The 68,809-nt window shown below is 57.8% G+C and overlaps 1 protein-coding gene and 1 long non-coding RNA gene across 8 annotated transcripts; one reads left to right on the forward strand and one right to left on the reverse strand.

The window, feature by feature from the left end:
• Window positions 1–15,877: 15,877 nt before the first annotated feature.
• Window positions 15,878–19,633, reverse strand: LOC143379296 (uncharacterized). Of its 4 annotated transcripts, none has more exons than XR_013154498.1 (3): window positions 18,966–19,633; window positions 16,802–17,102; window positions 15,878–16,336 (listed from the first exon to the last, which is right to left on the reverse strand). It is a non-coding gene; the product is annotated as an uncharacterized LOC143379296 (long non-coding RNA). The 4 variants fall into 4 exon arrangements; XR_013088456.2 differs by having other exon boundaries at window positions 18,840–19,633; XR_013088457.2 differs by lacking the exon at window positions 18,966–19,633 and adding an exon at window positions 17,721–18,795.
• On the forward strand, window positions 18,693–40,675 carry Rxrg (retinoid X receptor gamma). 4 transcript variants are annotated; one of them, XM_076831810.2, is made up of 9 exons: window positions 18,693–18,926; window positions 25,862–26,006; window positions 27,860–28,039; window positions 32,794–32,954; window positions 33,054–33,183; window positions 34,150–34,282; window positions 35,193–35,284; window positions 36,243–36,348; window positions 40,215–40,675. In XM_076831810.2, exons 1-9 carry the CDS (start codon window positions 18,708–18,710, stop codon window positions 40,360–40,362), a joined length of 1,314 nt encoding a protein of 437 aa, XP_076687925.1. In that variant the 5' UTR covers window positions 18,693–18,707; the 3' UTR covers window positions 40,363–40,675. The 4 variants fall into 4 exon arrangements, with proteins under 4 accessions (XP_076687925.1, XP_076687923.1, XP_076687924.1 ...); XM_076831809.2 differs by lacking the exon at window positions 18,693–18,926 and adding an exon at window positions 20,964–21,199; XM_076831808.2 differs by lacking the exon at window positions 18,693–18,926 and adding an exon at window positions 19,840–19,947 and having other exon boundaries at window positions 32,794–33,183.
• Window positions 40,676–68,809: the final 28,134 nt, after the last annotated feature.

Here is a 68,809-nt window from a genome sequence, read left to right on the forward strand (position 1 = left end):
TATAAAGAATCAGCAGAGAGCAGTACAAATACAGTGTGTAGAAGTCTAGAGGCAAGCTGGGCGAGCTGGCACATGCCTATGCTGCAGCTCCCGGAGGCTGAGGCAGGGGATCACAAGTTCAAAGCCAGCCTGGGCCACTTCGGGAGACCCTGTCTCAAAATAGAATAAGGAACTGCTGGGGAGGCATGTTGGCCAATTCATACTGTTGGATTGTGTGCCGGACGAATATGCAACAGCAGACCCCACCATGATAGTGCCACCAACTACAAGGCACCCGTAAAAATGTGGAGCAAACTGGGCCACAGTATCGGGCACTATTACTCCATTTTCACAAATTAAAAAAGTAAGAAGAAATCCTGGGATGCAGCTCAGGGTAGTGCTTGCCCAGCATGCAGGAGGCCCTGGGTTGAGTCTCCAGTATGAAGTGAGAGAGGGAGGGAGCGAGAGAGGGAGGAGAAAGGAGATGACCGGCAGGAGTCCCAGCAGGAAGACAGGACGTGAGGGCCTCTGGGGAGGGGCAGGTGAGTGCTATTTTTCTTCTATTAAGTTTTTTACTTATTTTTCTTTCTACATATTTTTTGGTGCCTTATAGTTGTACATAATGGTGTATCTTTTTTTTTTTTTCCACAGGAATTGAACTCAGTGGCACTTGACCACTGAGCCATGTCCCCAGCACTATTTTGTATTTTTTTATTTAGACACCGGGTCTCACTGAGCTGCTTAGCACCTCGCTTTTGCTGAGGCTGGCTTTGAACTCACTGCCCTCCTGCCTCAGCCTCCTGAGGATTTGCTGTTACATCCTGTGCCTGCACACAACATAGCAACAAGATCACTTGGCCAGTACCCCTCCCCAGAACTCCCCTCTTCCTCCTCTTTTCCCACCCCTGGGCCTGGTTTTTCTACCCATTCTGTCATTGTCTAGTTGTGAGACAATATCCCAAACCCAACTAGTTAGAGTAACTGTTTTCTCTGACTGCACAGCCTTGCGTCAAATTCCTCACTTATAAATTGAGATAATAGAACCTGTCCTGGTTTTGTCTAATATTTGGGAAAACACGTTGGAACATCATAACTGTTATACAGGCAAAGTACTACAAAACAAAAAACTGTAACCCGCAGCATCAGTGCGGAGATACTTTGATCTAATTCTGTATCCAGTGTTTATTGGCAATTGTCAAATGAAAGGCTTTGGTTTTTCATCGTGTTTGCTGCCCATGCTGTTTCAACTCACCGCTGGTCAGGCAGACGATGAGCGAGGCAGAGGCCAGGCTGCACTCTTGGGTTTCAGCGTGAATATAAGGCCGAGCAGGTGCGCCTCCGTCCTCGACTCCAGACACTGCTCAGGTCTTCAGTGAAAGCTGAAGGTGTGAGAGGACCAGATCCTTCCCTCCACGAGAAGCCAGCCCAGAGTGGCTGTGCAGGAATTCCTAACTCCTGCTATGGACAGGAGCATGTGGTCCTTCCTAATGCGCATCCAGCAACAGCTGGAGACACGGGCCGAAGTGAGCGCACTTGTCTGGGAAGGGCTTGGTTAGAAATAGCAGCCAGTTGGAAGAACGTCATGACGTCAGTGATGACCTCAGACAAGGCACAGTGGTGCCCGGCAAGGAATGTGCACCAGAGAGGAGCGCCACATTCACTTTTTCTTGAACTTTGGCAAAGCTTTGGTTTCTTACAGGATGTAAACTACGCGGAGCGGAAGGTATCACAGGAGGGCATGCTGGGGAGCGCTTCAGTACATTGTTTTTTGGCATATTATAAGTATACCAAGCAGTTTTGACACAAAATAAATATCAAACACCTATTGGCACTTTTTGAGGGGGCAGGGGTAGTGGGAATTGAACTCAGGGACACTCAACCACTGAGCCACATCCCCAGTCCTATTTTATATTTTATTTAGAGACAGGGACTCTACTGTTGGCTGAGGCTGGCTTTGAACCTGCAATCCTCCTGTCTCAGCCTCCAGAGCCACTGGGATTTCAGGCAGTGCCACGGTGCCTGGCCTATTGGCACTTTTATGGGAGAAAATCCTACACAGTACACTATCGCCATCTTTGAAGACAAGACATATTCAAAGGAAAGACAGAAACTGTTCAGCTCCAGTGCACCAGGACACCTCAAGGCCACGCGTGTTAAGAGGCAGCTGAACAGTGGATGATGAGTTTTGTCCGACTCTGGCAGGGGGACGGTGTTGTGTGTGTCATGGTGGGAGCTGAGCAAGGACTAGGTTGGCAGTGGGGCTTTGACAGGTGGGAAGAGGAAAGGAGAGAAGGTGGAGAGAAGGTCTCAGGCTGCACAGCAGACGCCGCAGCTGGACCTAAAGGAACCAACAACGCACCGACTCTTGGCATTTACCACTCAAAGAAATGGCGCAGAATGGTGCAGTATAAAAATGCAGACCACACCCCAGAAACCTGGCAGGGTTGCTCAAGGTGGAATGCAGAGCTGTGTGGACCTGGGCCTCGTGGCCAGTCTCCTGAGTGCATTCCTCTCTGTGGAGCTGGGGGGTAAGTGGAGACACAACCCTGAAGCCTTTCCAGGCTGGGTTTAGAAATTTGTTTTTTCTTCTGTGAGGAAAAGAAGCAGACGATGTACCTCACCTAGTGACAGGGAGAACAACCCAAGCCACCAGCAGATCATCTTGACATTGACCTTGGATGAGAGTCTGGAGTGGGCCTTTTAAAGGATGGGTTCTGAGTCCTTGAGTACCTGGAAGAACCCTCACAAGCGCGGAGTCGCCTAAAGCCACTGGAGTAACTCATTTCCCCTGCGACCCGTGCACAACAGAAAACTATAGTTTGCACTTCAGGGAGACACGAACTTCAGGTTCCACCAGGAGAAAAGGACAGCGTGGACTAGAATAGGTGGCAGGCGAGTTTGCATCTGCTTTTGAAGTTAAAGGGGATCTTGGGACTCATCTAGCCCTGCCCCGTCCTCTTAACAAATGAGAAAAAGGACACATGTAAGGTAAAGTAAAGTGGTTTAGGCCACCTTCATTGTCACCGGCACCACCATCTAATCAGCCTCCACATGTTGAGCCGGTGCTATGCACCTGGCGTGCTCTAAGGGAATAGGGTGCCTGCTCTTACTGCTCACAGTGGCGCTGTGAGGTAACTGAGGCCCAGGGACACCCCACGGCATGAGATGCCCTCGGGCTGTGAGCTGCGGAGACTGGCCTCTGGCTGGCTCTCCCTGTGGGTGCAGCCTCTGCCGGCCAGCGACTGGTAAGTGGTAGAGCAGAGGCCAGAGGCACCCGCGAGCGGACTTGGCAGTGGTGGGAGTGCTCCTCTGCCGCCTGTTTCCAGGGTTCTTACCCTGATGTGGATGCTCTGCAAGGAGGTCACCGCATTGTCGGGGCGCTGAACGGGGCGGGAAGGAGGAGCCCTGGGCAATAGACAGGACCCAGCAGCCCTGGTGAGGAACGAATCCCCCGAGTTCCCACTTCAGAGGGACACAGACCCCTACTGCCCGCAGGCCCCCCGACCAGTCTCCCAAGAATGGAATGAAGAATGCGTATCAAGGGGCCATGGCTTGGGGGCAGGCATGTGCCCTGACACGTGGGGCTGCCTGAGGTGCCTGCGGTGGGCAGAGTTCCTCCTGCAAAGGCTTGCGGCACTCCCTCCCTCCTCCCTCCTTCCCGCCCATCCCTGTCATGGCTCCCCCTCTGCCACCTGGACTGTTCCTGCTCTGGTCTGGGCCTGCTCTGGCCCACCACCCTGCCATCCATGTCCTGTGCGAGCAGGAGATGGCTCGCCCGCAGTGTGCCCCTTAGAGCTCATCCATGACCCTGGCCCTTGGGGACTGTGCTGACAGCATGTCTGCCACCCTGCTGGCACAGTCACCTGGAGGGCAGGGGATAGGCTGTCTGGAAACTGCATCCAAGTCTGGCCAGTCCCTTGCCCACCTTGTGGGGTCTGCAGGCTGCAGTGTGCTTGGAAGCAGGTGACGCCTGCTGCACACAGGCCAGCAAGAGGTGCAAGAGCAGAGAGCACGTGACGAGGGGCCTGAATTGCAGAGGACCCCACTGTGACAGACCCCATAGGTCTCCCTCGTGTGGCTCCAGGAAGTAGCTGAGGTCCTGGGGACAGAAGCCACGGAGGAGAGCCAGGTTCCAGCTCAGCAGAGAGCACTTTTGTGGTGAGGGCCACAGAGGGCTGAACTGGGATAGTACTGAGCTCCCTGCTCCCAGAGGCGTTCAAGAACAGGCCAGCAGCTGGACCACAGCCCCGATATCAGCGGAGCATAGACTCCCCTCTGCGGACTGGTGCCAGCCAGGGTTGGCGGTGCCCGTGGGCCCCAGAGTGGTCCTGGCATGTGGTATCTGAGCTGAGTCCACCCCTGGGGGACCCTGAGGATGATGCAGCACCGGCTTCCCATCGTTCCCCAGGGCTCCCCAGGCTCCGGCGAGCTTCCCTCCTGGGTCGCAGTCCGGCAGGAGGGCTGGGTTCCCGTTCTCCACGGCTGGGCCAGTCCGCTTTTCCGATCGGGGCTCATGAAGGGGCCCTGTTCCCCGGCCCCACCCCCGCCCGTCAGCACCAGTGCGGCGCAGCGGGCGTGGGAACACGCGCCTCCATAAAGCCCCATTGATTTTTGTGGGTGCAAGTGGAGGAAAAGGCGCCCAAAGGGTCTCCCTGGCTGCCCCTCCCGCTCCTGACCCACTGGGGCGGCCGCACATCGGTTGGCTACCAGATAACAGATCGCGCCACGGCGGGGACCTCGGGGACGACGGCTGGGAGCGGGCAGGGGCAGCCGGGAGACCCTTTGGGCCGCCTTTTCCTACCACTTGCACCAACAAAAATCAAGTGGGGCTATATGGAGGCGCCGTGTTCCACGCCCGCTGCGCCGCACTGGTGCTGAGGGCGGGGGCGGGCCCCCTTCCTGAGCCCCGATCGGAAAAAAAGCGGCTGGCCCAGCCTGTCGGGGTCGGAGGCGATGCCACTCGCGCGAGCCCAAGTTGAAGCCGCCCGCGGGCTGCGCGGAGCCCGAGGGGCGTGATCTCCGGGGGCGCCGGCGGAGGAGGGACTGAGGACCAACATGTACGGGAATTACCCTCACTTCATGAAGTTTCCCGCAGGCTTTGGAGGTGAGTCGGCCGGCTCGCTGCGGGACCTGTCGGGGCAGGGAGGACGGAAGGGCCGGGGCTGGGCAGGAGGAGGGCGCCCGTGTTTACACGGAGCTGTGCGCCCGTGCCCCAGTGCGCGGCCGCGATGGAGAGCCAGGGTCCGCGCGGAGGAGACGTTAGCTGGCGGGCTGAGGCTGGGGGCAGCCCCAGGACAGCGTCCGGCGGGCCGCCCTGAGACAAAGATGGAGAAGAGCATTGTCATACCCCACGTTTGTGTGGGGCCGGGAGGTGGAGGAGCGAGGGACGCGGCTGGCTCCAACCCCTCGTCTGATCTGGAGCCGGGAAGGCGGGAGTGGGGGGGCTTGGCCCCTGTCACCCTTGTTCCAGTGGAAAGAGGCTTTCACTATAATTGGATTTTCAAAAAGAAAACCGCCCTTTAACTTGCCACTCTTCTCCCTTTGACTTGCTAATGGCTCCTCTCTTCCCCCCCGCGGCTGCCCACACCCCATTCCTTAGCCAGGCTGCCGCTGCCACTCTGGAGGGTCAGCTCTGGGGAGGGGTCCAGCTCTCACAGGAGGCCACAGGCCAGCTGAAGACTCCAGTGGCCACACCAGGGGGGCAGCCCGGGCACTCTTGCAGAAGCTTCCGGAGACTGGGTGCACAGTCTTCCTCCAGGCCCAGGCACACCCCTGGGAAGGGTCTCTCATTCAGGGACAGCCTCCCAGTTCCGCCAAGGGAGCCACAACAGCTGGCCAGCTGGCCTCTCGTGTCAGAGCGGCAGGCGGTGGCACGTAGCTGGCATTGGGGAGCCAAGGGGGAGCTATCCCCTTATGGATCTAGGCGCCAGGACAGGCATTTTTGTAAGGTCTTGAGAACTGAAAAGTTCCTGCCCCCTGCCCTCCTCTGGACAGCCTGCCGGTTCACCAGCAGACGGGGGATAAGTTCTGCCCGCGTTGCTGGGCGGACCCAGACCACTTTGTAGGGTGGACGTGGCCCCTGACCTGGGGTAGTAGGCGGGGGCGTTGCTCAGTCCTTCAGGCAAGCATGGGGTCCGGCCCTGGGAGGACCGAAAGAGGAGGCCTGTCTGCCTCCCAGGCTGGGGCAGCTCTGAAAGTGAGCAGCAGGGCATGCGCCCGCCCCGTGGGAGGCAGCCTCCTCTTATCCCTGCCAGTCTGAGACTTGGGAGCGTGGAGGCCAGTTCTGCATCCTGGACACTTGGTCTCAGTTTTTCGCTGGACTCTTCCTAACCCCCTCTTAGCCCCGTCCAGAGCTCAGGCTTTCTTTCCCGGGCTTCTCTGAGTCTGACTGTTGGAGGAGCAGACTTATCCTCAGGCAGATTCTTGAGCCCGCCAAGGCCCTTTGATCCTGCAAGGCAGTGGAGGTGAGAAAAAGGGTCAAGTAGATAGATGCAGGAGAGGAAGCCCACTCTAAACCCCTGGGGCTGCCGGGACCTGAAGCATCCAAGGGCTGCAGAGACTGCCCTGTCTTTTTGTCCTTTAGATGTGTAATCCCAGACTTGTGGAAGTCAGGGACCAGTCTGGGACCGCAGAGGGTTGAGTTGCAGAAAAGCCTCTCGCAAACTTATGATGCTATTTCTTTAAATTGATGTAGTAAAGACAAAGGGGGGGGGGAGGGAGGGAGGGAGGGAGGGAGAGAGAGAAAGAGAGAGGGAGACAGAGAGGAAGGAGGGAAGGAAGGAAGAGAGTGGGGGGAGGGACTGCTGAGTCTGGTTCCCAGCTTTTCACTTACTTAGCTGTGTGACCTTAGGCAAGCTCCGGACCTTTCTGGGCCTTACTGACTTCCTCTCTAAAATGGGATTCATCATGGCAGCCTTGGTTTTGGGGTAGTGTGAGGGGAGCTGGCCCTGGGGGAGGGCTGCTGCAGAGCCTCCATGCATTGGTTGGTGTCAGGTTTCCATTCCTTCCATCCCACTCACACACAAACAAGCAAATAAATGTAAAGGCGGACGTCACTGTAGAATAATGAAACAGGGATCTGGAAAATACAATTAAATCCTCATCTTTTGACCCACATATTCTGTGGCTCAGAATCTCATAGTTGTGGGGCTCCAGGGTTTGCTGCAACGAGGTTTCAGAGAGCAGACACAAGGTGCAGCCTCAAGAAGCAGTTTTGCGCCCCCGGGACGGGAGGGAAAGGCCTTGGGGTGTTGAGGGCTCCTGGAGGCAGTCCTCCCTGACCCCCAGGGGGAGGATAGTCACTTGTTTGGGTCTGTTGATGTTTTCCATTTTGTTTGCACGTGCCAGTCAAGAGGAGGCTAAACACAGACCCCAGGGTCTCCAGCCCAAGTCAGGGAGGCCTGAGGCCTTGCAGAGCTGAGAGGGGACAAGGTCTGTGGCAGGCCCGGGGTGCTGAGGACAAGAGCGGAGGTCACCCGCAGCCGCTCCCCACCTTTGCCCCCATGCTGCAAGCTGTGCTGCGCTCCTGATGACTTGGGGGGCAGCTCCTGCCCGGGGCACACCCGCAAGGGGAGCCACAGAGGAACCCCGTGAGAATCCCCGGGGAAGCAAAGTCTCCCGTGGAGGTAACTGGGCTGTGCTTACCAGGTGCCCCAGAATTACCCACCGACCACCAGGAGACGGGTCAAGGTGACCCGAGGCTCGTGGGTGCTGGGCCCCAGTGGCCTACACAGGTGCCCACATTCCCACTCAGCACCTGCCTGCTGGTGGGAGCCTCTCTCCTCCGCGGCTACACCCGGGCTGCTTGGTGAGAGGCCTGCTCTCCCGGGGCGAGGCAGTGCCTGTAGCCCCACTCCAGCAGTGCCCCGGGCAGAAGGCAGTCAGCAGAGGGCCAGCCTTGCTTCCTTAACCAGCATCCTGGAACACAAACACAAACACTGGCCCCGGACACAAGCATTCAGCCAGCGTCTCCACATCGATCCTCGCACAACCCCAGGAGCAGGCAGGACACCGTCCTTCCTGTGGTCCTGTTCAGGAGGAGGACGGCAGGGCGGCGAGAGGCAGAGAACTTCAGCCAGGCCTCCGAGTAGAAATGGCACGGCCCAGGATGGGGACCATGCAGGCTGGCTGGAGGCTGTGCTCTGCTGAGCCACCTCTCAGTGCTTCTGTGGGTGACATGCTTGCTCTGCAAAGCTGGGTCAGTGGGGTGCCCCTGGGGGGTCTGGAGCTCCCATCCAACCACAGGATCCGTCCTCAGCGCTGCACACACAGTGGCCTGGCACAGAGACGGAGCAGAGGAGCCAGGAGCTACCAAGGAGCAACAGTGACCTTGCAGAATTCCACTGATGCGCATGAGTCCTCCCTGACCTCCCTGACTCCCAGGGAGGTCAGGACCCTCCTCCACCTGGGGACAGCTGCAGCGGAGGGTCGGGCGGCAGTGCCGGCTCACACGCGTGTGCGCAGGCCTGCATTGCTGCAACACACCTCTCCCTCCGCAGATGTGTGGGTGGCGAATTGGAACATACCTTGGGCGTAAGGGTTTATGTAGGAAGGAGTGACTGTTTATGAGATTTAGGAAGGAGCATATTTAGTATAAACTATTTTCTGAAACATTTACGATCTTACAAGAGAGGAGAGCTGAGGCCCAACTGAAAGGAGAGGTCGTGCCGCGGAGTCCAGGTGGCCTGCCTTCTCCTTCCCTCCGCTGTGGCCTCTGGATCTGTGAACTTTGCCACCAGCCCTGGTGTCTGGCTGGCGAGGAAGATGGCGTTTGCTCTTGTTTTAGGAAACCAGAGGACACAGAGGCCCAGGGAATGGAAGTCTGTTTTCCCAAACGCCTGGGCTTAGGTGGCTCTCACGGGCCAACTCAGTTTGGGCTCAGTGATCCTCACAAAAGAGTGAAAAACAGCGGTTGACATTTATTGGGCACCTACTGTTTGCCAAGCACTCCAGGGGTTGGTGCTCATCTCATTTAACATGCACATGGGAGGTCAGACTCTGTCACCACCGTCCCCATGCACCGACGAGGACCCCATGCACCGATGAGGATGAGGACATAGAGCAGGGAGGCTGAGCCTCAGCCAGGAGACCTCACTGGTGAGCCTCAGCCAGGCCGGCTGGGCAGAGCCCCAGACCCGCCTCAGGGGTTCCGCGTCCCTGCACTCCTCACGCCCGTGGTCCCTTTGTCTTTGGAACACAGGTAATTGCTGAAAAGGGACAGACACTGGCGAGCGCTGGGCCCTCCACAAGGCTGGGCGCTTTCCCAGTTGGACAGCGCCTTGTGTTAACAGGCAGAACCCCGTTCCTGCCCTGCCCAGTGCTCGGTCTCCTGGGAAGGGCAGGCGGACCTCGCAGGCTGTGCCTCAGGAGGAGAGCTGGCCCCGGGCGAGGAGCAGCTTCCGACTGCCCTTCCTTGGCAGTGATCCCAGGCTGACCCCCTGCAGCCCGCTCCCTGGGGGAGCTGAAGTCGCAGAGCTGGACAGGGCCTGTGGTCTTCTGGTCTGACCCATCGGTTACAGGTAACGACACCTGGGAAGGCAGATGGGCTCACCCAGGACTTGTGGCTGTTCTCGGTCCTCAAACTGGATTCTCCTGGTCCTCTTGGGGCCACCTGAGGTGACAGGAAGAGGAGCAGGGGCTGAGCCACAGACAGTCCTCCCAGTGCCCCCCACGGGCAGAGGGATGGCCTTCTATGGCATGGGGACTAAACTTTTAGAAGCCTGGACGACTGTGAACACGTAATAAAGCTTGCTCTCTTTCTGTGAAAATGTGGTGGCTGGTATTGAATTCAGCCAGAGTTCCGCCTGTCGGCTTTGTCTAGAGGAGGCTGCCTGTTCTCAGTGTGCCACCAGCACCCTGCAGATGCTGGCAAAGTGGAGGGAATGGTGCTCTACGGGGGGCCCCGTCTCAGAAAACCCCACTTGAGCAAATTCTCCCTGGACAGTGCTCAGGGGCCTTTACCAGGAGCCTCCAACCTGTGATTCTCAGGAAACTGGGGCCCCAGGCCAGGGACCTGGATGTCAAGGACGGAGAAGTCCGTGATCTTCAATTCAAAAGGCTCCTATGAGAAGTTGGATTGGGGGGGGGACTGCCTAACAGACATCTGGGGTGTTTTCTCCCAGGCTGGTGGTCTGGGGTCCTTCTGTGCCTTGGCACCTCCCTTGTCCCCTGTTCACTTTGCTGTCACCAGTGTCGTGTGGAAGCCCCTCCTGGAGGGTGTGGCACACAGAGCTGCTGTGCTTGGTCAGCCCCAGCAAGGTGGGAGCCCAGGAGAAGGTCAGGAGAAGGCCCGCGGGGACCCCTGCCAGCCGCTCACTGGCACGGTGGGCCAGGCTGTGCGGGTGCTTGACTGGCGAGTCCTTGCCCTGCAGGAGTGCATAGATGGGCTGCCATCAGAAGCCCCCAAACATCTGGAAATTAATGACTTGTGTGAGTAGATCCAGAGAAGTTGCATCTTGGGGATCCAGAACAGACAAGGCTGTGTACATCACCCATAGGGAATGTCGCCGCAGGAAGTGGCTCATGGCGCTGCAGGGTGCTGTTCAGGGACTCCAGCACTGGGCACGTCTCGGTGGTCCAGTGGGCACAGGGGGTGCCAGCCCGTGAAACGTGTGCAGAGGGACAGGCGGTTCCTCTGAAGGGGACCCCCAGGCGCCTCTCGTTTGTCAGCAACGGCATCCTGTTCATCTGCACCAGCCAGCCTTGTGACCTGGTCCTGGGTGGGAAAGGGGCGCACAGGCGAAGGCAGGCACTGCCAGAGGCTCAACTCGGGTCCTGGGTTGCAGTAATTCAGGGCAAGCCCTGGGGTCCTGCTGAACCTGCCTCCTGTCTGTCTGAAGGGGCTGAGTCCTGCTCTGCGGATCATTCCCAGGCAGACTGAGGTCTGTGTGCAGCTGCAGCCTCCAGGGAGGGTCTGCTTGTCTGCCGTGCTGAACTTGGGGCCAGGCACAAAATCAGCATCCAAAAAATAGTTTGATTAAACCAGTACCAGTAATTGCCATGGAAATAATAGCACGTATTTATAGAGTTCTGTGAGTGTCAGGCATGACATAGTGGCTGGTGTGTACTCAGACCCATGAGCTGAAAGAGCTGGTGATTTCTGTGCTGTGCTGTGTGGCCCTGAGCAGATCTCTCAAGCTCCCTGAGATGATTGCCTCTTCTATGAAATGAGATGGTCCTTTAAGTCCTAAAAGTCTGATTTCTAAACAAAAACAATATGGGCTTATTAATTTATAGCATAATTAATTTGGAATTGTGATTAAATGGGTCATGGTGTTAACTAGTTTGTATTTGCTCATTCACAAAAAATAATAAGGAAAAAAGGTTGTTAAGCAGCTGAGGTGATCGGAGAGGTGTTGAGCCCATTTAAGGTGCATCTGTTTTCAACAATTTAGAAAGCATAGTAGGAGCGTCATTAGCATATTAACGGGGTGTTAATTACAAAAGAGTCTTTTAAAGCAGGTTTTATAAAATCCCCACTTAGTAACCATTAGCTTGTGGTACTTGAAACACAAACTATTCACGTGTGTTACTTAGAAGTAATAAAATTCTAATTTAAAAGTAATCTGCCAACTTGTCACGAATTTAGACTGATTTTTTCTCTCAATTGATCCAAATGAGTGAGGTTTTGCTATAATTATATATAATGCTAGTAATAATGAGGCCGATTATCAATCTTTTCCTGCTTTTCACTACCTCGTCATTACAGATTTTAGGGGAGGGGCAGGGAGTAGGAGAGGGGAGGAGGGGGGCAGGGGGTGGGGAGGAGGAGATGAACAAATGCCCCCTCCCCCTCCCCAGCACTGGCGATGCACCCCTTCAGCTGTCCTGGGGCTGCATGGGTCCAGGCAGAACCGTCCTGTCCACCACAGGGGTCCAGGCAGAACCTTCCTGTGTGACACAAGGGCCCGCTGGCAGCTGGCTCAGCTGGTCCAGAGGGCCTGGGCACAGGGCATCAGCCCAGAGCTGATGCCTTCAAAGACTCTGGGGGGCGGGGGGCGGGCCTCTGGGGCAGAGGAGGGTCTTCTCCTCATTCTCCACACTCGTTCCTTTATTTTCTGCATTGAGAAAGCCAGGAAGGGCCCTGGCCACAGAGAAGGCCCCTCCTAAACCGGCTTCCACTGTGGCCGTCCCTCATTGGAGACTGATGGCTCGAGTCTGTTTTCCACCTCTGTTCAGATGCAGAGCTTCGCATCTCCAGAACAGGTCTCAGTACCTCCCCGTCCAGTCTCAGGATGGCCGTGCAGCCAAACCCTCACGGGAAAGTGCTTTGAAAATGCTGATAGCAATTCAGGTACAAGAAATGCCAATCGACAACCCCAGCGTCTGGCTCTTTTATAGAGGGGTGGGGGTTGGCCTGGGCTGGGGCCCTGCTGAAGGGAGCCAGGGCAGGCTCTGCATTGTGATGGGCTAGTGCCAGGATGGGCCGTTCCGGCCAGAAAGGCTCAGGGCTGGATCCTCAGGCCAAGAGTCGGGCTGGCGAGGGCAGGAGGGGCTGTGGGGTCACTGCGGGAGGTCAGAGTCACAGCGCCATACGTGCTGGACTCAAAAGACACGTGCCCCGGTTACTAGCCACATTCCTTTTGGCCAGTCACTCTTGTCTCTGGATTTTGCCTGTGTACAGTGAGGGCAACAGGAGCACCAAGTCCAATCGAGTGGCGAGAAGCGGGTTAGTGTGTGTGGTCCGGGCCTCGGGGCTGCTGCCAGTTGCTCAGTAACACTAGCTAGGCTGTTGATGCTGCTGCTCAGCGGAGGAGATGACATAAAAGTGTCAATTAAAGTCCTTCATGGGGTGGGTGGACCTGCTGATGAGGCTTGCTCAGCAGTCTGTGTGTTAAAAGCCAAGGAGAGAAAGGACACGTGAGTTTCCTTAGACAAAGAACAAGCCAGGTGTCTGGGTATTCTGCGATTGTCAAGGAGGTGCCACATCTCTCCCCTGGAGGCAGGGAGGCAGGCTTCAGCGTGGCCTGTCCCATCGCAGAGGGATTGGTGGGCTGGGGCCCCTCGATGCACGCCAACTTAAGTGGAAAGTCCTGCTCTGAGGAGGACCTGACCTTCCCCATCCATGGGCTCAGAGTTCCCAACCTCCTGAAGAGGTTGCCAACCAGAGAGCACACCCTGCACCCTGGCACAGCAGCCCAGGGTGGACGGCCACGCCATTCGCTCCCTTGTCGGCCAGTCAGAGGGACTCAGGCTTGACATTTCCCTTCCATTGGCTGGGAGGAGGTTGCTAAGCAACTCCCTCACCTTGGTGGGAATCGGTCCTTCTCCTGCCGGCTTCTCTGTCTCAGCAAGTCTCTCTCTCCTCTCCTGTTCTCTTGCTCGCCTGCTTGAGTGAACACACACACACACACACACACTCTTCACTTGTTGTTTAGAGATTTCCCAGGGCTTTTGTTCCGATAAACATCAGCAATGTTGATTTCTTATGCGGAGATGTTGATCAGCTCTACATCTAGTTACACACAGTAATCAGCAAACACCATACTGTTCATTAACTTAGTCACCAACTATTCTTTTTTGGTATGTACCGTGTTCTAGACACAGTACTAGGTGCTGTGATGATTGCCATCAGCAAAGGGAGGGATTCAGGACCGTGGCCCCTGGCGGAGCACCAGGAATTCAGAATGGAAATCGTGTGTCAGGGTGAATTATGGGGAGACCCAGGGCTCCCTAGGAGTGGTTGGGCTGGCTGGCATAATGGGGGGCTCTCTGGGCTCAGAGCAGTGGTATTTCTGAACCATTCAGAAAATTCCACATTGTGAACAGCTGGTGTGTCTGGAGCAGGGCTTGGCAATGACACCTTAGCTGAGACCCACTCCTCACCTGCGTTAGGCCACCCTTCACACACACCCTCGTCTGCCGCGGCCCCACACTTACAGATCCCTGCCCAGGCTTGGCTCCTGGGGACAGGCAGCATCTCAAACTGAAGCTGCCACGTAGCTTGAGCCTCAGTGTGGTCCAGCGGATGACGGCAGGTCCTCGCAAGACGGTTAGACTCAGACGGTCCTGACCTCCACCTCTGGCACTTCCTTCTTCCCAGCACCAGGGAGCCGTGTTCACCCAGCGCTCAGGAAGTGTGAGAGCCGGAAGGGAGTGTGCAGGTCGCCAAGTGCCAGCTTCCTACTGGGGATCTGAGGCCTGGGGGCTACAGAACACTTCTCTTGACCCGCTGCCAGGAGAGAGGCAGCCCCCTGAGAAACCCCATGAGTTAGGTCATTTTATGAAGCCATTGCTGGGGAAGGAGAGGGAAATCTGCAGACTAGGGAACGTGCACATTCTCCAGGCCTCTGGGCACCTGGCCGAGGGCAGGGTCCTCACACACAGGGGGCTGGGCTGGGGCTGTCTCGGTCCATCCTATTGCTGTGACAAAACACCTCAGACCTGGAAACTTACGGGTAACAGAAATGTGTTGCCCAGAGTTCTGGAGGCTGGAGGGGCCACAGCGGATTGCGGCCCAGAGAGGACTCCGTCTTTGCTTCCAAGATGGAGCCTCTCACCCAGTCCTGAACCCTCACACGAGGGAAGGCGTGAAGCCGGGAACAGCCCCGTGTGGTTGTGAGAGGAAGGGGTGGAAGGGCCAGGCAGCTCCTGGCTCCCTCAGAGGGCCCTGGTGGGTGGAACCTGGAGGCTGCCCACCTCGCACACTGCCCTCCTGAGGGTTAAGTCCCAGAAGGAGTTTGGAGGGACACGCGATCAAGCCATGGCAGAGACCGAGAGTGGACGGGCCCAAGAGAGAAGCTGGACTTCAGATTCGGACTTGGCCTGGCCTGGGCTGAGGGACAGGGAAAAACTACTCTGGATCAATTTGCTGGAAATGCCACTTATTCTTAAAAAGGAGCCGCCACTGCAGCTCGGATGATGCTGACGGGAACCGGTTGATAGTTTTGTGCTCATTTATAGCTTCAGCAAAAGGCCCGGTGAAGAAGGAGAACAGACCAGGCACCACTCGACAAGTGTGGGGAGGACTCGGGGCACCTTCGGGGCTGGAGGTGGCCTCCACGGGGCTTTGAAGGAAAAGGCCTGGGGATGGGGAGACTGTGAGCTGCGAGAAGGGTTAACTTCCCGTCCAGAACACTCCAGTTGGAAAAGCCATCGTTCTCCATCTTTTCTAAACGCAAAGCTATTTATTTCTAACTCCTTGGAGAAGCAAAGTACCAAAGGTCATTTACGTGAGATGTATGTATCCATTTTATTTTTAAAAAATATGTCATAAAACAACCCACCTCTTCTCAGTCATTGACCTGGAAGAAATTAGCCACATTTTAAAAAACATTTTTTAGATGTCAATGGGCTTTTATTTTATTTATTTATATGTGGTGCTGAGAATTGAACCCAGTACCCCCCACATGCTAGGCAAACGCTCTACCACTGAGCCACCACCAGCCCCAGCCACATTTGTAAGATCCTTAAAAACCAAACTTAAACTTGCTATTTCATCTCCCAATTTGCTATTCTCACCACTGCACTGACAAGTCAGATTGCCTTAATTTTTATTAATAATAACAATAACAACCATGTACTATAAATTTCAGATCACTTTGATGATACCATCTGATTCTGTTTTGAAGTGTCTTGTGAGTTCTTCGTGGTCCCCGTCTGCGTATTTCTGTGCAGGCCCGGGTTTCTCAGACATGGTGAATCTACAGTCTAATTTTCATGGTACTTTATACAGAGCATCCCCTGTACGTGGACTTTTTCTGAAATCAATTTATTATTTTTTAAAAAGCTTACATAGCTCTCTTTTTAATTCCGTATCTTATTGGTCCATCGTAGCTGTAGGTGATGGTGGGATTTGTCACAACAGGACAACATGATCGGCCAGGGTCACTCCCCGCCGCACTTCCCTTCTCCCCTCACATCCCTCCCCACTCCCTTCCCCCTCCTGACCCCCTGTGGACTTCCCTCCTTTCCCTTTCTCCTCTCTGCCTTCCACGTGTGGGGACACATGGAACCTGGACTTCTGGGTCTGACTTATACCCTTCACATGACGTTCTCTGGATCCACTCACTTTCCTGCAAAGACATGATCTCATTCTCCCTGTGGCTGATGAACTCCATGGTGCGTGTGGACCACATTTCCATCATCTGTCCATCTGTGATAGACACCTAGGCTGATTCTGTAACTTGGCTGCTGCGAATTGTGCTGCTGTAAACACAGTGTGCGTGTTTCGCTGTAGGTGGTGACTAATTGTTCAGGGTGAATGCTGAGGATGGTGCTGCTGGGTCATAGGACGGATCCAGGCCTGGCCTTTGAGTCCCTCCACGCTGACTTCCATAGCGGTTGTACTTACAGCCCAGCCTCAGTGTAAACCTGCCCCTTTCTCCGCATCCTCTCCAGCGTTGTGACTGCCCTGGGCCTGGTGTGAGATGAATTCTGATTTAGTTTTGATTTGCATTTCCCTAATCGCTAATACATTGAGCACTCTTTCATCTGTTTGTTGGACATTTATGCTCTTTCTGGGGAGTGTCAGTTTGGTCTCTTACCCATTCAATAGCCACCTTTAGGAAGGCCAGTCACTTGCTACCAACATAGGGACCCTCCCCTCAAACAACCCAGAAACTCTTGGGGTTTTTAAGGCCTGGCTCACCCCCTGTCAGGGTGGTACAGGTGCTGCTGCCCGCCTTTCTGCGCTAGGCTTGGGGCCAGGCCCTGCACCTGACCCTGGGGGCCAGAAGTGAAGGCCCAGCTCCTGATAGCCAGTTAGAGCCGAGGACAAGAAGAGGCCCTGGGTGGGCCCTGGAAAGTGCCTCTTCCGATGACCTGCCCTGGGGGAGTGTCCAGTCAGGGCTGGCTCCCAGTAGACAGGGCTGGCTCCAGTCACCTGTCCCTGTCTCCAAAGCCGACTCCGGTCCGGTGAACCTCTTCCACGTCAGCCTTCCAGGCCTCAGAAGAGCACAGAAGGCTCTGTGCAAACCGGGCTGTCTGCAAGGCTCCTGGCTTGAGGTTTTGGAAGCGCCCTCTTCTCTCTCCTTCAGGTGAACTTTCGGCTTCAGATCCCTCAATGACTGAGTCATCTGCAGCTCTGTGATGCAGATGGCTCTCCACTCATCCCGTTGTCCTTGACAGCAGACAGGAGAGCGCGTGGGCTCTGCCTTCAGAACCCAGGCAGGGCGGGCCCTGTGCTAAGGGTGGGGAAAGAGAGACAAACAGAGCTTTTCCTTTTGTTTAGTGGGAAAGACAGGAAGATTAACAAATATGGAAATAGAATCAGGCCTGAGACACCAGTAAGCGTGGACTGCAGTTAGAAAACAGAAGGGGCGTCAGACCTGAGCAAGAGACGCCAGGAAGGCTTCTTGGAGGAGGTGACACTGAAGTTGACCTTGAAGGATAAGCAAGAGCTTTCTAGATGATGGCGCTCAGGCCAGGTGTCCTGAACCTGGGGGCGGCTAGGGTGAGAAGGAGCTGAAGTTTTCTTAGTGGCTTCCCAGCTGCCCAGATGGACTGGAGCAGCGCAGGCTGCATTTCCGGGATGTGACTGTGACCTTTGTGCCATAGAGAGCCGTTCATTTGGACCGCTCCCTGCTCTCCCCAACTCTGAAGGCAGCAAGTCCCTCTGTGTGTCCCCCTCCTCACCTGGCACTTAGCTTAGGACAGTGCCTACAGCCAGTGGGCACACTCCAGGGCTTGTTCAGTGAACACAAGTCTCATGGTTAGTACCGCCTCTGCTTGGCATGGAGTTTGATGGGCAGTGAGCACTTGGATGTGGGCAGCTTCTGCAGGAGCCCCGGCCAGGCACTTACCCTCCGCCCATCCTCTTGCTTCTTCCCTGGGAACAGCTGCGGCTGAGCTGAGGGTTGCCTCACCCCCATGTGAGTGCAGCTCTGCGTGCCTGATCCCCGGGGGCCAGAGCAGGGAGGGCTGCCCCTGTGTGTCCTAGCCTCTGCCAACGCGGAGCCCAGGGTTGGCAGCTCCCTCCTGGAGAGAATGGACACGCGGGACTCTCAAGACACTCTTCTCCTTCCTCTCGAGTTGGCTACTGTCTGCAGGAGGGCAGGACTCAGCTGGGTGGGGGAAGCGTGCTGGACACCACTGGCCAATGCTGCTGTCCTGCCCACCCCAGACCCACAGGCACTGGGCCTCCGTGGCCATGAAGCCAGGACCAGCCTCTCCAAGTTCTCCTCCCAAGGGCCAGTGACCCTTGCTGTAGAGCTGGGAAGGACAAAATCTGTGGGCAAAAAGCTCCAAAAGACAAGGGCCGGGAGGTGCACGGTGCAGACTCTGTGGCTCCCTGGGTCCTGTGGCCTGGACTCCTGTGGGCAGGGCCGCGTCCACACACAAGTGCATGGCCTCACACTGCCCGGTTCCCGGAGCTCTGTGGGGAAGGCCGGAGCAGCCCGCGCATCTGCCCTCCCCACCCCCACTTGGGGCTTTGGCATCGACCCCCTTATTCCTGGACCACCGTCACCCAGGCCTGGGCTTGTGGGCCACCCCCTGTGGCATTGCTGTCTGTCCATCATCTAGAGTGGACTCCAGGCAGGGCTCCAAATGCTGGGACATCAGAGGGCCCCATCCCAGGGCAGGCCGGCTCCCTGCGACCCTGGGCTTGTCTCTATTGCTGACTCAGTGCAGGTGTGACCCCTGGGTCCACAGATATGCAGAGTGGCCAGAGGGGAAGGATACATGGAGCCAGGCGAGGCAGGCTGGCCGGTCCCTGACTGTGTCTGACCCCACCCTGTCCCCTGTGCTCTCTCCTTACAGGCTCCCCTGGCCACGCCGGCTCTACCTCCATGAGCCCGTCAGCAGCCCTGTCCACAGGGAAGCCCATGGACAGCCACCCCAGCTTCACGGACACCCCCGTGAGTGCCCCGCGGACGCTGAGTGCGGCGGGGACCCCCCTCCCTGCCCTGGGCTCCCCGTACCGCGTCATCACGACTGCCATGGGACCGCCCTCGGGGGCGCTGGCGGCCCCTCCAGGAGTCAGACTGGTGGCCCCACCCAGCTCTCAGGTAGGCGCTGCAGGAGCCCCAGCATCCCGAAGGCCTCACCGGGTCGGAGCAGAGCTGCTGCTGGGCGCGTGCATGCGTGGCGGTGGTGGTCTTCCCCGCAGGCGGCCCCCTGTAGCACCTGGCCCTGCCTTCAGGCTGAGCAGTCCCGGGAGTGGACGACTCCCGGGGCCCAGGAGACGGACACCACCCAGGTAGCTTGGGTGGCTCACCCCTGGCTGTGACGTCGTGCCTCCCAGGCCTGTTTTGTTGTTGGGAACGTGGCCCCCTGTGTTCCCAACCTGGAGGCTGTGAAGTGCCCGCTCTGGTTAGAATTCAGAAACCAGGTCTGGTCTCTGCTCCCCCCAGGCGTTCAGTGGAGAGGGGGAGGCAGGAGCTGCACATGGCCCCCCCCAGAGCAGCGCAGGTCGAGTTACATCCGTGCTGTGTGCGCAACAGCGGGGAGCGAGGCTTGGGGGCCTGCGAAGGGCCAGATGCTCTCCCCTCCTGAACAGCGGCCCTGCCCACTTGCTGTGGCTGCAACAGTGCTGCCTAAAACGGCTCCCAAACAGGAGACCTGCAAAAGCAACCCCTGGTCTCCCACTCTTCTCAAGCCTGCTGTGCACCAGGAGGGCTCTGCTTCAGACGGCGGGCGTCCTGGGCTCTGTGCAGGCTTGGGTCACCCACAAGGGCAGTGCTACTGGGCATGCTTCCCAGGGCAACTCACAGAGTGCAAAGGCCAAGCCCAACCCAGGGCGCACAGCGAAGCCTCTGCACACAGCATGTGGCGGATGCCAGCACTGACGGCAGCAGGAGGCTGTCCCTGCTAGTCACGGCACAGGACGGAAGCCTTAGGAGGAGTGACAAGCTAGGAAGGACAGCCCCCGCGGGCCACACCTACTAGGTCTCTTCCTGGGTCACAGCCAGCGTCACTGCTGCCCACTCCCAGCACAGCTCGGGCGGCCGGTCACGGCGGCCAACTTCCCCAGGCCACAGTGCCACCAGATATCTGGTCAAGCCTTGTTCCGGTGTCTCTGGATGACAGGTAGACCAGGCAGAGCAGACTGCCCTTGTGGTGTGGGTGGGCCCCGCAGCCCACCAGGTCTGAACAGAACAAAAGGCCGGTCCTGTCTGAGCAAGAAAGAGCCCTCCTGCCTGACGCCCGCAGCCTGGGCCTGGTCTTGTCCTGCCTCTAGGCTTGAACAGAAACACGGGCTCCCCCTGGGTTGGGCGGGCCGCTCTCAGACCACACGGCATTCCCAGGACCCGAGCTTGTGACCCTCTCTGCAGATCTTGAGGCGCGGCGGCCTGCAGAACCCCACGGGACAATCCCTCATCCTGGCCCCGAGGAATCTCGTGCAGGGGTGCCACATGGAAGGCACATTGTAGATGAAGGAGCAGGGAGGGCTGTGACCTGCCTGCCCTGCCGGCCTCTGTGGCAGCGGGGGTGCACGACTGCTGAGGCGTGGGGATGGGCATGGCCGTGCATGTGTTTATGCCACCCCACCCCGTGGCTCAGCAGAGAACAGGTGCCAGCCCTTTGGAATGCATGGGGCGCCATCACCTTCCTCCCTGTGCCGATTCCAGGAGGGAGGAACAGACAGACCTGCTGCGTCCTGGGGCGGGTGCACCACTGTGCGGGCCTACTGTGTGTAGGTGTTGCTTGCCGCCTCCTGGATCTGGGGACACACACTGAGCACGGTGGCCAGAGTCTTGCCTTAAGGCAGTGATGCTGTGACAGTCACAACAGACAAGACGAGGAATGAGTGCGGTCATTTCCCAGAGCAATTTGCTGTCTGTGAAGCAGCAGAGGGGAAGGTGGCGGCGGCAGGCCCCCGGGGCAGCAGAGGGCACCCACTTCCCTCCAAGGCTGCTTTGAGCAATCACGCTCCACTGACCAGCCCCGACCAGAGCTCTTGTCTCTACAGCCAGAGTGGCAGGGCTGTCCTGGCCCCAAGTCTGCACAGTGGGTGGGATGAGAGGTCAGCTGGGAGCGTGGTCCTGGCCAACTGGGCTGTGTGCAGAGGCCGGGCCAAGTTTGGCCTTGGGAGCTAAATTAAGCTGCCAAGTGCTGGCAGAGCTGTGACCGGACACTCACCAGCCCTCAGGGCTGGGGCTCCGGAACCACACGGCAGCGGAACTTTGCCCAACTCACCCGACTCCCCGGCCAGAAGGCCTCTGTTACTGCGGGTCGTGGACTCGGACCACTTGGGGCAGAGCTCCTGTGTACTGGGTCATCCTAGCCTAGGACTGGCCGGGGTGGGACTCGGGACGGAAGCATGCTCCACCTGTGACCGGTAAGCACATTTGGGTGTGGAGAGGAGAGCCTGGGCCGGGGCAGCAGGCAGGCCTCCGCAGCAGGCAGGCCTCCCGGGGTGGCGCTCTGCTGTGTGAGTGGCTGTCTACTCCCCTTTCCATCTTGAGGAATTAGGGGAAGCTCGGGCGCAGGGGCAGGGACCCAGTGACCTTTTGCCAACCATCAGCTGGCTCCTGCAGGCTTTCCTGTTCTCTGCTGGGGTTGCACATACTTGCCCTGGTCACCTGGCAGGGACTTCTGTGTCAAAGGGGACGTGGATTTGAGAAAGTGCTGTGCATAGTGCCCTGTGGCAGGCATGTGGTGACAGTGTTGTCATTCCCATACCTGGCTGTCCAGGTGTAGCATGCTGCCAGAAGGTTCTAGAGAGGTGCATTTCACATGCCTTCATGGAACCAAGCCCAGGACTGGGCCCTGGAGAGGCCCAGGCTATGTGAGGGTCAGTGCCTGCCTGGGAGCATGCTAGTGGACTGAGCGATCTCCAAAGACACCAAGTGGGTAACTGGGAACACACTTATGCCCTTTTAGAGAGAATGGTCTGGGCTGCAGTTGTGTGTGTGTGTGTGTGTGTGTGTGTGTGTGTGAGAGAGAGAGAGAGAGAGAGAGAGAGAGAGAGAGCGAGCGCACGCCTGGAAAGATCCCACAAGTCTTCAGAATCCTCCCTCCTGACCCTGCTGCCTGACCTGGTTCTGTCCTTACTAATTACTGCTTAGGAATTTATTGATAACTGAGTTATTATCCTCTCAAATCTGTTTATGTTTTCATACTAAATACTTAGATTTAAAAATTGCCAATATTAGAACTGGAATAGACCTTAAATTTCATCTAATCTGATGACTTAAAAAAACTTAAGCCACAGTCTTTTCTTCAAGTGAGAGCATATTAGATGACGTTACATGTCAAATGAAATCAGATTCCGTCAAGCAAGGCATAGGAGATGTGAAACCTCAGCCTCCCCACTTCCTGCACACACACACACACACGCACACACACACTCACACACTGTAGATTTGAACACCCTGGATCCACCCTAGGGATGGGGAAGTGGAGTCTCTGTGAGGTCAAGGACCTGGTCAAGACCACACAGTGAGGCGGGGCAGGTCCAGACCAGGAGCCGGGTGGAAGGTCCAGGCCTGTCAGTCCTTGTGAAGAGGACCCCGCCAGGACCGCAGGACAGCGCCCATGTGTGGGTTCTGCACGCGGGAACAGCAGCGCCTGCTGCAGCCAGGCCCTTGGAATACAGGGAGCTGCAAACGGCTCAGCAAGGTGGGACCGGCATCCGTGGAGGCTGCCGGAGCATCGAGGAAGCAGCGGTCCCCGCTGAGTCTGCAGACGAAGACCAGCCGGCTGCCCAGGTGTTTGTGCCGAGGCCTGGGGAGCGGCCAGCCTGCTTGGAGAGGCAGACGCACCCTCGGCCTGGTGAACCCCTGCTCTGAGGTGCCCTGCGCACAGAGCGGGCTCCAGTGGAACAAGAGGGGTGGGCAGAAGACTCCAGGCCGACAGAGCCGCGCTCTGACGGGACGGAGAGCCACTGTGCTCTAGGTCCACCCAGTCCCCAAGTCAGCCAGAGGGAGGGGAGAGAACACCAGCCACCTGTCCCCACCACTCTGTCCCCTGGACTCATGAAGAGGTGTCGGAGAGGGGCTGGCTCAGACTGGGCACTGTCCCAAAGCTCTTCCAGGGGGTCCTGGCCCAGGAGGTGGGGTGGGAAGCTGCTGAGCAGGCGGGGACCGAGGTCCTCTTGACACCCAGGTCGATGACCTGGATCCAGAGAGTAGGGTTCTGGCTCCCGGCACTTGGGCCTGGCTGGGACGTAACTGGGACCTGCGCAGGTGGAACAGCCTTGGGCTTCTCCTCAGTCCTCGCGTCGCTTGTCCTGTCCTTCTCGGAGGTGAGTCTCAAGGGCATGGCTCCTCTGCTCAGTCCTCGCGGGGCCCCTCATTGCCTCCTAAACCATCGCCTCCTTGCTGGCCATCAAGAGCCTCCAGGCTCTGTCACAGCCCACCTGAGCCTCGCCTCTCAGCCTCCCCTGGGCATGTGCGCTCCACAGACACTGGGCTTCCTCCGGGCCTTGCTCGGGAAGCCTTTGTCCACACTGGTCCGTCCAATCCTGCCGACTTTCAAGGGCTCCGTTCAAAAATCCCTGCTCCTGGAAGTCTCCCTGACCAGTAGGATGTGCTCCTTCTCCTTCCTCCTCAGCTACCCACCGACTTTGATCTCAGTGGCCAGTTGGAGAGACAGTGCCAGCGTCCCTCCTCTCCGTGTCTTCATGCCATTTCTGCATGAGCAAATCTACAAACCACTTTAGGGCTCAGTGTCCTCGGACATGAAATAGGAAGACCTTCGGGTTGTGAGGATTGAAAGAGTTGACGAGCCCCAAGCAAGGCTCTGTAGTGGTCCACAACAGGACCACTGTTCTGTGACAGCGTGGGCTGGCCGCATGGGGCCGTCCTGCTGCAGACGGGGTGTGGGGATAGCAAGGTCCTCTGATCCACGGTGGCCTCCTATCCCTCGACCTCTCTGCCCGTCTGAGGATTGGGGGCAGAGCCGCGGTGCCAGCTGACCTTGAGTTCCAACCTCTGGGGCAATCCAAGAGCTGATTTCCACTTTCTTGAGGTTCTCGGGCAGAGCCGAGGCCATGTGCAGGCGGGGGTCACTGTGCACCTGTGGTCCCTACCGTGGCTGTGCCCGGGTGCTGGGGAGCTGAGACACTGGGGATCAGGCTGTCCAGGTGGCAGGCAGCAGTGGTTTCTCTCAAAGCTCCCAGCATGCACCTGGGCTGGGGACCACCGTGCTGCCTCAAGACAGAGCAAAGGCGCACACCCCTGAGCCATCAGCCTGTGACACGAGGGGCCTCCCACTGCGCGCGTGTAGCTGTTACACAAAACACATCTTAAGAGCAACGGTGACTCTGTTTCAGAGTGAGGCACCAAAGGCTGTGTCTTCTCCCCACCCCTCACGACATGCCCCCGGACCCTCTGTCCACTCCTGGGCTCCATAAGCATTTCCTTTGTGAACTGAAACGCTGGTGACTTGGAGAATCCCATCGCGGGTTCTCTGGCTCTCTGTGTCTTGTCACTCACCCCTGCGTCCCACAGCCCTGGAGTAGAGGAGGGGGGCCCAGCCCGCTCAGCCTGGGAATCGCAGCCGCCTTGGTGAGGAGACGAGATTCAATAGCAGAGGGGTCGGGGATGCCCTCCTGTGGGGGACCAACCTTGCACGTGACTGGGTCACACCGGCTGAGTGCTGAGGCGCTCAGTCACAGAAATGTGGCAGAGCTTTTCCCACCCTTCTTGGGTGCGAGGGTCGGTGTGCACGGGTGCGTCTTCCTACAGCCCCATGGGTGGAGCTACGCTCACCTGTTCCTTGGTAATATCACCCCTTGCCCTGTTTAGGATAGAATCTTCCATGGAAGTGCCTTGTGTGTGTCCCCTTCTCTTAGTGTGCCCTTGGGTGTGGCCTACCCAGGTGTCAGTCAACCTGCTGACAGTGGACATCATGAAGATACTCAGTCCCCTGAAACCTGACCCCTTGCCTCATTTGAGTAGCTTCTCCTCAATAAAAGGGGTCAGCGCATGTTCTCGCTCTCTCTCTTCTCTTCCTGCGGACCCTTAAGGTCAGAGGAGCCGTCACAGCGACCCCAAAGCAAAAAGTATTTGTGTCTCTTGGGTGGTTTTTTGTGCAGCCCAGTCAGCCCAGTTCAACTGGAGTGACCCCTGAGCCTTTTAGTCGCGAGAATAGAAACCCGGCACCCTCCTTCAGCCCCGACGGCCATGGGGCATCTGGGGACACGCGTGCGCGACCAACCCTGCTCTACCTTCTGGTGCGTGTCCCTGTTCCGGCTCCTCCATGGGACTGTGTTTTGCGGACGGGAGAGAGACCTAGTTTTGTGCCTCCTTCTCAGTGCTGGCCCATGCCCAGGGGCACCCAGAGGAACTTGGGATCAGTCTCACGTTTGTTAACGTGTTTTCTCGGGTGGACATAAAACACTGAGCAGCAACTTCTCAGTCACCTTCCAAGAGCACTGGATGCTGCGGGGTGGGCGGGAGCTGGTGGGAGGCAGACGGGAGGCCAGCTTTGCCCGCTCTGCCACCTGCTGGCCCCACATCAGGCGCTGGAGAGAGGAAGCAGAACTGTCTGCAGGTTTTCTGCTTTCATGGATGGCCATCTGTTACTTACAGACAAGTTCAAATGCCTACTCTGGGGCCCTCGACATGATTTCGATGCTTCTGCGATGACTGGGCACTTGGTAGCATCTCAGTGGGCTCGTGGGGTGAGCCTGCACCTCCTCTTCACGGCGAGCTCCACCAGGGTGTGCATTGGTGTCTGCCTCTGGCCCTGGAGCGGGGCACAGTGTCTGGCCTGGTGGCACAGCTGACACTGTCCCTGCGAGCAGTGGGACAGTGCGACCCGTGTGTGACCTGTCTCTGTTCGCCAGCAGAGACAGAGTGCGTAACCTGGGTCAGGGCCGCCTTCCTCTCCTGCGTGGCTTGTTGCCTGAGGCTGACGTCCCAGTGGCAGTTCCCAACCTCTGTGCTGGGAACGGCTCCCTGATGTGAACCTGTGTCTCCTGCAGCGCGCTCCCTGCCGCAGGCCCTGGGCACAGGTCCACTCTGGCCAGGCTTACTCATGTGTTTTCTTCCAGCTCAATGTGGTCAACAGCGTCAGCAGCTCGGAGGACATCAAGCCCTTACCGGGGCTTCCTGGGCTTGGAAACATGAGCTACCCGTCGGCCAGCCCCGGATCTCTGGTTAAACACATCTGTGCCATCTGTGGGGACAGATCCTCAGGTACGTGCAGAAGCAGGCCCCTGAGGAACGGGAGGCCACCCTGCACCCTGGACTCTTTGCACACAGGAAAGGGAGACACCCTCCAGCCCTAAACTCCTGCCAGTGGGCTCACAGCCTGAGTCCTGGGGCACCTCAGTCTGGGTCCTCTCCCAGGACGGGGCTTCCTGGCAGCATTTCAGGAGCCCCCTGCAGTGGCACCGTGGCTGTGTGGGTGGTGAAGAGCTGCACTCATCAGCTGGAGTGTCCTTAATTTTTAAAAATCAATTTTATAATTCTAAAGTGTCCCAAATAAATAATTATAAAAGCAATAGTCATTGCCAAAACTTTGAAGAATTAGAAAAGTACAAAGGAAAAGTAAAAAATTACCCATAAAGTCCCCAAGACAGACACACTCTTTCAGACTTTAGCATATTTTCTTTTGTGGCATTACAGACTTTCAACGTTTCTTCGGGCATGCACAAATGTGCTTGACCGACTTGTCTTCTTTGATCCTCTTCCCTTTTTGCCCAAATTATTTTTTGAGTGCATCCCACTCTGCTGTGGTGGTTTGAAGAAGGAAAAGGCAGGGAAGGTCCTGGCTGGTGAATGTTGCCTGGTGTTCCCCAGCCCCGGCTCCTACAGGAGGCCACTCTATTGAAAGTCACAGGTGCTGGAGCGTTTTAGCCAGTGACTGATAGTCACTTGCCCAGGAAGTCAGTTCCAAGTCCTGCAGGCGGGGCCATTGCCGGCCTCCGCCCTGCGGGCATCTTCCGGCTTGGGTCACTTTAGCTACGATGTGGGGTTCGCGCTCATGCTGCAGAGCCAGGGGGTCTGCCTCACGGTGGGCGGAGGGGTCCTGTGTTTCTTAAAGACAATGTGTCAGAGCTGAGAGCAGCAGGTGCTTTGAGCCCAAGAAGAAACCCTGGGCTGGTCACTGCTGGGGATTTGGGGAATCTGCCTGGTCATCTACTTAGCCCAGGTGGCCCTGTCATCGGCCACCCCCAGCCGCCTGTCATCGGGTGCTTCCTCTGAAGTGCAGGCTCTGGCAGGCAGCTGCCCGTGTCTGCTAGTTCTCAGGGACTCCGGCTCCCTGCAGCATCAGAGTTCCAGCTCCTGGAGTCCCCCTTGCCCAGCAGTCAGCCCTGGACCTTGGTGAGCAGCTTCCTTGTGCTTGTTGAGTTCCATCGCGTCAAGCACTTGGCAGGGCAGTGTGGTCACTCTGCTAGGCCCGCGTGGGGGTGGCCTGCTGTCCCGCCAGACACATGAGCCATTCCCGCGGGGGCAACTGGGCAGTAAAGCAGCGTGGTAGATTATTCTAGATAAGCGGGATCTCCTCTGTCAGATCTTTGTGTCACACCTCCAGGTGGAGTGTTCCACTGAGCTATAAAGATCACGTGCCCAGTAGCTCATCAGCAGGCACCAGCGCTTCAAGACTCATGGCATGGGATTCTGTTCATGGTTTAGGGCACAGGACGCTGATTTTAAGTGGGGCTTCCAAGCCCCAGCTCCCTTTTGGAGAAAGGCTAGTTGAGCTGAGGTCCTTCTCCTGCCGGGTCATGCCTGGTGGGTGAACATGGTTCTACTGACCACACACACCAAGATCTCCAACTGACGCAGGACGTTGGCTGAACCAAATCCAAGAGTTGTTTCTAGAAATAAAGTCAAGTCCCGGGCCGGGCGCTTTCTAACCAGGCCATCGGCCTTCGGGGAAGAGGGAGGGTGAGGGAAGGGCGGCACCCCCCTCCTGAGTTCTGTTCCTGACACCCAGCTGCTCCTGGGCCGTTGTTCTGTGGGTGCCCAGGGCACGTGACGGAGAGCCGCGGGCATCTCGGAGTGCACAGAGAGCGACCTAACTCGCCCATTTCTGGTGGCAGGCAAGCACTACGGGGTGTACAGCTGTGAGGGCTGCAAGGGCTTCTTCAAGAGGACCATCAGGAAGGACCTGGTCTACACCTGCCGGGACAACAAGGACTGCCTCATCGACAAGCGCCAGCGCAACCGCTGCCAGTACTGCCGCTACCAGAAGTGCCTGGTCATGGGCATGAAGCGGGAGGGTGAGCGCCCCTCGGCGGGTGGGCACTGTGTGTCGGGGACACAGGGACAGAGGAGGGACTGGTGGGAAGTCCCTCCTGTGGCCACCCGGAAGTCAGGTGGCCGTGGGTTCTGTGGTTGCTCAAGAAATGTGCTCCTAGAGCCCAGAGGGCAGGGTGCCTTCCCTCCACGCCCACATCCTCCCTGGGGCCCGGAGATGAGGCCACCCTGACCCTCTCCCCCTTCCTTCCTGTACCTAGGAAGCAGGTCTCAGGGCTGGGGTCCTGTCTGGTCCTGTGCCCTGGTCCTGGTCCTGTGCTCTGGTCCTGGTCCTGTGCCCTGGTCCTGGTCCTGTGCTCTGGTCCTGGTCCTGTGCTCTGGTCCTGACGGAGGTCCTCAGAGCTGAGTGTCCTGGTCCTGTCTTTGCTCTTCCATGGAGGGTCACACTGAGCCTCTTGGTGGAGGTATCTTCTCCCTTCCGGTCCCGGGTCTCTGGGGGAAGCTGCCCATACTCATGACCTTGGTCTGCTACAGACCCTTGGGTATTGGAGAATCTGTCCTTGGACGGCTGCGTTTCAGGTTGACAGTCGTGGCCTCACGGGGACCTTCATGGTGCGTTGGAGGGTCACATCTCTAATGTCGGTGGGCTGCTCGGGTGCAAGAGAAAAGAAATGGAGCTGGATTATTGCTCCTTTAGGGGACTGAAGAGTCCACTGAGCAGCCGGCTGAACGGAAGGGAAGCTAATGCCTGAGGACAGCAGCCGTGTCCTGTGCGGTCCTGGGCCCTGGTGCTGGTGTGTTGTGGGTTTGGAGTGAGGGGTCCTCCATCTGGCAGCAGGTGACCAGTGGGATCAGCCCAGCAGCCCAGCAGCCCCTCCCGCTCCTTCCGCGAGGAGCAGGGCAGTCTGACGGGAGGGGAGGAAGGGCGAGGTCCCTAGCCTCTGAGAAGAGGGACTGCCACCCAGGAGGGACGTGTGGAGAGGGTGGCCTTCAGGGTCACCTGTCTCCGGGAGCCATTTCACAGTGGAGCACACAGGCCCAGAGAGGTGAAGGGTTTTCCAGGCCTGCGGCAGGAGACGGGTGGTGCCGGTCCCCACTCCCCTGGTGCTAGCTCACGGTGTGTCCTGGCAGGAGGTGAGGGAGCTCAGTGTGGCCTAGCACCAGGGCTCAGGGGAGGTCCTGGCGTCCTGCTGCCTGGCTGTTCAGCACACACCCGGCCTCAGGAGAGGCCACCCTCAGTTGTCAGACCACCCTGACCTCCTCCTCCTTCTCCACGTCCTCCTTGTGAGGTGTCCAGGCCGTGTGTGTGTCTGTGCCCCTCTGTCTCAGCCTTTCTGGCCTCTTTCAGGCCCTCGCATTAGCAGGGCTGCTCCCGCCCCAGGCCCTTTGCACGGGTTGCTCTCCCTGCCTGGGTGCTTCCTCCCAGCAGCCGCGTGGCTGGCCTTATCTTTCCTGCGTCTTTTCTTAGCTACCACCCTCTGCGCAGAGCCTCGCCTGGCTGTGCCCTCTAAACCTGCGTCAGTGAGACTCACTTCTCTCTCTGCGGCACTCGCTGCTGCCCAACACCCGTGACCGCCTTGCCTGTCTGGCTGCACGTGGCCGGGTCCCCTTGCCTTTGACTGGCGTGTTCGAGCCGTGCCAGGAATTGGGCATGTGACGTGCAATGGCAGCTGGTGGAGTGGTCCTCCTCCCACAGGGTACACCTGATGTCCTCGTAGCTTCCCCACCACGAGGGTCGAAGCGGACCTGACACGGCCATCTCCTGAAAGAAGAAACAGAGGTTCAGAGAAGTTAGGGATCTTGCCAAGCTGACACAGCAAGCAGAGGGCAGAGCTGGTAGAGGACTGGGACCCCGTGACTCCCAGCCCCCCTTGGGAGTTCTGGAGAAGCTACTCCCAAGACTCTGGCCATACAGGCCGTTTCAGGGTAGAGGATGGGTGTCTCGTCAGCCCTTCGTAGGCCGCAGTGGCAGGCTGGGGGCCCCGGCCGTTATGAACACGACCAGCCCAGGGCCCGGGGCAGAGCAGGTTCAGGAAGGGTTTGGGCACAGCCAACCTGCGTGACTGCTGCGCCACCAGCCCCGGCTCTGGGGCTCAGTGACCCAGCTTCTGTGGTCCCAGACCCCACAGGGGGCTGAGGAGTAAATGGAAGACAGTCTGCATACACTGCTGAGCAGCCAACAGAGGAGCCTCATGCCCTGGCTTTCACTGTGAATTCACGGAAACCACCTGCTGGAGAGTGGGTGGACCCCGGGCCAGGGCGGGAGCCTGCCCATCCCAGATGGCCGCCGGCCTGGTGTGTCCTGCCGTCCTGTGTGTCCCACCGTCCAGAGCAGCCGCTCTCCATGCTGCACAGAGGTGGCCGGCAGCGGGGAGGTTCACACCGTGAGCAGAGAAGGAGTCACCAGCAGTGGCTCAGCTAATGGCAAAATCAGAGTCGAATTCCCTGAAGCCGAGGTTGCTTTCTGTGAAGCTTGAAGGTGGTTTTTCTTGAGTGTCGCAAGTGTAGATTGATTGAGGTCCGCAGAGGGGCCTCCCTTGGCTTGCTTCCCGTGTCTCCAAGTCAGGAGGTGGAGGCCCTGAGAACAGTGAGCTCAGGACGGCCTCAGCCTCAGCCTTAGATCCACCTACGAGGAGAATGCAGACTGTGATGTCCACAGGTGTCCCTGGAAGAGGGCCGAGGAGGGAAAGCAGGGACGAGAAAGGAGGACAGGGAGGAAGAGGCCGCGGGGCCAGGGGCTGGAGGACTAGAGGCGAGCCCAAGGGCCCGGAGAGGCCAGGGCAGAGGACGTGGCTGCTCTGTTGAGCTACCGCAGTGCCTCACGGGTCCTCCCAGATCACTGCAGTCGGCCACCGCTTTGCAGATAGGGAGACCAGGCCCCTAGCGGGGAGGGGTGGACCTGCCTGTGGAAGGCCCCTCCCCTCCCAGCCACAGGCTGCTGCCTGGCCCCTGCTCCTGCTCTTTGCCTCTCCTCACGGCCTCCCCTCCTTCCCACCCCTCCCCTGCCCCCCACAGATCCTCATGTCCCCGAGGCCTCTGGGTGACTCTGCTGGGATTTGGAGCCCAGTGGTGTCTTCCAGGCCCGCCCCGTCTGGCTGACCTGGATGGAGATCAGCCATGTCCCTGGCACTACAAGGTCAAAGTCAGCCCCGTGCCCGTCCAGCCTGCTTGCCACAGTTGAAGTGGACTGTGTGGGGAGGACAGAGGAGAATAGAGGACCAGGGCCAGTGCAGTGCAGAGTGCAAGGTCAGAGGGCCAGTCACGGAGGGCAAGGTCAGAGGGCCAGTCACAGTTCAAGTTCAGTGGGCCAGTCATGGAGGGCAAGGTCAGAGGGCCAGTCACGGAGGGCAAGGTCAGTGGGCCAGTCACGGAGGGCAAGGTCAGTGAGCCAGTCACAGTTCAAGGTCAGTGGGCCAATCACGGAGGGCAAGGTCAGTGGGCCAGTCACGGAGGGCAAGGTCAGTGGGCCAGTCACGGAGGGCAAGGTCAGTGGGCCAGTCACAGTTCAAGGTCAGTGGGCCAATCACGGAGGGCAAGGTCAGTGGGCCAGTCACGGAGGGCAAGGTCAGTGGGCCAGTCACGGAGGGCAAGGTCAGTGGGCCAGTCACGGAGGGCAAGATCAGTGGGCCAGTCACAGTTCAAGGTCAGTGGGCCAGTCATGGAGGGCAAGGTCAGTGGGCCAGTCACGGAGGGCAAGGTCAGTGGGCCAGTCACGGAGGGCAAGGTCAGTGGGCCAGTCACGGAGGGCAAGGTCAGTGGGCCAGTCATGGAGGGCAAGGTCAGTGGGCCAGTCACAGTTCAAGGTCAGTGGGCCAGTCATGGAGGGCAAGGTCAGTGGGCCAGTCACGGAGGGCAAGGTCAGTGGGCCAGTCACAGTTCAAGGTCAGTGGGCCAGTCACGGAGGGCAAGGTCAGTGGGCCAGTCACGGAGGGCAAGGTCAGTGGGCCAGTCACGGAGGGCAAGGTCAGTGGGCCAGTCACGGAGGGCAAGGTCAGTGGGCCAGTCACGGAGGGCAAGGTCAGTGGGCCAGTCACAGAGGGCAAGGTCAGGCTTTGCCCACTCTGGGATGTAAACAAGATGTTGAACAAGACGGAGGGCACAGCCTTCCAGGGGATGGACACTCAGCCGACAGTGGCCACTGTCCTGCTGGAGAGGGCAGTCCTGGGTCTGCCTTGCCTCCTAACGTACAGACCAGAGTAGGAGTGAGCCTTGATAAGACCCCCGAGATGGCTCCAGCTGCGCCCTTGTCTGTGTGCCCCCCAGAATCAGCCCTGAGTCTGAATGTCATCTCGGTGACATCTTCCACCCCCCCCCCCCACTAAAGTGGCTCGTGAACATCTTCCCTGACGAGCCGGGTCAGGTGACGCTGTGCTCCGGCTGCACGAGGCGCAGACCTGGTGGGAAGTGAATACAGGACGATGATGGGATCCGACAGGGGAGCCCGAGGGGTGTGGTCACCTCCTAACTGGGGCACGCTGGCAGCTTACCAGGGTGGGGGTCGAGCAGAATGTGGAAGGCTGCAGTGAGCGAGGGGCTGGGCTCCTTAGAAGAGATGGGCATCGCGGCTGATCCACCTTAGAAGGCAAACTTGGTGCAGAGGGAAGGATATGGACAGAGCCCCCAGCTCTGTGCCACGGAGCGCGTCTGTCAACATGTGACAGCTGCCTCAGGGCCGGGACCACCCCTATTTCACACGAGGAAGCCGAGACCTGCGTGGTCCCCGGCTCCTTGCTGTCCTGGGTGGCACGGTGACTCCACGTGTCCTGCTGTTCACCAGCTGTGCAGGAAGAGCGGCAACGGAGCCGGGAGAGGGCGGAGAGCGAGGCCGACTGTGCGGGTGGTGGCCACGAGGACATGCCGGTGGAGAGGATCCTGGAGGCCGAGCTCGCCGTGGAGCCCAAGACGGAGTCCTACGGGGATCTGAGCATGGAGAGCTCGGTACGGCCGGCCTCCCGCCAGTGCCCGTTCTGGGGCGGGGCGGGAGGAGGAGGCGTCCAGAGCCCCAGGCCCTGCCCTCACGACTTTGTCCTTTCTCAGACCAATGACCCCGTCACCAACATCTGCCACGCAGCCGACAAGCAGCTCTTCACGCTGGTCGAGTGGGCCAAGCGCGTGCCCCACTTCTCGGACCTCACCTTGGAGGACCAGGTCATTCTACTCCGGGCAGGTAAAGCTCACCAGGGCTCCTTTGCTGGGGGGCCGTCACTGAGCCTCCATCCTAAAATGTGCCTCGGACCCTGGGGGCCCGCAGTGGCTTCATGACGCTGTCGCCTGTCCCAGCCGTGTGGCGGGTCCACCCTGAGGCTGCCCTCTCCGATCTTCTCACAGGATCTGTAGGGTCTTCAACTTGGACGGTCTTCCCAGAGCCCCCTCCTTCCCCAGTGGGACCCTGCTGCACGGTGGCCGAGGGGACTCTGGCCCACAGGTCACTGTGGCTCATAATTTGCCTTTGAACTTAAAGAGTCTTATGTTCTATTTATTGAGCATCATCTGAGGCAGCGCCTCCCAGTTGTCATGAACTGCTGAGAGGAGAGAGGGGCCAAGGCCTCTGCTCAGGTTTATCCTAGGTGGATTTCAAGTCTCGCTCACAGACGCCACGAGCTGAGTTCTCTCTTGTCATTTCTGGGACACTGTGCAGTCCATCGGCAACGGCCGTGCCTCCCCTTTGTCACGAGCCATCAGGGACATTTGGTGGAGATGGGCTAGGTGTTGGGAACTGGCCCTTCACACCCGTTAGATCACCATCTCTGAGCGTTGCTGGGAGCCTCACGCTGTGCCCGTGTGGCTAGACGATGCCGAAGGAGCCCGGCTGGGCTGTCAGGGCCCGGGCACAGGCTCAGGTGCCTCCACTGTACCCACCGGGCCGCTCACGGTGTCTGGTAAAGGTTCATCCAAATGGGTCCTTGTCCTCAAGCTGCCCGGGCTGCATGGAGAGACCGTGGGGTGCAGAGCCCTGGAGTTGGCGGCCCTGGGCCTGCCCTGTCCTCTCTGGCTAGCAGCGGGGGCTTGAGCTACATCTCAGCCTCCCTCCATGTCCAGTTGTGCTTCTGGATGCCGGGTAGTGACACAGGCACTGGGTGTCACCAGCGCAGGGGGGCGTGTGGGCCTCCCCTCAAGGCCTCCTCTCCTGCAGGGTGGAACGAGCTGCTGATCGCCTCCTTCTCCCACCGCTCGGTCTCCGTGCAGGACGGCATCCTGCTGGCCACAGGTCTCCACGTCCACCGGAGCAGCGCCCACAGTGCTGGTGTTGGCTCCATCTTTGACAGGTGTCTCCCATCCCCGGATTCTGTGTGTTCGTTCACGTGTGCACACCCGCGTGCCCCACCATGCCTGGTGTTTCTGTGGGTAGTGCTGGGGTCTGGAGTAGCCGTCAGAGGTGCCCGTGACTGTGTGGGACCGTTAAGCACCTGGACACGCAGCCCTGGGGGTGAGGGGCCTTGAGAGAGGCGGAGTCACTAGAGTGGCGTGGCGCTGGGCCGGCGGATCCCCGCCACGCTCGGGGGAGAGGTCGGGTCCCTGGCATCAGTGGTTGGCGGGGTGGGAAGGCTGAGCGGCTTATCCTGGCAGCCGGGAGGGGAAAGGGCACACGGCTGCCCGCAGGCTGCCCGCAGGAGGCCGGCGAGCCAGGCTGGTTCTCTGGGAAGGCCTATGGTAAGAGCAGACCACCTCAGTCAGGCAGCAACCCCTGACGGAGATTTGGTCCCTTAGAGGTGCTCAAGGAAAGCAGCAGAGTGAGGGTCAGTGCCGGAGCCCGGGCCCGTCCCCCCTCACCAGCAGCCTGTAGGGTCCCTGTGCGTGCACCTGGGATGCCTCCAGGTCCCGTCCTTTCCCACGTGTTCCCGAGGAAAGCCAGTGTCCCTGAGGTGCCGTGGCAGGCTCCCTGGGGGCTCTCATCCTTGGACGCGGCCTCCGCCGGCCTTGCTGTGCCCACTGCGCCTCTCATAGACCTGCCCGTCCCTGGCTCCGCACCTGTTGTGTGGCTCACGCGGCTCCTTGCTGAGCGTTGCTGGCTGTCTCTGAGCCCTGAGAGGAGGCTGTGCACCAGACCCACCTCTGTACCCCATCCCAGAGCACTGCCTGGAGAACGAGGTGGACCAGCCCGGGGTCTGGCTTCCTTCTGCTGGGCCTGGACCTGGCACTCACGGGTTGCTCGCCACCCGCCCTTTCTGTGTGCAGAGTTCTGACCGAGCTGGTTTCCAAGATGAAGGACATGCAGATGGACAAGTCGGAGCTGGGGTGCCTGCGAGCCATTGTGCTGTTCAACCCAGGTGACCGCGAGGAGCAGGGCTCTCCTCCAGGCGGGCTCCGTGCCCAGTGGGTTCTGGTTCTGCAGCTCAGCTGAGCGAGAGCCGGCAGGGCCAGGAGTCCGGAGGGTGGGAGTCCTCTGTGGCTGGCCTCTACCCCAGAGCCTCCCTGAGGGTGGTGAGTGGCAGGGAGCATGCGAGTCTGGGCGAGGACGAGGAAGGCAGTGGGGTGGCCGTGAAGGAGGTGGTGGAGGTGGTGCCGTGCTGGGGGTATCTCCAGGTGGCACCTGGGTCTGCAGATGGATGGGGTCTTTGGTTCCCCCTGAACCTCTGGGGAAGGGGGTGCTCGTTTCCTGACTTGGGGAAACTCCAGGGAAGGCCACTCTGGTTCTGCGGGGAGGATCGGGATTTTGTCTTTGAACTTTCGAAGGGGAGGTGGTAGTGGACCGAGAGGCACTACAGGGGGAAGCCAGGGCCTGGCATGAGGCTGAGAGTGCGGCGTCTGCTGGGGACAGGAAAGACGGCCGGCGGGGGGGGGCCCAGCTGGCTGCTAGAGGAGCAGGAAGGGCGTCGGCAGTGGACGGACCCCAGGGTGCTGTGCGGGAGGCTCAGGGAGGGTGTCCAGGGAGGAAGGGAGCAGCTTCACCAGAGCTGCAGGCCACAGAGCGGTTCACACAGCGACCTGCCATACGATATGTCCCCGAGGCAGGACTTGGGCCAGTTTGGAATGTGCCCATCTCACCACTGGCTCCAGGCTGGCCGGTGGGAGGCTCTCCACCTGAGTGTGAGTAGAATGGCCCAGAAAGACCAGGCTGTTGACAGTGGGCACGAAAGCCCAGGGGGACCCAGCGCTGTGAGTTGGCTCCATGGTGGAGCCTGTGGTGTCCCCTCCACTTAAGGGAGTGACCAGCGTGATGGGGACATCTCTGGGGGAGGGGCCCCAGTCGGGGTTAATGGGGCCTAAAGCCACTGTCTTTTGCAGATGCCAAAGGTCTGTCCAACCCGTCGGAGGTGGAGACCCTGCGGGAGAAGGTCTATGCCACCCTGGAGGCCTACACCAAGCAGAAGTATCCGGAACAGCCAGGCAGGTGAGGCTCTGCACAGCCGTGCTGGCAGCCAGAGCCGGACCCTCTCCGGGCAGCGTGGGCCTCTGTGCAGAGCCGGGCCCCTGTTCCCAGCATTGCTGAGTCTCCCCACAGGCCTGAGCCTGGGCTCTGCGAGGCGGAGGGCGGTCTTCCTGCTCTCCGTCCCCTGTCTGGTGCCCAGGCAGAGGCCCACAGAGCACAGTAGGCCTCCGCTGCAGCCCTACCCAGCTGTCTCAGTACCAGTGACCAGTCACAGTCCAAAGATATTAAAGGGAACATTCCAGAGATAAGCAGCTTGTAAGTTTTAAACAGTCTTCATTGCGTACGATGAGATAGTTGTGTTTCCTGTTATTGGTGTTGACCTCTCGCTGCGCCTGATTTATAAATCAACTTTGGCAGAGGTGTCTGCATACACAGGGCTTGGTAGTGTCCTGTTTCAGGCAGGCATGGGGTCTTGGAAAGTAGCCTCTGCAGAGGGGGCTGTGGTACAGGCCTGGAAGGGCTGGGCCAGCCGTGGATGCCTGGATCACTGTGGGAATCACGTGTCCACCCTGAGGAGCGGTAGAGGCTCGGGAAGGTGTCCCTGGTGGCGGCGAGCTGTGGCCTGATTTCAGCCTGCGCTGAGGTGACTGCATGGCTCTCAGGGCCTGCCCCTTGGAAATCCCAGGCAGCAGCAAGCAAAGGCTTTGGGGTCAGGGAACATGGCCACTGGTCCCTGGGGTTCCTTCTGTGTGGCCCTGCAGAGCCACCTGGCAGTACAGCTATTCCTGAGTCATTAAAAGAAATGTCATCATCTTCCCAAGTACAGCAAACCCTGAAGGGAGAAAATGTCCTCCAATCTCAGAAAGCTGGAGTGACAGACGGGCTTCAAGCTGCCATCTCAGGATGATTTCCACGCCCCCATCCTCACCGTGGTTTTGGTGGTTACCCTCAGTCCTCCCTCCGTGGGGGTCAGTTGGTGGTCCTCACTCCTAGTTGGTCTGTGGACGGTTCTCTTGCTGGCTGTCTCTCAGGGACCTGCCGTCTGTCCTGCGGCCATGTCCCGTAGTCACTCTGGTTGGAGCCAGGTGATTGGAGGGAGGAGAGGTGGGGAGCAGTGAGACGTGGATTTGAGGAAGGCCCACCTCACGCTTCCCTGGCTGGCGCTGGGCCTGGCCCTGCCAGCCACACAGGGGCCGGGGCTGCAGGGGGAGGAAGGGGAGGACAGATTCCAGGCCCCCCCCCCTTCTCCCTTCCCCTGCAGCAGGAGACACTGAAGGCCCTGCCCTGCCATGGGGAGGAGGCCGGGGTGAGCCGCGGTGCCTGAGGCCTGGGCGGGATGCTCTCTGCCCACTCTTCCCACCCTAAAGCAACAGGGCGTTTCTGGGGCACAAGGTGTTCCTTTCCTGGAGTCAGCTCTAGGCCCCACTTTAATCTTAAGAAAGACACCCACTTCTTTTTTCCTAATTGTAAAACCGATATTTGCTTTGGTAGGAAAAAAGAAAATTTTAAAGCAGGTGATACAATTTGACTGTGAATACGTTGGTACATTTTGTTCCAGTGTCCTTGTGAGTTTGCGTCGATACGTGTAAAAATACGTATTTGCAGATGTGAGATTCTAGTTTGGCGTATTATTTTCTTCCTTCGGCAATTCTAGAAATTTTTATCAGATTACTGAAAAAGTATAGAATCATAATTTTCAATGGTCTGGAATATTTTTCAATGTGAATGTATTTTGATGATTTAGTCATTGTCCCAGAGATGACATGGAGGTTGTTCCTATTGAATGCCACTTTTAGGACTTTGGAAGGTGACTCTTCCAGGAAGAGGCTGCCAGGGGCCTGGGTCCCCCTGCACCCTGGGGAGGGACGCCAGCTCTCTGCCTGGGTGAGGCAGAGCCTGGAAACAGAGAGGGCCGAGGCTGTGTCCCGGGGCCCTGGGTTTGTCCAGCACAGCCTGGCAGAGGGTGCTCGCTCAGTCAAGGGTTCATGGGAGGCTCAGCAGGCACGCGGGGCTGTTGCTTGGCTCCAGCAGGCGGGAGGGAAAGTGCGCAGGAGGCTGGTCAGCTTGCTGGGACTGGTACCGGGGAATCTGGGGGTCAGCGGTAGAGTGCTGCCACCATGTGGACACTGTGGAGAAGTGCACCACATGGGCTGGGTTCTTTGAGTGACAGATCACAGAAGCCCAAACTCAGGAGGCACACAACTCACACAGGTTCTCTTGCACACACCATGGGCACCTTTGCAGGCCGCAGCTTCCTCTTACTGCAACATACAAGGGAAGAATCAGGGTCAGCCTGTGGCTGTGTCCATTAACGGTGAGTTCATTGCATTGCCCTGAGCTTAGCCCCACATCCAGCACAGACGGCAGAGAGAACAGCCATGGCTGTCCCAGACTGTCAGGCGTCGACATTTGGGAGTGGAAAGTCCGCTTTCAGAGTTGATCTCCCAGTCTGACTTGCACATGACAGACAAGCCACTTCCCTGCTGGGCTCTGCCAGCTCTAGTGAGCTCAGAGATCAGCCTCCTCCTCCAACCACCGCTCAGCTACATGGTCCTTCTTTTTCTTTTTTAGAATTTTAATTTTTAAAAGTATTTTTATAATAGACGGACACAGCACCTTTATTTTATTTTTGTGTGGTGCTGAGGATCCAACCCAGTGCCTCCCACGTGCTAGGCAAGGGCCCCCCCCAGCCCCAGCCCAGCCTGCAGGGTCCTTCTGTAGACACCCTCTTGTGCTTTAGCAGGGAAGCTTCTGAAGCTCTGCACTGACATCAGCATTCGCCGTAGGCTGCTTCAGTTAGGAAGAGAGCAGTTCCCATTTAAGATGGCGCCACTCTGCTCTCCCATATTGCTACCTGTTCTTAACATGTCACCTGACATGAGCACAGAAATGTGCACATTCTCAAGAAGCATGGATGTTCCAGTCTGAGACTTGATGAAATAATGCAACACCCTGGAAAGCTCCAACCCAAGTCCGAAATCTCTGAGTGAGGGCCACAGTGAAGAATGTGAGTTGGTCTTTGTGCTACTGATCGGTAGTCGTGAGCAGAGCAACTGAGTTCCTAGTGTCCGTGGTCACATCACAAGGAGCTTCCCTGGCAGGAAGGGACTTTGAGAAAGGCAAAGGGCCACTCAGGCCTGAACAGATGCACAAACGTGACACACTGATCTGGCAAATGGCCTCAATCAAAGGGCAGTGCGTGTGAGGGCGTGAAGCCAGGATGTGGTGTGTGGGTGGGCAAGCATGTGGGGGGTGTGTAGAGCACTGTGAACACACACCCTGCACGTCCAAGCAGGAAGACTCGTGGGGAGGCCCGTGGGCATGCCTGTGTGGTCCCTGCTTCCACTCTCCCCGACTCCCCAGCTTAAAGCAGGTCACAGATCAGGAACGACTGGGTGATAATTGACCCTGACTGGGCACTCCAAGGTCACACAGCCAGTGACTGCACATGACAGGCGCCCTCCCTGGGGAGAGCAGGGCTCTCTGGGCCCTTGCTCATCCTCTGGCCCAGAGCCTGAGGTGTGCCCGGCACACAGTGGGTCCGCATGCTCATCTGGCAGTGGCTGCTGTGAACCTGGTGCTCCTGGCACCTCAGGCTCCAGCTCTCCCTGCAGGGGCCCTGGGAGCTGGACAGGGGTGGCCGTGTGGCCCCCTCCACCACGTGACAATGGCAATTCCTGCACATGTGCAGAACTGGAGACCGCAGGAGGCCCCTGGGTCCCGCTTCTGCCCTGGCCGGCCCTCTGCCTGGTTTCTGAAGCTCCCTGGGGCTACAGGCTCCATCGCCCCCACGTTCCCTCCCAGGCTTTCCCTGCAGCCTGGCGAGAAGGGCGGCAGCTGCCTCGCGGGCCCCTCCTGGTCACCAGTGCCCTCCGGCTTCCCTGCAGGTTCGCCAAGCTGCTCCTGCGCCTGCCGGCGCTGCGCTCCATTGGCTTGAAGTGCCTGGAGCACCTCTTCTTCTTCAAGCTCATCGGGGACACCCCCATTGACACCTTCCTCATGGAGATGTTGGAGACCCCGCTGCAGATCACCTGAGCTTCACAGCCATGGCCCCCCAGGATCCCCGGCAGGTGTGTGGCGCCCACCTGCGCTCTTCCCTCCCCCACCCCTCCCTGCCCCACAAGATGATGCTCGTAATAAAGAAGACCTTTCTCCACGTGAGCCTTTGATAGATGGAGCTTTGTACAGACGCTAAAGGTGACCCTTCTTTGCTGTCTACTGGGCTGGGTCTCTCTGGAAGGTCTTGGGAAGCTAACCAAGCCTCTGTACATAGAACTGGTTTAAATTATTTTTTCACTTGCCATGGAAAGCGAACAAAGAACAAAATAATAAATATGATGTTGGCAAAGCTTGGCGCTTGTGTGTTATTGTGCAGGGGGGCTTCTCCCCAGGGAGGGGCTGCGCTGCAGCTGAGGTCCCGGAGACAGTGCACCTCAGAGCCAGGTGCTGGTCGCTGGGGGTCTGGGCAGGCGGCTCTGTGCCAGGTGGCCCTGGGGAGACAGGGCGGGGACCCTGCCTTCCCGAGTCAGCTGGGTTTCTCCCTCCTAAGATGAACTGGCAGAGGAAGCCTGCAGTGGGTTTACTGGACCCCCAAACCTACAGCAGGAGGGACAGAAGGGCCCCCAGTGTCGCGAGTGTGCAACCTGAATGACTGGGTATGACGGGCTGCTCCCCTCTCTGTACCGTGGACCTGACCCTGCACGCAATAGGCCCACTGCAGTGTATGCCGTGGAACCTGGTTCCACACACTGAGAAGAGTTCCCCCGAGGGCAGTGTGGACCGCAGGCACCTCTTCCCCCATGAACAGCTCACCCTCTGCCCCCCGCAGCTGACTCCACCAAACGCCGGCAGCCATCAGGGATGGCGCAGCAAGTGCAGCCGCCTTGTGCCCAGGTGCCGAGGGACCCCAGGCAGTGCCGAGGGATCCGCAGCCTTGGACCCGAAGCAGTGGGCAGAGAATCTGCACTCTGCTGAGGTCCCTGTTCGTGTTTTCTGCATTTGCTGTGGACTAGAATGAACAGTTGGGCGGAGGCTGAATTAACTGTAGGCTCCTGACCTCCGCCCTCCACAAGGTAGTTCACAGACAGTGCCTCAGGAGAGTGGGCCTCCACACGGGTAGAGTCCTGTCCCACGTTCATCTCTTCATCCCCAAACCCGAGCTCTGCCTGCAGCTGACCAGGGCTGGGCAGTGTGGGGGTCTGCACACCTATCAGCCACGTCTCCCAGAATTGCTGGCCCCTTCACAGGCTGGGGCACGACCTTCAGGGCCCCAAAGGTCCCCTCCTTCCCCCTGAGTGCCCTGTGGCCTAGGAAAAGCAGCGAGTGGTCCATCAGGCCTCCAGGCCTCCAGGGACCTTCCTCCTTCCACACCTCGCACTGAGAGTGGATCGTCCTGGGGGGACACAGCTCGGGGCTACCCAGGCCAGTCTGGCTCACACAGGTGACACGGGGGATGCGGGGCGGGATCCTGCCTCCGAGCTCTTCGGCCCTGCAGCCTTGTCCCCAGCGTGGCGGAAGGCAGGCCCACGGCTCTGGACTGAAGGTGAGGGCTCTGGTCTGCTCCTGGGAGTCGGGCGATTGGGGAAGCTGCTGAACCCCACTGGCCTGCTTCCCTCCCTTATTTGAAAAGCCGGGAGAAGGATCCCACCTCATAGAAGGAAAGGCCAGGAGCCACCTGGCTCAGCAGCAGAGCTCCTGCCTTGGCACAGGACCTGCTCAGGATTGGGGCCTGCGGTGTCCGCTCCTGATGACTTGATCTGCCTGGGCCTCAGCGGCCCGTCTGCAGACCAGGGTCCTGGTGAGGACGGCAGGAGCTGGGGACAGCAAAGCTCTCAGCGCAATCTCTGGCATAGAATATGGCAAAAATATTCATTTATTTTCTGCCTAAGAGTGAGATTCTAGTTAAGATGCAGTCTTGGGTCTTTGAGATTACTAGAACATTCTATTCCCATCCCAGCCTGGTTCATCCAAAGAAACTTGCGAGGAACCCAGAGGTTCTGGTTCTAGGTTGTGCCTTCACCAGTGCCTTTCCTGGTGGCCTCTGTCACAGGGGCCGAGGTGAACCCAAGCCAAAGGCCCAGCTACCTTTAGGGCAAAGTCTGTCTTCCTGCTCTGAAAGCCAGCCCCTGACCCCATGGACCCCTCCTTACCCCCAGGGGCTTCTCCGCTTCCTGGGGCCGCCTGCAGGTGGCCTGGCCCTCCTCAGAGCCCTGTGCTTCCCGAGGAGCACCGGCTGGCCTGCCCCCTTCCTGTGGCTCAGGGAGGCCGACCACGAGCTCTGGGCTGGACCTGTGGGTGCTTCCTGCTCAGATCCCAGGGGCTTTCTTTTGTCTATTCAGCTGTCTCACCAGTGAGCAAGTGTCCCACTGCCTCACCTATCTGTGGCAACGTCTTGAGACACTTTGACTGCGGGGGGTGTGTGTGTGGGTGGGTGTGTGTACGCGCACACTACTGGGGAAAGGCCAGGCTGCTGCCCAAGGGAGGCTGCGGAGAGAGCTCACTGAGCTCCCTGCAGAGACCCTGGGGGACACACTGTCCAAAGGGGCTTTTCATGGCTTTGCCCTAGGGTGGAGCCGGGAGATCCCCTCCTACTCTAGAGAGAAACTTCCAGATGACTCCACGCAGGACTTCTGAAGGCAGAGATGGTTCTGTGCCTTTTAAGTCTCCCTGAGCCTGAAAGCTGGGAGGAGCGCGCCCTAGGAGCGGGGCACCCACCTCCACCAGGCAGGATCTCTGTGAGCACGGAGGCCGGGCTAGCCAGGAAGGAGAGGACAGTGATGTGTCCACCGCCGGTGCTTGGCTTCCCAGGATGAGGCCTTTCCTTGGTCAGCTGCACACCTGGAAGAAAGCAGCTTAGAGCAGGCTGGGGCCCTGACCCTAGGAAACGTGCCTTAACCAAGGGCACTGGGCCATCAGAGGGTGGACCAGAGCAGGGATCAGGAGGTCCTGCAGAGCAATGTTGCCCCCAGCCGGTCACCTGCTGGGCCGAGTTCCCAGGGGCCGCCCAAGCAGCTTGCCACTGGGAAGAGCCGTCTGTGTCCTCACCCTTCCTCAGGCCCAGTCCCTGCTGCAGGGATGAAGGAAGACCCGAAAGAGCAGTGGGGGAGGCGGGAGCGGAGGACACAGCTGACCACAGAGGCAGCCTGGATCCACACGAGGCGGGAGCTTCTCCCCGGCACTGGGCAGCGGGAGTACGGCAGTGGGGGCCTGAAGCCCGGCTGAGGGACACCCAGTCTGTCCTGTTTGCCTTCTGCAGGACGCGCTCCGCCTGGCAGCGTGGTCCTCACCCCCCCAGTGAGCAGGACGGCCCAAGCCCCAGCCACGACTTGGCTTTGCCTCCAAGACCAGCGTCAGCTCTCCAACGAGGTATCAGGGTGGCCAGGGCCGGGGCCAGGCCCAGTAGTGCCTCTGCTCAGACCCTCCTTGGCCAGCATGGCTGTGCTGTGGCTCCTACCCAGGCCCTGCTCACCCTTCAAGGCTGGCTCAGTTGCATGTCTCTGTGATCCCTCCCTCTCCCTGCATTTGCAGCACAGTTGGCACCTGGTGTGGCATTAGTGACCAGTTTTACACACGCCACTGACTTTACCAGAGCAGAGATCAGACTGCCTTGGCCGGGTGGCCACAGGGGCTCTGAGCAGCGTGCCGGTCCAGGCTGGCTTCAGTCCAGGGGCAGCACACTTCGTGCCCTCAGCTTCAGTCCCAGTGGCTGGTGGGCCCCTGCTAGGTCCAGCCCCAGCAAACTTCAGGCCACCCACTGCCACGAGGGGCCAGGCTTGGCAGGAGGTACAAGGTCTCTGTGATCTGCAGTGACTTTTCACAGGCTGGCACTGACCAAAGGCTTTGAGGCAGGTTCTTGGCCTCGTGGAATTTAAAATGAGAAAAGCAGAAAGCAGAGGATTAGGGGTACTGAGAATTAATGGGTCTGTGTTGCCTAGTTTGCAGAGCACACAGCAGCCTGGGGCTGTACCTGGCCTGGGGAGCTGAGGGGCCCTTGTCATCGTCATTGCCTCTCCTCTGTGTTGGTGCACATGGTATTGTGCACATGGGAGAGGCGCCCATCTTACAGATGAAGAGACTCAGCTCTAGAGAGCCTAGGACAGGTCACAGGACACAGCCTGTGGTCAGTTAGGAAGCTACCCTGTGGTCAGTTACCCTCACTGCATGTTTTTGGCAAACATTTTAATGACTGTCATCAAAAGACCTGGGAAGAACCATGTTAGGGGAGGACATTTGTATTTGGAGCTCACTGTCTAGAGGTTCAGTCTGTAGATGGCCAACTTCATCGCTCTGGGCCTAAGGTGAGGCAGGATGTCATGGTGGAAGGGTGTGGCAGAGGATGGCAGCTCAGGACGTGGCCACCAGGAAGCAGAGAGAGTCCACTCACCAGGGACAAAATACAAACCGCAAAGGTACAGCCCAGTGACCCACCTCCTCCAGCCACACCCCACCTGCCCACAGATAGCACCAGTTAATCCACATCAAGGCATCCACTCACAGATGGGATTGAGGTTTCATGACCCAATAAGTTCACCTCTAAAGCTTCCATTGCCTCTCACATGAGCCTTTGGGGACATCTCTAAATTGTGACGCTACAGATGAGAACAGGTGCCGGGAAACCCCAAGGCCTCTAGTCTTCGACTGTGTTGGAGGAGGATCTGCAGGTTGAGGAGCTGGTAGGCAAGGAGCAATGTACAAAGATAAGGAAGGTGTTTAAATAAACGTGGGGTTTGGATGAACAGACCAGCGGTTTGCTGGCATTTTCTGAGTTTTACCACAAGGCTTTTTTTTTTGGATATTTTATTTTTTTTTTAGTTGTAGTTGGACACAATACCTTTATTTTATTTATTCTATCTTTATGTGGCGCTGAGGATCGAACCCAGGGCCTCGTACCACAGTCACAACCCCAGTTCACAAGGCATTTTCTTTTTTTTTATTTTTATTTTTTGGTACTGAGGATTGAACTCAGGGACACTCGACCACTGAGCCACATCCCCAGACTTTTTTGTGTTTTATTTAGAGACAGGTCTCACTGAGTTGCTTAGTGCCTTGTAGTTGCTGAGGCTGGCTTTGACTCACAGTTCTGTCTCCTAGCCCCTGGGATTACCACAAAGGCATTTCTCAGAGCTGGTTTAGAGGCCGCTTCCCAAGGAAAGCGATCTCACGATTTTATATTAAAAACTCATTAAACAACCAGAAGGGTCTGCACAGGGCTCAGACTCAGGCGCCATCCCGACCCCCAGGCTCTGCAGGCCCTGGGCCCAGGGCTGGTCTCTCTATGCCCACTTTACTTCCTAGGGTATCCATTAGGGTTGGAGCTGAATGGCATCTGACCGTTCCCAGCTCTGCTCTCCCCTCTGCGGTGATAATCTGCCACCACCTCTGTGATCCCAACAAGCGCTGGGTTCTGGAGACGCCTCCGCCCTGAGCTCAGGACTCCAGGCAATGGACCAACTGTGTCCTCCTAGCAGCCCTCCTGAGGGACCGCTGAGGGCGTTGCTGGGAGGGGCTGATGGGAGTGGAAGGGAAAGCTGGAACCGCCCCTGTCTCCCAGGGCAGCAGGGAAGCCAGGGGAGAGGCCCCTGCCAGCCTGCGACAAGAACTGGGAAGAGCTGTCTTGACCCTCCTCCCTGGAAAACTCCATGGAAATGCCTCCCGTGACAGTTTTGGAGCACACGGCCATCTCTGACCACAGACCACAGAAGAACTGGCCGGGGGCCCAGACTCCCCCAGGAGGCTCCCCAGGCAGCGCAGCTGCGGGAGAGCTGCCTCGCCCGTCCCAGCTGGACGGCCACGCAGGAGTGCTGGGCACGGTCGCCCCCTGCCGCTGGCGCAGGGCATCACACCCCGCTTCCCGGCTGCAGGCTGCACGTGGGTCAGGGCAGTGATCTCTACCACCTGGCCAGGTAGGGCCAAAACCCGTCTCACTGCGGCTGCGTGACGAGACTCCGGGGAAGTGGCCCTGAAGAGGGGGAAAGGGCAGAGCCTGGTGGAGAAGGTGCAGAAACGCCGTCCCGGGCCCAGGGAACAATCTCGGTTCCCTGCTGTCGGCCTTGCCACCTGGAGGGGACGGACCGGCTGCCACCCACAGGTCTGCAGAGAAGGGCGGGCCGGGCCACACGGCTGTTCCCACCGCATATTGACAACCAGACCTCCTTCTTGGAAGTCAAATTTGGGATTTTTGAGAGTGGCTGCCTGGCAGTGTCCAGAGGAGTCCACTTCAGGGACTTTTCTGTAGCCTTTTTTTTTTTTTTTGGTAGTGCAGAGTATGGAAGAGCCAGGTCAGCCCTTCCCAAATCTGTAGAGCCAGACACAAGCCAGGCACATTCCAGGCAGCCTGAGGCCGTCAGCGCAGTTAGAAGGGAGTGCGGGTGCCAGGGCGCCTCTGGGAAGAGCAGGGGAGCGAGAGGCTGGCACCCTCTGCTGGGCATGCAGGGGCTAGGCCTGACCTTGCAGGGCCCTGGACCTCCAGGGCTTGGTGTCCTCTGTGGTGAAGTGAGAGGTTCTGATCCCTGACCCCTCAGCTCCCTTCTTCCTCCCGGAGTGCATACTGTCTTTTCGAGATGGATTGAAACTCTGTGCCTCCCTTGGAAGCAGGGAGTCACCCTGAGTTCTAGGAACTGGTTCCAGAGAAGATGGACAATCCTTCCCCTTGGGAGGCCTAGAATGTGGAGAAAATACACAGATCAGGACTACCGAGTCAGGGACTTGGTACTTGCTGTGGGTTTTGTGCTGTCAGAGGGCACAGTTACAAAGGGGCGTCCACCCGAGGTGGAGGAATCGGGAGCCGCCCTCTCAGGCAGTAGAGCAGACCCTTGGAGGCGTCTCTTTGTTTCTTTCTCTTTTTCGTCTGCAGTTTCAGATTCACATCCCTCTGAAGCTTGCCTGCTTTTTATTTTTTCCTAGAAGGTCCCTGAAATTCAGCCTTCCCTGTGGCCACGGTGTGCCTTTGTCACCTGCGGGAGTTCTGCGGCCACCTCACTGAGTCCTTCCTCCTGTGCTGTGCTTGGACTCTGCTCCCTGCCCCGCCAGCAGGTTCCTTTCTGGGGCTGGACGGGATTCCAGCAGACAGGCAGGTGGCCCACACTCTTGTGCTCCTCCCTGTTTCCTGGATGGGCGCTCCTCTGCTGGAAGCTGCCTGACTGCAGCATGTTCACACTCATTTTCACTAGTTCTTCCACACTCATACGCAGGGCGTTTCCACCTCCCCTCTCAGCATGTGGTGCAGTTCAGATGTCTCATTTTGTCACTGCCTACAGAAAGGGGCATGGCGTCTGGCTTGTCTTTTGTGTTTCTGGAAGGCTGAGCGCCTCTTTGCTGTTGGTACCCCTCTGGGTTCCCGTTTCTGCTTGGTGGCTTATCTCAAAAGAACCAAGAGTCAGGCCTGGCCTAGGAGGGGACGGCGGTCTGCTCTCTGGCAAGCGCCTGACGTGCCTCACAGCGCATTTACTGTCATGTGCCCCTTCCAGTTGAGTTCCCAGCCCAGGTGCCGGGCTGGGAGGGGGCCTTGGCAGGCTGTCCCCTTATGAATGGGTTAGTGCCATTAGAGACCCCAGAGAGCTTCCCCGCCCTTCTGCCAAGTGAGGACATATGGGAGCCCAGTCAGTGGGCCTGGAGCAGCCCTCACCAGGCACCAAACCTGCAAATCTGCTGCACTCTGACCTTGGATTTCGCATCCTCTGACCCTGAGAAACAAATTTCTGGTGTTTGTCCACCACGTAGTCCGTGGGGGGGGGCAGCTAGGAGACGCAGGGACTTCTGCTCCAACTTGTTTGTCTTGACTCTTCCTTACTGGGCGGCAGGAGTTCCCTGGACACTTCCTCTCTGGCACCCTGAAAGCTGCAGGTGCTCCCATGGCTCCTCCACAGTCCAGCGCCTCCCAGGAGCCTGAGCGGGACCTTCAGGACTGGTGTGGTCTGGCCACCGGTTCTCACTTGCAGTCTGCAGCCTGGGAGTCTTGTTGGAGAGATGGCCTTCATCCCAGCAAACAGTCTGTTCCAGCAGCCAGGTGAAGGGTCTGCGGCTTCCTGCTTCCCAGGGCCAACCGCCCATGGCCACGTGCAGGGCTGACCCGACTCACCTGTTCTTCCAGGGGGCAACTGGTGAGGACAGCAGCTCGGGGAGGACCAGCCAGCAGGTCTAGCTTTCGCTCAGCCACTTGCCCACAGAGAAGCACAGCTGAGGCACTGGCTGCTGGCCCTGGTCCCACCCTGATGGGACCAGACATGCCACCGGGTAGACAGAGGCCAAAGGGTTTCCTTTCCTTCTTTTATCTCCAGTAGAGAAGTCAGGTCCTTCATCTTTGGGCTGAAATGGAAATAAAAGATCAGAAAGGGAAGAGTATAACAGTTCTTTTCATTAGATAATCTTAATACCTTCATACTGCATTGCTAGGAACGAGACTCAGACACATAGCAAGTGGTGGAGCCAGAATTCAAAACCAGTCTCCCAAAACTGAAGTACAGACTGCGATCTCTTCAGTTCTATCTCCTCCAACTCAAAGACCCCCGGGATGCTACAGCTCCAGTGACCACTTCTCCCACTGCCTGATCTACCTGCTGATGTTCTGGGGACCCAGAGCTCAAGGGGACTTGCCTACAGCTGCAGTAGGAAGCGGCAGAGAAGCCTGTGCTCCTGAGCACACCACGGTAGCTCCCCTTCACGGCCCACACTGCCAGCTTGGGCCTCTGCTCTGACCGCAGCTCTGGTAAATGGCCGGAGACTGGTCCAGGCACCAAGGAAAACACATCGCCTCAAAAATCTGAGGAGTCTGCAGGCCACAGGCCCAGCAGGGCTGGTGTTCAGAGGTGGCCTCAGCACACTGGTCATCTCCTGGGTCTGCTCTGCTGTGTTGGTGGTGTCCTGGCAAGCTTGACCACGGGGCCGTCAGGCTCTAAGCCGGCTCTCAGGCCAGCGCCCCTCTTCTGAGCAAACTCTCCCTGTCTGACGAGGTCCATCAGAGGCCAGCAGGGGCCCAGAGGCAGACAGTCACCTGCTCTGATTGGTCAGAATGAGGTCCCAGATACACTGTGAGTCACAGGTGCTGTGCCTGGGAAGGAATGGTTCCCCCAAATGAAAACATGAGTGGTCACCAGGATAGGCAGGAACTGACCTGAGAGGCCAACTGGTGAGTTCAGCCCTCAGCTGCTGCATCTTCCTCTACGGCCAGGGTCACGCCTGCCTCCAGGAGACCCGCAGGCAGCGATGTGCGGGCCTGTCCTGTCTCTGGGAGGTAGGATGCTGCCGTGACCCCGTCTTAACAGTGCGGATATCGAAGCTCATCCACGTCACTTAACTTAGTGATGCAGTTTGACCCGAGGTCACCTAGTGAGTCTTGGGGAGGACCCCAACTCAGACTCAGGGAGGCCTCACTCACACACCTGTGGCCCCTGCACTGCTTACAGCCAGACAGCTGGCTCCGGGGAAGAGCCGGCCCTCGGCCTCGCTCTGCAGAGAGCAGACGCCCCTGCCTGCCCCCAGTGCAGACTCCACTCTTCCGATTCCATTCTGGACATCCTGGGTTTCCGCGCATTCCTCCCGTGGATGAGCTGACCACCCACACTGGCGGCCAACGTGATAAGGGGACGGTTGTTTGGGGTTGTCCACAGCCAGGGGCTCACATTATTTGTTTTTCAGCTGAAGAAGGATATTCTCCCCCAGGCAGCCCGATTCCAAACTGGCTGAACCACTTCTGTTCAAACTTTCCAAGCAATTTCATCCCTGGGGTGGAAACAGAGCATGGAATGATTTGGAGCAAAAGGACAATTTTTGACAATTATAAGTGAGTGAAAACAGGAGGTTCTAATGCAAGCTGTCTTTCAACCCTTGACTTCAGCCTCTTGTAGCCGGGAATTCTGCCTCTCAGGTTTTGGTGGTGGGAATGCCACGCTGATCAGCCTCTGGAACTGCTTCTAGATGTTCAGTAATCAGAAACAGCCGCGGGTCAGGAGCCCGTCCCCGGACGCCCAGGGCCGCCGCCTCAGGAGAAGGGGGAGTGCTGGAAAACTGTAGAACTAGGAATCGAACACAAATATGTCAGATGTGTTTTAAAAGGGACTTGTATTTCTCCTTTCGAAATTGCATTGTCAAGTGCCTGATATTAATAATTCCTTCATAGAGGGAGCTGGAAGGCCGTCTCCTGTTGGGGGGCATGTGGTCGATGGGAGGAGACAGCGTGGTTAGCACTAAGTCAGGGGACGCAAGGAGGAAGTTAATTTGTTTGCAAAAATGTATTTTGAAATTTGGTCCAGGATGAGATCCGTCATGTTCCAATTTCCTCAAAGAGATTTAAAAGCTGGAAAGCGCCCAGCTATTGTCCACGACTCGGACACAGGCTGCCTGGAGACAGATAAACTCTGTCTGGGGGTCCTTCTACTTGGCTTTCTCGGGGCTTTGGTCCTTGCATCTGGCAACGGGTGCACCGCAGGGGCCGGGGGTCTGCGCACGCGCACTCGCAGGCGCTCCCGGGGCAGAGTCCGGAGCAGGAGCAGCCGGCGCAGGCGGAGGCCGGGAACTCCGTGGGTGCCGAGCAGGCTGGACGGGTGGACCTGGAAGTGCCCCTTCCTCCGTGTGCATCCGCCACAGGGATGACACAGGGACACCACGGCCGCCCCTTCCTTTCCTGGCCTGTCCAGGACAGCTGAAATAGCCGGCTGGACGTGGGCTGCGGCCCTCCTGTGCCGCTTGGACGCAGCCTTGGGATTCCTCAGGGGTGGACCTGAGGGACGAACCCCGCCTCTCACGCCAAGGTGAAGGAGCCTGGCCCCGGCGGTCCCGGGTCTCCACCGCAGGCTCCGAGCCCCAAGAGGCCCTCCTGCGCTCCAGGGGAAGAGCAGGGCGCAGAGCCTGCCTACCGACCTCCGAGGCCTGCACCCCGGGCAGACGGTGCCTCTCCTCTGCATCTCAGGAGCTCACCTGCACTGTCCACGCACAGAGGGTGCAGAGGGACCAGCAGCTCACCCAGGGCCTGGCCCCAGTGCTCTGCAGTAGGTGGGCCTTCCCAGAATTTGAGAATCCAGCAGAGATCAAACCCTAGTTCACATGTGTGGAAGGGAAATTCACTCCATGTGAAAGTCTGTGCCAAGCTAGGGTGGGTGGGGGGCAGGGTGCATGAAGTACGATTCTCTTTCTGGACATCGGGGCTTTACATGTATGTGTGGAAACAAAGGGTGTGCGCCTTCCTCGGCTACCTCCGGAGCCAGGCAAGGTGGAGGAGGTGCCTGACTGTATCTTCTGTCTTTTCACCAGTGTGTACTCACAAACTGCCTCTGAAACTCTTGTGACATCTGTCGTTTCTGGTCATGAGATATGCGTGCATAAAGGTGCAGCTGCTTGTCACTTAACAGGGTGTGTTCCAGGACATGCACCCCCAGGCAGTGCTGTGAACACACCGGGGTGCGCCCTGCAGACCTGGGGTGCAGCCTGCTCGCTCCTGTGTTGTGAGTAGATGCCTAGTTTCTCCCAGCACCTCATGAGCAGCACAGGCAGAAGGCTGCACTGGAGAGGTGCATAAACCAGGGACCCGGAGGCTGCTGTCAGGTGACACATTGCTTTACCGTTCGCTTTTTTAATAAGTGGAAACACTCTCTGAAACAGTAACAGATCAGTGTAGTATATTGTCATGGTTGGGATACGTGGTGACCCCAGGAGCTCCTGTGTGAAACACTGCACGGACATTCAGAGAGGTGAGCTGACTGGGCTGTGGAGCCGGCACCGACTCAGAGGATTGATCCACTGATGGATTAACTGGGTGTGGCTGGAGGAAACAGGCCCCTGGGGGTGGGACTTTGGGGTTTATATTTGTGTCTGGTGAGCAGAGCCCTCTGATTCCTGATTGCCATGCCCCCATGGCTCTCTCTACCACACCTTCCCACCATGATGCTTCACCTCATCTGGGGCCCAGAGCAATGGAGTCCCCGTCTATGGACTGAGATCTCTGAAACTGTAAGCCCCAAATAAACACTCCCTCCTCCTTGTTGTTCTTGTCAGATCTTTTGGTCACAGTGACACACAAGCCAATAAGCAGCCGTGTGCTGAGGGCAGGCATCACGGCTCTCTGCGGTTGGTGTGCTGCTCTGTAGGCCGGCTGTGGGGAGGCGTGCTCCGAACCTTTCACAGACCCGGGCTTACCTGCTGCTGCAGACTGCCTGGCCGAGACGTCGCTGGGCAGGGGGGTTTCTCAGCTTCTCGGTGCTCCTCTGGCCCATGTGTACATGTGGTGTCACCGTGGGGTACACCGAGCCCCCCTTGTGCAAACCATCCTTCTGTGTGGTCTGTTGGTTTTCTGCCTCCCACGTGGGGACAAGACTGTGGGAGGGGCCAAGCACTGAGGCCATCGACTTTGTTCATCCTTTTATCCCAGAACCCAAGACTGTCTGGCACAGAGAAGGTATTCAATAAATATTTGTTGATTAAATGAATGAATTATTTATAAAATAAAAATTACAAACATGTATGTGCTCCAAGCTGAGGGCTCGCGTCTCTGGAACAGAGCCTGGATCACGGGAGGCACTCACTGTGTGGACTTAAACGCACCAGGAACCTTCAGGCCCCACACTCATGAGATGGCACGGTGGGACATCACACTTATGACCATGTCACAAACAGATTCTGAGAGGTGTTAAGAAGAGGTAGAGGCAGAAATTTGGGGCTGGAAATGGAGCCCAGTTCCCACCGGAGACCACTGGTGCAGGCCTCGGGGAGAGGGGGCCTGAGTAGGACTTTGGAGGGAGGAGGGCTAGTTTCCTGGGCTGCTAGAAACAGACCAGCAGAGCCGTCGTGGCAGGAATGCATCCCCTGCAGCCCTGGAAGCCAGGAAGTCCCCGGAAACCTCCTCATCCCTCGTGGCCTCTGGTGGCTGCCGCTCCAGTCCTGGGCGACTCTTGGCTGGTGGCTGCACCCCTCCAGGCTGCTGGACCTCACGTGGCTTCTTCTCTCTGCATGGGTTGTCCACTGTCCCCGCCTCTCTCTCAGGGCACACCACAGCATTCGAGCCACAGGGTGATTCAGGCTAGGCCACTGCTCAGGATGCTGAGCTCAGGGCTCAGTCACATCTTCTCAAGTGAGGTGACACTCACAGGTTCTGGGGCTCAGGAGCTGCACGTGACATCCAGGGACATGTTTTCTGCCATGCACAGTTGGAGAGGGTTGGGGGATGTGGAGAAGAGGGTGTTCTAGCGGGAGGTCAGAGCTGGGGTAGGGATGGGGTCCTGCTCAGGCTGCGGTGCCGTCAAGAGGAAGCTGAGTGTCTGACACAGCGGAGCCGTGCTTGTAGGTCACAAGGAGGGTGAAACACGACTCCCACAGAGAGCTGTATGCTAATGTTCACTGCAACCTAATCCACCCAAACTGAAAGGTGGAAAGGACCCAAGTGTCCTTGAGAAATCCATGGAAAAGCCAAGTGGCCCTCGCCACGGGCCATCACTCAGCTGCAGCAGGAATGACATTCTGACACATTTGAGGACTTCAGTGAGTCCTGAAGAGGTCAAAGGAGGAAGCTGGCACCAGGGCGCGTCTGGTATGATCCCACATGCGTGAAACACCTAGAATGGGCGCTCTCAGGAGGAGTTGGTCACCAAGAACTCCTGGTCCCCAGGGCAGGGGCTGGAGAGTGGGGGACGCTGCTCAGCAGTCACAGAGTTTCTCTTTGGGGTGCTGCCAGGCTTTGGGGAAGACACAGTGAACGCTGCACTCACGGAAGGGGAGGACGGTCACATGTGTATAAACAGGAAACAAGAATGCAGAGGGGGCTTCACGGTAGAAGGGAGGTGGGCACATGCCACGCTGACAGGATGAGACAGTCAGCGGGCCGGGGCCCTCTGGGGTCAACACGCCGTCCTCTGGCTGCTGGGACCCAGCCCTGAGGCCCAGGGCCAGGCTTCCCTGGATTTGCTCTGGTTGCATGGAGCTGCCTCCCCAGGGGAGGGTGGACGGCGAGCTCTGGCACAGGGAGAGTGTCCGGGTGGAAGCCCACAGTGCAGCTGGAGGATGAGAGGACAGAGGTGGAGGATGGTGGGGGCCCCGTCCAGTCAGGCCTGAGGTCAATGATGGCAGAAGGGAGAGAAAGGGCTGGGTGGAAGGGGTGGAGCTGGCAGGCGAGGCCGAGGCCGTGGGCCAGCTGAGGAGCCAGGTGAGGTTCTCGCCACGCCGCGAGGCAGCCCGGAGCCCACACGGAGCGGAACTTAGGCTTCGAGTGCCTTAATTGGTGGCTAATTGGCTGCACATTTCCACTGGACTCCTGGGAGCTGGAATGTGCTCTCCATCCAAAGCAGCCGCAGCTTGCCCTTTGTGCAGTCTGGCACAAGGGCCGGGCGGGACCCAGCAGCCTGATGCCACACACCACCAAAGGGCCATCCTGGGTTCTGCCAAGAGGCTGCCAGGAAGCTGGCCTCTCTGCCGATCCCCTGGCACTGCTGAAGCCTCTCCTTCATCCCAGCCCACAGCTAATGTGCTGGTGGCAGAGCCAGGGCTGGGAGGTCCAGGGCAAGGCCTGGGAAGAGAGGGGCCTGAACGCTTGGAGCAGGCTGGTCACTCCACGTAGCCAGGAAGCTCGGCCTGCGGGTGGCGCTCAGGAAGAGAGTGAGGTCCGAGGCCAGAGCAGGAGGACCCTTCTCCGTGACACTCCTCTGGCCTGGCCACACGGCCTCCTGTGCTGTCACTGGGAGCCCATCTGCTCCTGGCCTCCAGCGCCTGCAGCTGTTCACACCAAGGAGGGGCCCATTCACAAGGGCACCACTGGGGAGGTGGGTGTGGTGGCCTTGGGGTCCCAGTGCTCAGAGCTTGTGTGGCTCCATGGTCTTGAGTAGCTATTCCGTCCTGGCCGATGCCTGGCCTGGAAATGGCCGAAGCACCTGGGCAGGACCAGATCCTCCCTGAGTGTGTGCCCACCACCAGCTCAGCAGGGTGCTCTGAGTCATCTAGCCCTGGGGCCTGGGAGTCAGCTTGTTCCTCCTTCCACAAGCTGTGGCCGACCCACTGAATCGGGACTCTGAGGGTGGTGGGTCTTTGTCTTGTTCAAGTCCCAGTGCGCCTAATGCATAGCGGCCCGCCCAACAGGCTTACTCCCCATCTGGAGGTGGGCCAGGAAGGTGACTCACCAACCCCGCCCGGCCGGGTCTGGATCCCAAGCCTTCCCGAGCCGTTCCATCTTACATTACCACGGTGACGGTCCGGCTTCTGGGACGAGGCTGCCCTGCCCACCCCAAGCTCCCTGGGCCCTGACCTCACCAGGTCACATGTGCTGACCCCTCCCGAGGGCTCGAGGGGTGCCTGTCCTCTAACCTGCTTCAAAAGGGAGAGAAGAGCTCGTCACTTGCGTTCCTCATTGGATCGTGAGGCCATGACGCACAGCCCACAGTTCCTGAACACGGCTGAGGGCCCCACGGGCTCTGGAGAGACAGGGAAGTCAGGTTCTGTCCAGGTGAAGATGAGCCAGTCTCCTGGAAGCAGTCTACTTTGCAAGCAGGCAGTTGGCAGACAGCCAGTTCTTGCATCCAAGCTTTGGATCCTGGGCTTGCTGGGCTTTCACTCCTCTGTGAAATGAGGCCCCTGGGTGGCAGTGGTGACCACATGAGCTCACAGATGGGAAAGCACCTGCTCTGTTGTCATAGGTAGAATATTGCCTGTATGATAGTCAGGAGAGGCTAGGTTGCTGCTGTAACAAACACTGCCCAACTCACTGTGCCTGAACCAAGGCTTCATTTCTCCCACATGTTAGATGTGGAGGAGGGACTGGAAGGGTGACCTGTCGATAGTAGACACTGAGACTCAAGCTGCAGAGTCTCCATCACCAACAGAGCATCAGACTTCAGGTTCACAGTGACAGGGAAGAGGATGCGGAGAACCACACGCCAGCTCTGAAGCACTGTCCCCAGCAGCAACACACGGTGCCATTTATGTCTTGGCCAGAGCAAGTCAAAGGGCACATCTGACTTTGAGGCCAAGTTTCAGAAGGAGATGAGAATGAGAAGCTTCAGTGAGCACTAGCCACATGCAGATGAAGTAAGGCCTCAGCACCACCCAGGCGGCAGAGAGACTCGAGCAGCCAGTTTCTGCATGGCCAACCGTGAGGGCCGTCCCTCCTGAGTCCTTTGCTCTCACTGGACAGTCACTGAAAAGGGAGACTTCCAACAGGCTAGAAAGACATCTGAGCAAACACAGTGAATGCCACCGTCAAGCCTTGCAGCTGGAGCTTGGTCACTTCTCTCGGGTCCCCAGCTGCTGTCACATTGCCAAGTGGCTGGTGCCTGTCGGCAGTAGTGAGATTTGAGGGAGGACGTAGGGAGGTATCTCACTCCTCAGCACGTGCCTTTGACTTGGGGTGTGGGTTCACGTCCTGGGTCTTGTGGTCACCTGCAGTGAGCCGTCTTTCAGCCAAGGTCTGCAGAGACCTCTCCAGCAGGCTCACGGGGGCCTGGCTTTGGGGTGTCCCAGGTCTGCAAAGCTGTTAGGACAGGAGGTCTATTGAAACTCTGACCCACTGCAATGAAATCAGAGGGCTCTGTGGGAGGGGGAGATCCAGCGCCCAGCTCTCGGCTGCACAAGGGTCTTCCTTAAGAGTCTACAGCAGAGCTGGAAGTTCCTTGGATGACGGCTCACACATGCGCACAGTACTCAGCTCCTGCTGCAAGCCAGGTTTGTCCTGGGCTTGGGGCGGGCGATGAGGGGCAGAGAGCCTGCTCTCCTGGATTTGACACTCTGGGGAATGAATAAAAAACAGAGAGACCCATAGAGAAGGAATCCTGCCTTAGGTGGAGCACAGGACACAGAAAACGATACAAGGTAAGGAGAGGGGCGCCTTGTGCTGGGGAGTGGGCTTCCACTTAATAGAGGGACAGGAGAGACTTCCAGAAGGGTCCACCCGTCAGAGACGTGAATGAAGAAGGGTCGGTAAAGCTGAGACGGAGGCATTCAGGGGCGTGTGGTGGTGTCAGCAGTGCCCAAGGGGGCGTTACAGGCCTGTGGAGTCTGTGCAGGTCGACGACACATTCTGGGGTGCTGAGCTCAGTGTGCCTGGAGGTGAGGAGCAGCACACACAGGCTGCCTTCTGAGCTCCTGCCCCACCTCACCTCCTGCTGAGTCGGGGGTGGCTGGGCTTGTGACCAGCAGCCAGCCACAACATCTGAACAAGGTGAGGGAGGGCGCAGGGCCAGGCCCAGGCCACAGTGAGGGCTGAGCTCTGACGCAGGGAAACACCCTTGAAGCCCATCTTGGCCTTCATCACCCACAATGCTGCTCCCCTGCGCAGGGACCAGCTGTGAGGGCCACGCTGGGGAGAGCCTGGCATCGCAGGCCCCAGGGCTGGGCACCCCCTGAGGCTTCAGCACCACTCTGCAGTTCTGTCTCCCACTCCCCTTGCTTCCACCCACCCACACCACCAGGATCCTTAGAGTTGCAGGTGGCCTTGAGTTCCCTTTCTGTCTGCTCCCTGGAGCCCTGCTGAGAGACCCGAGGGACAGGCCTCCCTCTCTGAGGAAAAGGTCATGGGACAATGACAGCAGTAAGGGGGAAGCTCTGTGCAGCTTGCAGAAGGACTTGGGTCGACCCTCAGAGGATCAGGAGTCTGGCCAGCGGGTCTAGGTCACCATCCATCTGCTCCCCACGCGCCACTGCTGTGGTAATCCCTTTCTTGGCATTCCAGGGCCACAGGTCACGTTAGAGGCTTTGCTTTCAAATATCCTACCGACATCAAAGGGGAAGGATGCAAGGTAAAAGGAAATAAATCGGGGAGGATTCGCATGTTTCATGTCCTGATGTGCTGGAATGCAGGCTGGGCACAGACCGAGATCTCCCCGGTTCACGGAAGGGTGGTGGTGGGAGTGCGGCCTCTGAATGCAGGAACGATCAGGACTGATAGCAGGCGGCACAAAGATTTTTCAAGTTGAGATAGTGGGTGGATAACACAGGGCGGAGACGGGCAATAAAACATGGAGAGGCCCGACGGGGCCTGAGGGCGGAGGGGCGCAGAGGGGCAGGAGCCCGGCCCTGGGAAGGCTGGTCCTGTCCTGCGGTCCAGAGTTGTCACCTGGAGAGAGGCATCTTGAGGCCTGGATTTCCTTGTCTCAGAACTCCCTGGACATTTCTGACCTATTCCCAAACAGTCACAGGGTGACCGAATGATCAAAAGCAATTTCATTTTCCTGAGCTGGCCTGGCCCTGGGACTCGGAAGTTGACAATCCGAGGAGGAGTTGGTGTGACACATGAAGGGACTGCCGAGGTCTCACGCAGCACCAAGGGAAGGGTCCCTGAAGAGAAGGACCCAAAGGGAGGAGCCCTGGAGTGGAGGAGGAGGACCCACCTGGGAAGGCAGAGGGGGGGCTTCTCAGGGAGGCAGGTAAGAAGCCTTCACAGGGGCAGCACCCTCCTGCCGTCCACATCGCCCTGGGAAGGAGCCTGCTGGCGCCTGGGGCCCCGGGCTCAAGAATTTGCCTTATTAGGGCTGGCGATATAGCTCAGTTGGTAGAGTGCTGGCCTAGTCTGCTCAAGGCTCTGGGTTCAGTCCCCAGAACCACCAAATAACTAACTAACTAACTAACTAACTAAATAAATAAATAAATAAAATTACCTTTTTATTTTTAATTTTTTTTTCTTTTAGTTTTAGATGGACACAATACCTTTATTTTATTTATTTTGTATGTGGTGCCGGGGATCGAACCCAGTGCCTCACGCATGCTAGGCAAGTGCTCTCCACTGAGCCACAGCCCTGGCGGAACCTGCCTTTTTAGATGTCTTCTCCCGTGCCTCCCTCTCACAAACAGAACGTATGCTTTCTTTATAGTACAACTCACCAGACTTAAAAATGGCCAGACCCCTCTACCAGAAGTTCTGGGGATGTGCTCCCAGGAACCAATATTGAGGTCTATGTGGCAGATATGACCAAAGGATTTATACAGGTCACTGCTCTGTTTTTCTCACTATAATCCCATAGGGCAGACCTTGTCACCTTATCTATGTGTGAGAGCAATGAGACCCAGGAGAACTTAGCATGTTTGCCTAATGTTATCCCTAGCAACTGGAATAGCCAAGACTTACATGCAGAGATTTGAGGGCCAAGTTCCCACCTCCACAATTTCCTTGCTCCTTAGGGACATATATGGCCCTTTATAAATGAATAAGGATTGACTGAGCCAATGGTGGTCCATTTTGTCAAGTATTATGGAGACATGAAAAGTGATGTTTCAGGACACTTCAATGTCATGGAGAACTATGTTAAATAAAACAGGTCATAATACCCTGTGTACAAGGTGAGCCCAATTTATGAAAAAAAAAATGTGACAGTGGTTGGGTGCAGACATAGTAAAGTTGGGGTTTGCAAGATGCTGATATTGGGATTCTGGACATTTTTATTGCTAATGCCTTCTGTAGTTCCAAAAATCCCTTAAAAGAAATAGCATTGCTTTGTAATCAGAAAAAAAATTGATAATGTCATAAAATAGTTTGCTTTTAATCATAAAAATTAATTCGTGGTCAGAATTGTTGGAAACTGCCTCAAGGTGCCACTAAGTAGAGTTCTCCTGATCCTGCCCCTAGCTGTCCAGGGTCAACCGTTTTGGTACCTCCCCTTTCAGTTTTCAGTTCATTTTGCGCAGTTGTGCTCAAGTTTAAAGGCGAGCTGTGTGGCTTCGGGGCCAATAGGAGCGCGAAGTGACTTGTCTGACTGTCCTCCTCACGGGACTGTGGGTCTGTGAGGGTGAGTCCTACCCGCATTACTGCACATTAGAGGTGACACATTAGAGGTGCTCAGTAGGTACTGGAAGAACGGCCAGGGGTTGGGGCGGGAGGCAGAGGCTCCCCTGTCTTGCACTGAAGACGCTGGCCTTCCGTCGAGGCTGCGGGCAAGATGGGGGGCCGTGGGGGAGGACCTTAATGCTCACAGTTAGAAATGGAGATTTGACATACGAGGCCACTGGGACCCACTCCGGTCTTCAAGTGGGGATGTTACCTGATCAAAACCATGGAACGGAAACGCGGTTCTGGCAGCTGCGCGGGTGGATGGCGGGTCAGGGGCGCGGCAGAGACGGGGCTGCGGGGAGGTAGGGAGACCGCCCCAGCTAGTTGCAGCCAGCGCTCCGCACTAATCCCTGCCTGCGAGGCTGGGTTTGGACCGGGGCTGCGAATGCGCACAGCGGAAGGAGGGCGACCCCGTGGGGCTCTCCGACCATGAGCCGGGAAGGAGGGGGCAAGGGAGGGCAGTAGCCCCGCGCCACCCCCTCCGCTGCGGGCTCCTCGGTCGCCTGGGTGTGCAGAAGAGCAAATTTGTGGTGTGGAAGGCGTCCAGGCCGGTCATCCATCATGCGCAACGAATACTCAGTGAGCACTCATCACACACTCGGCGCCTTCCCTTTCCAGGAGAGCGCTGGCGGCCGTCCAGGGCCTGCCCAAGGTGACTGGCCAGTGTCCCCTGAACCCTGCCCTCGTCCTTGCTCTAGTCCCCTGTTTTCTCTTAATTCAGAAAAGGCAACAACCGACAGCTCCCAGCCCCTCTCTTTCGGCGTCCCTCCCTGTGGTTTGGCACTGGAAGCGCCTCGAAGTCCCGGGAAGATTACCTAACCCGCGCTCGGCGGAGGGCGGGGCTGCGCGGCTCCGGGCTCCGGGTGGGGTGGGGGGCTGCTGGGCTGCAGCCCCTGGGCCTGGACCGGGTGGCGCACGGGCAGGCAGCCTAGTGCAAGCTGACGCCACCCAGCCGCTTCCTCCTCCCCAAGTGAGCGAGACCTCACCTACTGGTTTGGGGTGGGATACAGGAACACTTGCTGTAAGCCTGGGAGGAACTTTGACACTCATTAATTGTGAAAAGTTTCATATCCGTACAGCGTGCTCAAGCTCTACTTTAAAGATAACCACGGGGACCAGCAGGCTGTTTTCTTCTCAGGCATCTTTGCAAAACTGTCCTGGCTCATCCCGAGAATGGGCTTCCATGTTCCCAAGTCTTAACACCCTCTTACCACGGTGTTTTCCATTGCTTGTTTGTGCAGTAGGGTGGACCTGCAAAGTTGTCTTAGGTTTTAAAAGGTAACAATGTACACAGCAGGGAAAACAAACAAACAAACAAACTAAACTAAACATCCTTGCTGAATAGGCTGTTAAATAGCTCAATTCATGCTTGCAGGACAGAGGAAAACCCGGATAATTCCAAGAAGGGTCTAGGGCCAGGTGCCTGTTAAGGATACCATGACCACCCCTCTGAAGGCCCCTTGGGAAGCACACCTGATTGAGGCCTAGAGCAGGGCCCTGGGCTCCCACCACACATGTGTCTACCTGGAAACATCCACTGTGTCCAGCGAAATCTCTGTTTTCCTGGGATCTCCCTCCCCCAGGGCACCCACCCCTGCAGTCAGCAGCTGCCTCAGGGCAGGGGCTGGTGCTGAGCAACCCTGCAGCTCACTGGGCAGCACTAATCAGGACCACAGACAGTGCTGGATGGTCATCTGACTGCTGAATGGCCAGGCCACAGAACCAGGGTTGCAGTGGGGTGGGCTGTGGAGGCCACTGGTTTAGTGGGTGGGGTGGGGGATCTTCCCCAAGGGCTGGGGCGGGACTGTGGGGAATCTGTGAGTGATCACAGCCCCAGGGGTCAGCCCTGGAGGGGAGAGCACAAACCCAGGTCAGTGCTTCCTGTAACTGAGAAACCCCTGGGGTTCAGCCCCAGTCCCGGGGTTTCTCACCTGCTCAGCCAACACTGCTGTGTAGGCCTCTGTGTGTCTCCCAGGGTGGGGGAAAATACAATTTATAAAATTTCCCATTGGGAGCTTCATGGAGGGAACAATCTAGGTCTAAGGCCTGTGGGTTCTGACCCTGCAAATGACCATCAACCAGTCAGGCAGGGAACAGACGTACTACCCCTGCCTGTGGGGGAAAGTCAGGGCAGACTCCCTTGGAGCTGAACTGTGCCTCTTCAGGGTGACTAAACATAAACTTGGAATAGACGGTTAAATATCTTTAAACTTCAAAACAGAGAAATCAGTACTGGGCAAACCCAAAATCTATTTACTTATTTTTATTAAAGACAGTTTCTTTTTTTTCTGATAATAATGCATAGATAGGGAAAATCTATGCTTGCAGAAAAGTAAATGGAAGAGAGAAAATTCACTCTAAGTTGCCAAAAGCTGCTCCACTGTTAACCTTGTGTGATCTGTATCCCAAGAAAATGCTGGACGAACCCCTGGGTCCTGATCCCCAAGTGAAGGCTAGGTACAGGTGTCACTTGGCTCTGTCTTGTGGGGGCTCCTATCATGGCTGTTGGGTGACCACAGTGCCGTTAGCAGCCCTTTGGAGAGCAAGATAGCCTCTCTCCAGCCTTAACTCTGCCACCTGCAATGGAGAAGCAGGTTGGAGCACCAAGGCCCTCTGCCTCAGGGCAGGCAATGACACCCAGTTCTGTTTCTTCAGGGGACTGGCCTTTGACAAGGGAACACAACTTCTAGGGAAGCGCAGTTCCAACACTGGGGTACATATGGGCATCAGTAGGCAACCCAGACTTTTGAGTGTTCATGGACAGGTTTTTGCTCCCCTGGGCACAGATGGTGGGAAGGTAGATGGACGTCCTGGCTCTGATTAGAGAGGGGCTCCCCCAGTGCCCTGGGAAACCGCGGGGTGGCTGGGTTGAGGCAGGAGTCAGAGATGTGTTCTGAGGGGTCAGCTGGCAGTGCTCAGCTTGAGGTCAGCCTGAGGCTTGGGGCTCGTGCAAGTGGGAGTCCTGACTTACACGGGGCTTTGGGGTCACACTGTGGACTGGGAATGAATGTGGAGACCTGCCTGCCCAGCTACTCGGTGAGACCCAGAGGGAAAAACCAGTCTTAGGCAGAATGTTCAACGTGCCCGGGGCCATCGTACGGGGGCCCTTCAGGGCTGCTCGGGACGGGGGCCCTTCAGGGCTGTTCAGGATGTCCCAGGAGCTGCCGCCTGGGCATCCCTTCTTGCTCACCCCAACAACCTGGAAAGAACCAGGCCACCTGGGAGGTTCCATTGTCCTCTTATTATCCCAGGTGGACTGCTGACGGGTTTTATGTATAAGGGGTCAAGGCTGCTGGCCGGGCCCTAAACCTTCAAGTTACCAGCCGCCTCTGCCTCTGCTCTGCCCGGAGACGTGGAGAAACACACTTGGTGTGTGGTTCCTGCTTGCTGACCAGGTATCAGTTATTGCAAAGGGTTAGAGACGGCTCAGGTCTGGAGGACAGAAGTCACAGAGACGAACACAGCACCTTTCTCCTTCAGAATCGGTGACTGCACAGCAATGTTCCAATTTGAAATCCACCTTCCCACTGAAAAAGTAAAAAGAAATTTGGGTAAATAGAACAAAGCTTAGGAAAGATGGCTTAAACTATTTGAGGTGAGTAACACTCTAGGAATTTTGAAGTATTTTTTGCATAAAATAAATGTGCCTGTCATAACAACTCAAAAAAAGAACTCTTGTGATCACTCAAGATCTCAACACACCGAGACCAGAAACTTAAACAAGCGATATTCTGGATAACTGGTTTATGAAGCTTCAATCAAATGGAGTGCCCTCTGGCTGGATGAATCGGGAAGCTTTTGGGGGCGGGGTGACCTACAGATGTCCCTGGTTATTGATCTGTCCAGCTGGGAATCAGCACCGTCAGCGTTCCTGAGCAGGTCCCTCACGGATGCCCCTGCTCTTGACCTCCCTCTCCTCGCGGTCACCTCTGTTCTCCAGTGTCATCTCCTTTAACTGACTCTGCATTTCTAGCCTAGTTGTTGTCTGAGCGTTGGCGGCCATTCTTTGCCGTCCCCTCTTCATGACTGCACTCTCGGTGCCTTGGAGTCTGCATTGGGGACGCAGTGCCAGTGAGTGCCATCCTGGGAGCGCATGGGAGTGGGCCTGCTCGGCACGCGAGCCCAGAGATGCCGTGGTCGTGCCGTGGTCGGGCGGCTCCCGGGCTGTGTGTGCTCCTCTGCTCCCCGCGCTGGGGCGGCTGAGTCTCTGTTGTTGATGGCCCTGAGAGGAGTGCTTTTTTCTTGTTTAGCCAAATAACTGGATCTCAGCCAGTTTCCAGCTTTGGGCTGTTTTTTCTCTGAATGCTGCTGCTGCTTGAAGGACTCCATGATTACTTCTGGGGTCGTGGCTTCTCTTGGCCATTGAACGGAATCACGTGGAACTGTGATATCAAATAGCTGGGTGTGGAGCAAGCCCAGTGTCCCTGAGATGGAGCCTAAGGGAAGTGCACCCGTGAAACCTCCTCAGTCTGGTCCCCACCCGTGGCGGTCTCCAGTGAGTCTGCGTGGGAGGGCCTGCAGTGCTTGTGCGGTTGTCTGTCTTGGCTCACTTGCGTTGGTGAAAGGAAGAGGAGCACTTGCATTTGCAGTTGAATCATGACTGTGCACTTTGGGCACCATGGAAACAGCACAAGCCAATTGGCCCTGCTCTCGAAGACCCTGTCTTCTAGCACAGGCAGAAGATCAGCTCTTCACGGCCAAGGAGCGAGTCTGATCGCACGCAGTCCCTGCCCAGAAGAGAAGCTGAGTAAGAAGATGGCAGAAAGGGAGGTGGAAGGCCTGGGCTTGTCTCCAGAACAGTCAATGCACAGGCAGGAGGTAGGCAGGGGACCAGAAAGACAGGTGAGAGCTGCAAGGGCCCTGAGGTGGGATCGCTTTCAAGAGTCTATCAAAGGAAATAGGTACCCCATTTAAAAAGGAAAGACAGGGGACATGCTCAAGGCCGTGGTTGAGCTGACCTGGAGCTCAGATTTGGAGTAGCAAAAGTTCCAGATGACAAGGAACCACATGTTTACGTTTCGAGGACCCAGTCTTTAAGGTAGGCCAAGACGAGTGAGAAAGTTTATCTTGCTTGTCCATGCAGCTGACCTAAAGGGGTGGCTGGTGTTCACTGGGAAGCAGAAATTCCACCTGCACCTTGATTCCTGCTGTGATCAGTTAGAGAGAGAGAGAGAGAGAGAGAGAGAGAGAGATGAGTAGGAGGAAGGAAAGGAAGAGGAGGAAGAGGAAGGAGGAGGAAGAAAAGAAAGAAAAAGAATGAAGAGGAGAAGGAGGGAGAAGAGACAGAAGAAAAAGGAAGAGGAAAAGAGAGAACAGAACAGGAAGAGACAAGACAGGAAGGGGCCAGGGCTGGTGGTGTGGGGGCTGCGCATTGCTCCCCAAGCAGAGGTGCACACTCCGCACCAGGCTTCCAGGAGCCCTCCTTGTGAGCAGTCACGGAGGAGCGTCACCCCGCCACCCCCCTGCGTCCCACCTTGAGCCCTGACCCTGCCCCTCGCACAGGGCACAGGGTGCTTCATGGCCAGAGTCAAGATGTGCTGAGAGCAATTGGCATCTCTTTGAAATTTCTGGGAAGGGGACTGAAAACAAAGGCTTCAAACCCTTACCACCAGGGTGGGTGTGTTCGCCAGGTGCACACCTCTTCAGAGCTCCCCGAGTGGAGTGGGTGGGGCAGGTCCACCAGTTGGCTTTCCAGCCTCGGGCATCGCCTAGCCTGGGGTCAGCTGCCAGGGTCTCTGCTTGCCCTGAGGGCTGGTCTTCTTCCAGGCCTCTGAAGTCTGAGAGCTGTGGAGAGTCCCTTCCAGCTCCCTGCCCATCCTACCCCTCCAGTAAATGCATCCCCTTCCGTTCACCCAGCAGCTCCCTGGTGGCTTGGGGATCCAAGCTCAGCAGGGCTAAGAAGGTAGCCTTAAAATGGAAAGGCATCAGATGCAGGGTCACCTAGGGCAGGGGCAAGATGGAGAAAGAGCTGCGGGAAAAGTCCAGAGGAAGAACAAAGGCTTTGGGCAACCTCCAGGTTCATAGAGCCCTGCACACACCTGGGCTGTGGGTGAGGGAGCTGCCCTCATGCCTTTGCAGCCATCTGCCACCAGGGCGCGCCCAAGATCACAGCAGTGCCCCGTGCAGCAGGAACCATGGCCAGGGGCATTCTGGGAGAGGAGGGGAAGACTTGGTCAGAGGAATTCCAGCAAAATATTTGGGGATTATGCTTCCCAGGGAGGACGCTGAGGAGGGTGTTTCTGGATGCCATAACCAGCAGGATTCCCTGGTTCTGGGGCCTCTGAGGAGGGGCTTTCTTTGCCAGCGTGGAGGTACCCGTGCCCAGGGCCCTTTGTTTTCAGAGGGACGTGTGGGCCTCCCTCCTCCTCTTCAGTCCCCCCAGCCTCTCCTCCCTACCTTGCCACTGTCCAGGGCTGCTGGGCACCGTGGGTGGCTCACTGCCAGCAGCTGCCTGTGTGCCCACCCCTGTGGCCTGGGGGGCGCCTCCTCTCGGCCCAGTTATGTGTTGCCAGAGGAATCGGGCTTGAGAGCCAGGGCTGGCTGCCAGGCAGGAGGACTCAGAGAGGCCTGTGGGGGTCGCCTCTCAGCAGGCCGCCAAGGGGCACAGTGCTTGCATTTTTCTGGCTTCCTTGGTCTGGATTTTGGGACAGGGGCTGATGGAGGGTCCGCAGGAGGAACGAGAAGGGACAGTCAGAGAGCCTGCATGCTCCCCACCCCACAGAGGTGACTCCGACTCCGAGTGCAGGGTTATGGGTCAGGGCAGAGGGCGGTGCCAGGGTGCCTCCAAACCTGGTGCCTCCACGTGTGTACCCGGCAGGTGGCGGGAAGACCGGCCCTCCAGGTGGGCTGCGGGGAGCTGTGACCCCTCTCTGGGCCTAGACTGGAAAGGGGTCCATCAGCAGAGTGGTGAGAGACAGCCCTCCAGGTCTTGACTCAGGTTTGATATGAGGGTGAGTTGAGGAGGCACGACACTGTGGAAGGGTGACGGCACAGGGCAAGGGACAACGCCATGGTTGGATCTGCATTGTCCCCCAAAGGGACAGGTTGAAGCCTTGGCCCCAGCTTGGCCCCGTGGGGAGTGGTGGGGGCTTCATGAGGTGGGGCCTCCAGGTCGATCACCTTGTACCCCCAAGTGAGCTGCGGGACTCGGGTCCCTTACTTCATTCCCGGCCATGAACTTCCTCTGCTCCACCACCTGCTCCTGCCATGATGTGCTGCCCGGCCCTGAGCGAGGCCCAAAGCCACGCGGCCAGGTGGTGATGGATGAGACCTTCAAGACTGTGAGCCCCACGGACCTTTTTTAGGAGCCAGTTTTCCTGGGGTACTTGTTCCAGCCACAGACGCAGACTGATGCAGGGAGCTGCTCACCAGCGCACCCTGTGGGAACTATGAACACTGGGACCCAGACCTCTGCAGGGTAGTGTGGTGGCTGGTGCGTGTCTCCCGGGGGTGCACAGAGGGAGCTCTGCAGGTCCTGGGGAAGGCGCAGCGGCTGTCAGGGAGGGCACTGCTGCTCCTGGGCGGAGACGCACTGTGGGGTGTCACCCAGAGCAGTAGTGAGCCAGAGGGAGGCCCAGAGGCCACAGTCCTAGGGGAAGCCAAGTCCCTCTGCCCCCATCCTCACCCAGCAGAGCTGCCGCGAGTCACTGGCCAAGCAAGGCAGAGCATGAGATAGGCTCAGCGCTGGGACACCGGCCCAGTGTACTCGGCTGGGACAGCAGAGGGCCAGCCGTGGTAGGAAGTGAGAAGTACCCAACCAGTACTTTTCTTTTAGTTTTATTCTTTTTTTTTAAAGAAGAATAACAAGATTTGATGATAAACCACCAAGAGGTCAGACTGCCTTCCTGGGACCAGAAGGCTAAGGTGACTTCCTGTGGAGTCAGAAGGCCTCATTTTCCCCATCGGAGCTGGGAAGCCTCACACACGGGACAGCGGCCCCCTCTTGTGGACACCTGCGGTTCTGCAGCAGGGCATGACCTGCAGCAGGTAGGCAGGCGGTGGCTGGCCGGCTGCACCTGTCCACAGGCCCTCCAGGGTGGCCTGCTGAGAAAGGGCGGCTGGATCCTCAGGTGCAGATGATGGAGTTCCCAGCACTGGGTCATTCTGAAGAAGCATGAACCTTCCTTCGAAAGGAATAAGGTTGTCCATAAAGCCCTGTCTGACTCATCCTGGCCCCCTAAAGCTGAAAGATTGGCAGAGGTCTGTCACCAGTGCACTTCGGAACACAGATTGGAGACATTTATCTGTAAAGTGCCAGATACCAGATATCTTGGGTTTTGACCCTAGAATTGCATCTTCCCACGGTGCTCATGTAGCCTTAGACAACGACTCAACCAGAGTGTGACCGTATTCCGACGAAACCTTTCAGGATGCGGAGATTGAAATCTTTTATAGTTTTCACTTGTCCTGAAGTATGATTTTCCTTTTGATTTTTAAAATTTTTAGACTGTAAAAGCCAGTCTCAGTTTGCAGGGTGTGCGCACGCTGGCACGGGGCTGGGTGTGGCGCGGCTGTTGCTGCCAGACCCTGACAGAAGCCCTCGGGCAGTGAGCCTGCTGAGGTGGGCTTGCGAGTGCAGTCCTGAGGCCGCTTCCTCCCACCTCACCACTTCCCAAGGCTGTGCAAGCACCTGAGGATGCACCTCCCAGGCCCAAAAGGCGGCTTCCGCTAGAGCTGTCGCCCTCTTTCTGGTTCAAAGGGTTTCTGAGGGAGAGATTCTGCTCTAAAGAGTTGTCCTTTCCCTCAGTGGACAGAGGC

This window comes from Callospermophilus lateralis, chromosome 13 (genome assembly GCF_048772815.1).
Source record: "Callospermophilus lateralis isolate mCalLat2 chromosome 13, mCalLat2.hap1, whole genome shotgun sequence".
Lineage (NCBI taxonomy): Eukaryota > Metazoa > Chordata > Mammalia > Rodentia > Sciuridae > Callospermophilus > Callospermophilus lateralis.

Coding starts and splice junctions, on each gene's coding strand:
- Rxrg (XM_076831810.2), top strand. CDS start 18,708: ATGAGCCCGTCAGCAGCCCTGTCCACAGGGAAGCCCATGGACAGCCAC. Junction 26,007..27,859: donor CTGTGGGGACAGATCCTCAG/GTACGTGCAGAA, acceptor TTCTGGTGGCAG/GCAAGCACTACGGGGTGTAC. Junction 35,285..36,242: donor CATTGTGCTGTTCAACCCAG/GTGACCGCGAGG, acceptor TGTCTTTTGCAG/ATGCCAAAGGTCTGTCCAAC.